The sequence below is a fragment of the Dipodomys spectabilis genome, unplaced genomic scaffold, assembly GCF_019054845.1.
Source record: "Dipodomys spectabilis isolate Male_0828 unplaced genomic scaffold, ASM1905484v1 ptg000074l, whole genome shotgun sequence".
Lineage (NCBI taxonomy): Eukaryota > Metazoa > Chordata > Mammalia > Rodentia > Heteromyidae > Dipodomys > Dipodomys spectabilis.
The window spans coordinates 507,213-579,301 of record NW_024870751.1 but is presented as its reverse complement, the minus strand read 5'-3'; positions in this window follow the sequence as shown (position 1 = coordinate 579,301).

Genomic DNA, 72,089 nt, shown 5'->3' with positions numbered 1-72,089 from the left:
TTACTAACTTGACTGAGGAAGCTACAGGGTCCTTTAAATACAGGATCATTTCATCTGTGAAAAGGGATAGGTTTACTTCTTCCCTATTTGGATCCTCTTTTTGTTTTGCTCTTGCCTATTGCCCTTGCTAGAAAGTCCACTACTATATTGAAGAGTAGTAGAGAAAGTGGACATCTTTTTCTCATTCCTGATTTTAATGTCTTCATACCTCCACTCTTAGTTACATGCTTATTATCTTTTAGTCATATACATACTCTATTATACTGAGGAAAGTTCCATGTGTTCCTAGCTTCTCAGACTTTTTAATCATAAAGGGGTATTGGATCTTTTTAAAAGCTATTTCTACATCCATATAGACGATCATGTGGTTCTTTTCCCTACTTCTGCTGATGGTGTCTGTTATGTTTATTGACAAGTATATTGAATCCAATTGTATCCTAGGATGAATACTGTTTGATCATAGCATACCATTTTTTGTTAGTTGCTGAAATTGGTTGGTGAGAATTTTATTGAGAAGTTCTCTATCAATGTTTATCAAAGTGTTGGGTTCATAGTTCTTTTTCTTTGATTAGTCCCTATCTGATTTGGGGAAGAGTCTAATTCCAGCTTCATAGAATGTGTTTGATAATTCCATTTCCCTTTCTATTCCATTGAAGAGACAGATCTGAATATTGTAAGTTCTTTGCAGGTCTTAATTTCATGGTAAATCCATTGAGTCCTACATTTTTCTGTTGTGGGAAATTGTTTATTGAAATTTCATTTTCATTACTTCTTATATATCACTTCTTTGTTCAGTTAGAGTATAGGAAAGCATAAATTTCTCCAGGATTCTCCAGGTGATTGGCATATGGTTTTCAAGTACTCTCATATAACCGTCTCAATTTTGCTAATTTATGTTGTGGTCTCATTTTTTCTCTAATTTTATCTATTTGAGTGAGGCCTCTTAGGAGCTCTTAGGAGCTGTGAATCATCTACTCAATATATTTACCTTGTTCTCTGGTAGGGAGCATGTCATATAACCAGTTCCTGTTCTTCTTGATCTTTTCTGAGAAGAGTATTTTTGATTAACTTCCATCCTGCTGATTTGGTGGAGATACATTGTTTCAAGTTTTCTTTGTCATGAAATATTTTTATATATCCTTTAACTGTAAAGGAATATTTGGCTTGGGGCCATATTCATGGTTCGTAGTAGTTTGCCCTTAATGTTTGCTATATATCATGCTGGCCTCTTCGTTTGTTTTTTTTTTTTTTTTTTTTTTTTTACCATATCAGCTAAGAAATCTGTAGTTATTCTGACTGTATATCCTTTATAAATAATCAATCTTTTCTCTATGGCAGCTTTAAGAATCCTTTCCTTGATTTCTAATGATCCTCTAATGGATTATGATGTGGTGGTGGGTTGTTCTTTTCTAGAATTCTCTGCTTGGTGTTCTAAAGGCTTCTCTTCTCTGAATGAACCTATCTCTTTGGATGTTTGGAATGTTCTTTGCTAGGATTCTGTAATATGTTTCCTGTTTCCCATCCATTTAGTGTCCTGCTGTTCTCCTTGATACCAATCTTTCCCAAATTTGATCTCAGTCTTGAAGTTCTGGCAAGATCATTTCTTATTCTTTGGATTTGTTCTAAATGATTGCTTCCTCTTTCCTATTAGACCTATTTGACCCCTGAGATTATCTTCTATGTCATCTATTTGCTGTGGAGATATTCTGCTTTGTTTTTGATTTCCGTCTTCTAATTGGTCATTTTTATGGCTTCTATCTCTTTATTAAAGCTTTGTTTTAGGTCTGGTATGGACTTTCCTTACATATTTTCTTTGGGGGGGGGCGATTGGAAGGGTTGTTTTTTAGCTGTGTTTTCTCTCATATCTTTAACTAGGCATCCAATTTTTCTTTGGACTCCCTTCCCTCTTCAGAATTTCTTTCTCTGTTTGTAGTCTCAATGAGTTATTTTGCTAATCTATAGTTGGCCTTATCTTGTTCACAAATTTCCTTGTAGAGGTTGTGTATCTTTTCATTAATCACATTTTTCAGCAGTATTTGTAATGAATTTTGAAAACTATCTTCTACATCCTTAATTGTCTGCTCTTATGAGTGGTTATTTACTGTGTGAATTATACTACTTTGACATCACTTTTCTCATATTTTTCTGATTTGTTCTGTCTTGGGGGATTTCTTTTGGGGCATCTATGATCTTAATAGGTGACTCTTTATGTTCTTGTTTGAATTACCAGGTATTGGTTTGATCTTCTGTTTTGATTTGTTTTTCTGGAATTAGGTTTTTGTCCATTAAGTGTAGGTGTAGAAATCAATTATGGGAAGATGTAGTGATGTTGTGGTTCCAGTGACAGTTCGGGCTGTACAGTGGTATCTTGAATTGTCTCTGAGTATGGATTTGGCTGTCTCCGTTGTACACTTCTGTTCCTGCTTTTTTTCCCATGTGGATCTTTTATTTCCACACTGCAGCTGTACTTTTGAATATGTTGGCCACCACCTTCACAGCAGGCACCTGCCTGGCTAGGCACCTTTTCAAAGATTTCTGTTTGCTTGGAAGACATATAAAATCTTCTTTTGAATTGTATATCTATATATAATTACAGCTGACTTGGTGTGATGCTCTAGAAGTGGCGTACCCTCTAGGACTCTAAAGATCTGTTTCATTAGAGAGAGCTAGGGTAATTTTCTGTTGTTATTGTGCCATTGGTTTTCCTCTTCCTCAGATTTATTTTATTTATTGTTGATTTTTTTCACATAATTTAGGATTTGTGATGGTGGTATCAGGTTATTTTCGTTTTTTGTTTATGTTAAATTGACATAGTCATTTCAGGCTTGTATGAAGAGACAGTAATAATATTAAATGTATGTTATTATGTTGAAAGAAAGATAGCAGACATTTTAACCTATTAACTACAAGTAAATTAAAATTAAGCAAAGCTAATTGAAATAATTACTTCTTTACTCTTCAGAGGATGAATATAGTACTCTTGGATATCTCGGAATAAAAGACTTTAGACTCATTACAACTGATGCCTTATATTGATATTACTGGCTAAACTTTCTTCTTCAGAAAGGCAAACCTCCATTTCATTCATATTAATATTATAAAATCATGATATCTGCATGTTGAATAGTTTTTCTCTGCTATTTTCAATTCCATTCTTCATCCACTATGTTTCTAGGGCTTTAAATGACTAATTCCTTAAAATAACTATACTGATTATGATGTGATATAAATCTCAGTAATATTTTTTTACTTATAGATTTTTTATGGTGAAAATGCTATTTTCCTTATTGCAATAACTAGTATAGATGTGAATCAAGCAGAAAAGTAATATTAATATGAATTTTCATCTGAGTCTCATGTTAAGCTATATTCATATGAAATTTATGCAGTCTCAAGCAAGAAACCTGACAATTTTACTCTTTTCTGTTTTAATCAATAAATCCATTCTCTTTAGAAATATGTTCTCATCTTTTATATTGCTCCAGTAAACGTCATGTATTTCTAGGACTTTTACTGAAATAAATTTAAACTATGGAACATTAAGACAAGCCCCCCCCCCCCCCTTATCACTTTAAAGTAAATCCTTGGGGACTATTTTATATATAAAAATAAAACAGTGCGATGCACATGTTTATACATGAATTATCTAATAGGTGAGTCAAATAGAAACAAGAACTACCATATCAAATCAAGTCTCAATTTATTTAAAGGCACCAAAATATTAGTGTTCACTGATTTTTAAAAAAAATGACTAGTTACAACAAAGTTTATATTACATTTCAAATTTAAAAAGTGATAATTACCACCAGATTTGCTGTCAATATCCTGTTTCCAGGAATACATTTATTCAGTAGAAAAACAAAAAGTAAGTGTTTGTCACATAGAAAGACAGATGTAGAAACAGACTGTCTTTCCTTAACATGATAAATATTTGCAAATCATGTGATTTATTCGAAGATACTATAGCAATTCATAAGAGAATTTGTGATCAGAAGTGACAGGTAAGCAAAGCAACTGCAAAACTGTATATGTAGATTGAAATTTAACTATAAGATCACAAGATTACAATAAATGAGTCTACAGAAGATGATTTTGTATCTCTAACACACATCCAGTGTTCTACATTTTCCCACAAACTCCTGTTCTCTTACCTCAGTTCCTGATCAATGTTCTTCTACTTTCATGATGTGAATTCTTAATAATATAAAAAGGTGGGTATATTTTGGTTTCTAGATCCAATAAATTTTAGTATTTTGTAATAGTAGTGTGAATTCATGGAGTTTGCCTTGAATGTCAAGTTTGAGGATACTGTATTCAGAATACTGTTAATTGGTCTGAAGCTGCCAGGAACACACAATGAATATATAGACACAGTATATTAAGAGCAAGGGATTTGATTTCAGAGAAACGTGTAGTTCCAAGCAAGGTCTTCAAGAAAAGAAAAACTAATGGAGCAAACATCAATCAACTATCATTACAAAGGAACTGAACTGACCTCTGATGTGTCTGGGTGGCAGCTGTGTGTGTGTGTGTGTGTGTGTGTGTGTGTGTGTGTGTGTGTGTCTGTGTGTGTCTGTGTCTGTGTGTGTAGAGAGAGAAAATTTTAGTGGGGCTTCCATATTTACAGCCCATAGACCATTACTAGTTAAGGAGAAGGTGCTCATATCAGAACTCTGATACCACTCATCACATTTTACTGAGAAAAACACTTGCTTAATCTGTACTTAAAAAGAGAAAAATAAACTAACATCTTAAATGATTGCTTTGAGAATTAATTGGTATATTGAAGGCCAAAAGGAGGAATTGGAGATCAATAACTGTGATTTCAGGAGTCTCCTGCTATGTACTTACAGCTGAATTACTAATATGCTTAATAATATGAAATATATGATAGAGAATTAGATCAGCCAGCAAATACAAAGAACTAGTGATGAGACTGAACTTTTGAGCAGGGTTGTCACATCTTTTAGGAATGTAATTCCTTCATATGAACTTCAAATTTTGTGGATTACCCTGTGTGACTAAAACGTTAGAAAGTACTGTAGAAATGAGATTTCCTGATAACCAAGTAGAAAGAGCTCATGATCCCATCCTCACGTTACATATTTCCATTTCATAAAGAATCTCTTTTAGAATGCTTTTATTTAATATACTTCAGCACCTCACCCTTCCCTTTTGGAGACAGGAAAATAATTTTTGAATATTATCTTACATAAGTTAGTGTATACAGGCATGATTTGTATGCTTATAGAAGTTAGTATTAAGTGTAAATAGGAATCATGTCAAAACTAAAAATATAATTAGGGGCTGGGAAGGTGGCTCAGTGGTAGAGTGCTTGCCTTGCATGCATGAGGCCCTGGGTTCGATTCCTCAACACCACATAAGCAAAAAAGAAAAAAGCCAGAAGTGGTGCTGTGGCTCAAAGGGTAGAGCGCTGGCCTTGAGATGAAGAACTGAGGGACAGTGCCCAGGCCCAGAGTTCAGGCCCCACGATGGGACCCTCCCAAAAAGTATATATATATATATATATACATATATATATACACATATAAATACATATATATACATATAAATATATATACATATGTATATATATTCATATATACACATAACAAGACTAGAAGGCTCAGCATTTTGTTCATGAAAACGTACATTAGATTAGTTGCAGAATTTCTATTTTGAGATAAACTTTATATTAAAGTAAAATTTACTTTACCTAAGGATTGAAACATTTTTTAAAATATATTTAATATATATAATATATTTAATATATATTTAAGATATTGTAAGATATTTTTGCTGCATGTTTAAGAAAATTCTCCCATAGTAATCATTTTTCTCATTACTTTCCTGTTTCCATGTGATTAACCTCCAAATTATAAATCCAGATATATGATTTGATTTAATTGAAACAAAAATATTATTGAGTATAAGGACCTTCTACTCTCTACATTCTTCACACTAAGATCATCAAATATGGTGAGTTTGAAATAATTAGACTCTGTGTGAACTATGTTAATATTATTCAGAATGTGAGTGAAATGTTTAAAAAGTCGTGTTTATTTTAGTTTAATTGCTTTGAAGAGAAAATGAATGATACAATCAAAACCTAAGAAGGATTAGGTTTAAAATTTAGAATTCAGGAAATTTTTTTTTACCACACTGTTTACTGGAGCCTTCACAACAACCTCATTAGATAAGTTATGTTACTGCAAAAATCCCAGTGGTTAGACATTTACGAATAGAAAAACCATGTCATTCTGAATATGTAGGGTTACATAAGAAACATAGAAAATTTAGCTTTTACATACCTGAATATAGTAATACATTTAATTGCAGGGAGATAAAATTGCATTTATTTTGAAAAGTAAACATAAGTATTCATTTGAATAAAAGACAATGTTTAAAACATCACCCATTCAAGAAACAAGATGTACATTTAGCTGTTTTTTATGCCAATCATGTTCTCTAAACTTACTAGAAATACTAGATTAGTAAACCTAAATCATTGATTTGTAGGGAAATAGAAATTTAGTTTATTAAAAGTCATGACTAGTTTTTCTCAATTACTAACTGATTTATATTTTTATAATGGAATTTTATTTGATATATTTTTATTGATTAAGTTAAATAATTGGCAAATAACAATATGAATTATGCATGAACAAAGTTTATCTAACACAAGTATTTTATTCACAAGACATATTGTGGCTCTCTTAAAGAACATTAGATGGCAGTGTGTTATTTACTTATTAATTTTTAGTTATTTTGTTAATGGTTATTAATTGTCAGAAGTGACAGTTTCCTTATGCTCTTTCCAAAATATATTTAAAGTATTTGATTATACTCCCTCTATTTCCTTTTCATTACTCCTTCTTCCAAAGTTTTCTGTTTTTCACATAAAATTACATCTTTAAATATGCACATATAAGCTAATTTGGAAGATTTAAGGTGAACTGCAACTTAATTCAATATGTACAGTGGATTAAAAGGATGAATAAAAACTTGAATATTTTTTTCTTTTCTTCTGAATTGGGCTATTATTTTTATTATGGTTAGGGTTAGGATCCCAGACAAAATTAGAATTAGGGTTACTGACAAAGAAAATTTAGGTTCAACACAAGATGAGCCATTGCAACAATGATACTCACAACACACTATATTGAAAATGAACTTTACACCATGGGGACAGAGGAGTGAAAGAGGTGGGAGAGGGAAGGTATAGTGCGAGAAAAACAAAGAAGAGGGTAACAATGTTCAACAAGAAGTGTACTCATTACTTTACACATATAACTATAATCCCTCTGTAAGCCTCTTTACAATAACTAAAATTTAAAGAAATGTAAAAAAAAAAAAAAACTGACGAAATTGAAAAACACTAAAAACCTTAGGTTCAAAATGCAAGTAAAATTTAGACCTACATGCCTAGCATGAGTTGGGATAAATGTGAAATAGAGGCTTGCTAATAACATTTTGATTCAGTTATCTGTAGGTTTAGGATTCAGCAAGGTGTTTCAGGTAGAGCTGGGGTTAGGATGAGAAAAAGATATGAAGTATTGTGTAAAACTGCAATATATTTTAAGAAGAATGAATGATATCAAAGTTAGAATGAATGAAAACCAACGTCTGTGTTACTTTTAACATTCAGAAATGATTTGGTTTAAATTATGAATTGCTGTTTTAGTTAGGGTTAGCGAAGGATAAGCATTAGGGTAAAATTTAGTTTTCCACTAAGAAGCAGAAGCAATAAAATGTGTGATTGAATAGAATCCAGACAATTTTCCTTACATACCCATTTGGTGTTAATTCAGATTTTGATTAGGATTAGGTTTCTGGTTAAAGGGGGTTGAGGAAAGAGTAAAGAATTTGGTTAAACTGGTGGCTAGCACCTATTATCACAGCTGCTCAGGAATCTGATTTCTGAGGACTGCAGTTCAAAGCCAGCCCTGGCAGGAAAGTCTGTGAGACTCTTATGTGCAATTAACCACCAGAAAACCTGAAAGTGGTGCTGTTGCTCAAGTGATAAAGTGCACAACTTGAGATAAAGAACTCAGGGATCTTGCCCATGCCTAGTGCTCAGGGATCGTGCCCAGGCCCAGAGACCAAACTGCACGCCCAACAAAAAGAACAAAAGGATGGGTTAAATGTTAAGTAAATATGAACTTATTTTAGGTTTTAGGAATTCAGGGAAATCTGGGATAATGGAAGTACAATGTATTTCATAATATCAGGATTTGAAATAAATGGGTATAATGATTCCTCTTATGGAACAAGATAGCTTCAAAGTTAAGAGTGAAAAAATCTATAGGGTTTAGGAAAACCTGCAATTTATTTCAAGAATTACAAGTGGAATTTCAGTTAGGATGACACAAAACAAGCATTTTTCATAAATTTTAGATTTGGGATACCATTAGTGTCAAGGTTATGGTTAGGAGTCTAGCCATGGTTAGGGTTAGAGTGTATGAGAAAAAAAATGAGGGTCAAATTGAAGGTAAATTTCAGATTAAGCCAGTTAAGAATTAAAATGAATGTGAACTAGAGTACTCTATTAATATTGGTATCTACTCACACTTAGGCTTATGGTTATTCTCAATGTTCCAGTTAAGATTAAGTAATGGTTAGAAAATGACTAAGATATTGGGGAAAAAATTGAAACCTATGTTTGCAAGGCTTATTTGAATCAAGTTAGGATGAGTGAAAACTAGTTTACTTGTGTTAATGTTAGTATTGATATATAATTTGGATTAAGATTAGGGTCAGTATTTTGTTCTGATTATGATTAGTGTTATGAGTAGTAAAGGTTTTAGTATAAAATTCAGTTTTCAACCCAGGAGCCGGTGGCTCATGCCTGTAATCCTAGATACTCAGTAGGCTGAGATCTGAGGATCATGGTTCAAAGCCAGCCCGGGCAAGGAAAGTCTGTGACACGCTTATCTCCAATAAACCACTAGAAAACCGGAAGTGACGCTGTGGCTCAAGCAGTGGAGCACTCGCCTTGAGCTGAAGAGCTGAGGGATAACGCCCAAGCCCAGAGTTCAAGCCCTATGACCGCCCAAAAAAAATTCAGTTTTTACTAACAAGTAGAAGCAAAAATGTGAGACTGAATAGTAACTAGATCATTAGCACTATATCTATTTCTCAGTGATCATTCTTGTAATGATTAATGAGAGTTTTCCAGCAAGGATTAGGTTGAGAATTAGCGTTAAGTAATGGACAAGATGGTAAGTAAATCTGAAACTGTTTTAGGGTACAGTGGTTCAGGAACAGGTAGGATCAATGGAAACTATAGTATCTTTCCGGATAAAAGAATTTGAGAACATATAATTGGACATATAATAATATGTCCAATAATATAATGGTTCATGTTAGGGAACAAGATAACTTCAGAGATAGAGTCAGGAAATTTGTGGAAAATAGGACAAATTTAAACTCATTTCCAGAGGACAAACAGGAGTATTCATTAGAATGAATAAAACTAGAGTAGTTTGCTTAAGCATTAGAATTGGACTATCATTAGGGTGAAAGTTAGGTTTCAGTTCCAGCTGGGGTTAGTGTTAGTATTAGGGAAATGGAAAATATAGGGTCAAACTTAAAGTAAATCTTCGAATAACAAGTCAAGTTAGAATTTGGATGAATGCTCACCAAAGGTCTTCAACTCAGGCCTGGGTCCTGTCTTCAGCTTATTCTGTGCAAGGAAGGCACTAAACCACGTAGCGACAGGTCTTCTTCTGGATTTTTAGTACTTAATTTGAGATATATAGCTCATGGATTTTCCTGTCTGGACTTAATATTCTGATTCCCTGCAATCCTTGGGTTAGTGTTACCGTGGGTGCTACCACAAAGTGACAGTTCATTAAACTAGGAGCAATATGGACGTATATGTGCAAGATCCCAAGTAATCAGTTCATTAATTTGGGAGTACCACAGGATCGCATTAGATTGCCTTCAAACCCATTGTTTCTGATGAGTTGATCTGAAGCCCAAAGCATAATCAAAAGCTATTAGCCACACTGTATGAAGTAGCACATATTTATGGTGTAGAATATATACAATGAATTAAATCCTGAATCAAAAGTCTTTGCTGGGTTTTCTACTTAAAAACAAATCAGAAATAGAGTGATATTGAAATGAAGTCCAGACTGGAAGACTGTAGTGAGCAGCAGAGCATCTGCTTAGTGTAAGTCCAACCCCCAGGACCATAAAGAAGTAGAAGAAAGTGAAATTGTAGAAGAAAGAGGAAAGGAAAGGAGGAGAAAGAGGTAAGGGCATAGCAGGAGGGAGAACAGGAGAGGGCATGGAGAAAGTAGAGGGGAGGAGGGAAGAAAAAGGGAAACATCACCCTGGGGAAGAGGAACAGGAGGGGAGACAGGAGGAGGAAGATAAATGCAATATAACCCCAAGAATTGTTGGGAAACATTTTGCATAAGTAATCTGCATGTGCATGGCAGGATTTTTTTTCGCATCAGAGAGAGAGAGAGCTTGCACAGTGACAATATGGGTGATACCTGTTGTTCTGTCATTTTATTCTCTTTCTTCAGTGAGGAGTTCAGAAGAAATCCTGAGTTTGGTGTTTTACAAATACATTTCAAAATTTGTTTTTCATGGGGGCTGGTAAGGTGGCTCAGTGGTAGAGTGCTTGCCTTGCATGCCTGTGGCCCTGGGTTTGATTCCTCAGCACCACATAAACAAAAAGAAAAAAAGCCTGAAGTGGCGTTGTGGCTCAAGTGATAGAGCGCTACCCTTGAGCTGAAGAGCTGAGGGACAGCACCCAGGCCCAGAGTTCAGGCCCCATGACCAGACCCTCCCCCAAAAAATTCATTTCTCATGAATCTAATATGGGAAAGAACTAAATGCAACCTCCCTTAATTAAAAGAAATAATAGAATCTATATTTATTTGTATTACTGTGCATGAAGAAATCCTGGAGATTTCTATTTAACTCAGAGGGCCCCATGCAAAAATATAGGAAAAGAGGAAAGTAAAACTGTTTGTAAAGTATAATAGGTTATCATTGATGAAAAGTTTTAGTGGACCTTTATCCTTTTCTTTTTTGCCAGATGTTCAGTGCTGCAGCAAGGCTGTGCCCTAGAGCCCTTTCCAAGTAACCACGTGAACACCCATTTCTGTATTTCCTGTGGGTGTGGGTGCCTCCTAAGTTTACCCGTTGAAAAGGGGCCCCCTCTCTTGTGGTGCATGTGCAGTGAGGGGATGTTTGTGCATGCTTCCCAGCATTGCCAGATGAGCCCTTCCCACCCTACCCAACTCTCTTCCCAGTCTCAGTTCCTCCATTTCACCCAGGAGCTGGCAGCCATGGGGCTGGATTTGAATCCACTGTTGTCCTATCCTCCTGCAGCTTTGCTGGTTATGGTCTGATGTGTTCCTGGGTGAGAGTGCCATGCCAGGGAGACTCTGTTCTAGGCTCAATGCCTGCCCCCATTGGTGTGGGGTGGGGGGACACCATGTTTGTACACTGCACAGCCCATGGGAGAAGGAAGGCTGGGCATGCAATCCTCAGCCTTGGGACCAGGAAGCCAGCCATGGTTCACCTCATCAGTCTTTAAGGTGGTCTGGAGACTTGGAGCCATGTGCTTGCTCCTCTGCCAGCAGGCTTGTGACAGCTGCCGAAGCTGAGGAACCTGGAGCCCCTTCATCATCCCCACGGACCTCAATTTCCTCGTCCCTGTGGACTCCGGTTCATGGCCATCCCTGCATATACCCATCAGTGACAGAGGCGCCTGGACTTACAGAGCACCAGATGCAGGACCGGGGGCCCAACGCCCTTTGGATTTGCTTTGTAGCCTCCTCCGTCATCCTTCTGGTCCACATAAGCCCAGCTCTGGATGCCATTCTGAGGATATTCTGTTTGGAGGCTATGGGCTCACCTCCTACCTTTTTGGGCTCCAAAGCAGGGCAATGGGTCTGGCCTTGGCAGTGTAGGCCACACAGATGGAAGGCAGGACTTGGGGTCTGCCCTGCCTTCCCTCCTTGCTTTGGCACCTGGGTTGCTTGGTTTGGTCACTGATGGAGCCTTGCTGGCTTAAGCCCACCACAACAAGTTTCACACCTGCTGCAGCAGCAATGTGGTGTCCCGGACCCCCTCAGGGTTACCACATGGACCTCTGATGGGTCTACATGGACTGGGTGTGAGTGTCATCCCAGGACTCCCATTAGGAAGTGCACTCCTCTTCGTGGTACTGAAAGCAAGAGGTGCCACATATAATTTCTACTTCCTAACATTTTCCTTCCCTGAGATAAACAAAACAGGGAGATATGAATAAGTTTTATAAAAACAAAATATGTAACTTATATCACTTCAACTTGTTAAACCATTGTAATATTTTTCATCCAGTAGGAATTCTTTCTGTAATTACTTATTTTAATTTTGAATGTAACTAATATAATATATCTTGTGTGTAATTTACTATTCTAACATAACTTTATTTGCATGATGTACATACTTTTTTTTCAAATCCTGAGATTTTATCATGTGTTTATTGGATAAGAATATTGTTGTATTTTTATTTCAATTTGCCATAATGGCCTTGTAAATACAAAAAATAAAATCCATTCTTGCTATTATCAAGTTCAATGATTTTGGAGACTAGAGACTCAAGGATATACCATTATATATCATAAAGTAATGTGTATCACTTTGTTTAAAACTGCTCCATAAGATAATTAGTAATTTAGGTGGCAGCCATTTCATCTTGCATACTGGCCCCTCTGGTGAAGTAGGATCCTTGTGGCAGCTTGCTTAATTCGGGCCCTTGTGGGCACCTTGCCTGGAACTGTGGGAGAAAGATCAGGGTGTACCTGCTGTTGGGCTAGGGCAGCTACCCAGCAGCTGCTGCATGAATGGCACACAGTGCCACTGACTCACATGTAGCACCAACCTGCCCCGTGGGCCTGGGCCCTGAGGATCAGCCCTTGGGAGCACACACACACACTGTTGGGTGGGGGCTGCCCACCTAGGAAGAATGCAGACCAAACAGAAGCCACTCTGCAGATCGCGTTGTACAGTGTTTATTCTCCGTGGTGCGGGGGAAAATTCTGCTCCACTGTGGGGAGAAAACAAGAAAGAGAGGCCCAGGCAGGGTGAAGCCAACTTTTGTACTCAAGCTGGAAAGGAAAATTTCCTCCATGCATTCTCCAGCAGGTTCAGGAAGCTCTTCCATGCTCCTTGTCAATGGCATAGCAGCCAAGGACACTCAGGTCTAGTACTCCTGGTTGTTTTTTTGGGTTTGTATGTTAATTTATACAGAGAGCCCCTCCCTCAGACAACAGAGATATTCTGGGTTTTGTAAAACATTCTGCATCTGAGCATTCCCACTGTTTGGTTTTTGTATTATTTCTTCTAAATACATTGTGAAATTTCTGTTTTAGGTGTTGAGGTATGAGAGAAGGAGTCAGATTATGAACATAGTTTCCTATAAGCTTTTCATTTAAAAATAAAAACATATTCTCTCTAAAAATGCCTATCACGAAATAAATTTGAGAGGGGGGGGGAAAAGGCTGTTTTCTCATGAGATCAAAATGTGCTAGTTTTATATGCATGTTTTATGCGTTCAAAATACAATTAAGTAACTGACTAGGAACAATTGTCCAGACCTAAGAGTTAAGTGTCTTGGGAGCTGGAAGCAGGATTTTTGTGAGCTTTATCCAAAAGGAGGAATGAAAGTTAAAATCCATAGATTGTGAATCAAAGTGGTAATACAAAATGAGAATCACAATAAACTTCTTTGCTATTCAAGGTCTTTTATTGCTCGGTATGAATTTTTGGATTGCTTCTTCTATTTCATTGAAGAGTGACATTAGGATATTGGTAGATATCACATTGAATTTGGATATAGCCTTTGGCAGTATTGCTATGTTCATGATGCTAATCCCCCTAATCCATGAGCATGGGAGGTTTCCCAATACCTAAATTCTGTTTTAATTTTCTTTTTCAAGTTTTTAAAGTTCCCATCATAGAGGTCCTTCACCTCTTAAGATAACGCCTAGGTATTTTATTTTTTATGCGGCTATTAAAAAGGGGTTGCTTTTATAATTTTAGCTGCACTCTTATTGTTATTGGAATACAGGAAAGCCATTGATTTCTGAGGATTAATTTTATACTCTGCTAGTTTGCCAAAGTTTCTGATCAGCTCAAATGACTTGGGACTGGAGTCCATGGGGTTCATTAAATACAAGATCATATCATCTGCAAAGAGGGAGAGTTTTACTTCATCTTTCCCTATTTGGATCCCCTTTAAGTTTGCATCTTGTCTTATTGCCCCAGGTAGCGTTCTAATACTAAGTTGAAGAGCAGTGGAGAGAAAAGGCATCCTTATGTCATTCCTGAATTTATAAGAAATAAGTATAATGCTGGCTGTAGGTTTGTCATCCTTAACAGAAAGAACAGCAGTAGAGCAATATCAGTTACAAATTTCAAACTCTACCAAAAAAGCCATAGTAATAATATCAGCTTGATACTCTCACAAGAACAGACCCGAGGACCAATGGAATAGGACTGAAGACTCAGAAATCAACCCACTGACCTATAGCCACTTAATCTTTGACAAGGGAGCCAAAAAATAGAATGGAAGAAAGACAACCCTTTCAGTTAATGGTGTGGGTGTGGGCAAAATTGGTTAAACACCTGTAGAAAGCTACATCCATAGATAGATAGATAGATAGATAGATAGATACATAGATACATAGATACATAGATACATAGATACATAGATACGTAGATAGATACATACATAGACACATAGATAGATAGATAGATAGATAGATAGATAGATAGATAGATAGATAGATAGATAGATAGATAGATAGATAGATAGATAGATATAGACAGATAGATATATATCTATATATATATATAGATATATAGATATATATATCACCCTGCACCAGAATCAACTCCAAATGGATCAAAGACCTCAAAATAAAAGCAGACACCATGAAAACATTACATGAAGGAATAGGAGAAACTCTAGGGCTTTTTAGCACAGGCCAAAATTTTCTGAACAGAGAACCAGATACAAAACAAATCAAAGAAAGATTGGACAAATAGGATTGCATGAAACAGCAGAGCTTCTGCAAGGCAAAAGTCATAGCTACCAAGATCAATAGAAAGCCCACGTACTGGGAGAAAATCTTCATGAGTCATAAAATGGACAAAGTCTTATATCTAAAATATACTTAGGACTCAAAAACTTAAATCCTCCAACAACAAATCCTCAAAGGAACAACTGCCCGATAACTAAGTTGCCTAAGTCTTAAAGAGAGACTTCTTTGAAGAGGAAATAAAAATGTCCATTAGACACATGAAGGAATGCTCAACTTTTCTAGTCATAAAATAAATGCAAATCAAAACATTGAGATTGCACCTCATTCCACTTAGAATGGCTATAATCAAGAAATGTAATAACAACATGCTGGAGGAGATGTGTCTAAAAGGAAACTTATTGCATTGTTGGTGGGAATGTAAACTTGTTTAACCACTTTGGAAAGCAGTATTGAAGTTCTTTAAAAGACTCCACATAGAGCTCCCCTATGACCTAGCGATCCCCCTTTTGGCATTTACCCAAATAATCACAAACAAGGTCATACCAAACCTAACAGCACAACCATGTTTATTGCAGCATTATTCACAGCAGCTATGATATGGACCCAACTCCGATGCCCCTCAGTAGATGAATGGATCAATAAAATGTGTTATACGTGTGCACACGAGCGTGTGCACTCTCTCTCTCTCTCTCTCTCTCTCTCTCTCTCACACACACACACACACACACACACACACTCACACACACACACACACACACACACACACACTGGAATTCTATGCCTCCATGAGAGAATGGCATTGCCCCGTTTGTTAGGAAATGGAAAGACTTGGTAAAAAAATTTTATTAAGTGAAGTAAGCCAGACCCATAGAAACATAGGTCCCATGGTTTACCTTGTTTTTCCCTTGTTTGCAAGGATTAATACATGTTTAGGACAAGCAGAGAAGATCAAAGGCTTGGTACTTATGACCATATAAGATAATATTAAGTGAAATGTACCCCAAGTAAGAGACACAAGTGGTTTTTTTCTTTCTTGCTTTTGCTTTTAATATACTTATAATGCACTATGTGATTCTTTTCTAGCTTCATCCCCTCACTGTATAACCTCTGTTTTCACTGTATTTGATTCCAGTGTTCTGCATCTTATATGCCTCGCCACCTCCTGCAGAGTCTGCATGAGAGATCGTGCCAGACAAAGTATAAGCTTCAAGGAAGCATGCCTGTAGGAAGGGGGTGTTGGTTAAGGCTTCCGATACACTTGGCTGCAACTTTATAGCCTCTACCTTTATTTTTATTATATTCTCCTTGGCTGTACATTCGTTGCTTTTATTCACGTTTTGGCTATTTTTCTATTGATCCACGAACAGAGCATGTTGTTTATTTCCAGTCCAATAGAGACGGCTTCTCTGAATAATAAAGACTAGGACCAAATATTAAATATGGGTAATGCCCCAATCAATCTATCACCTGATGTAACACTGCCTCCAGAAACTCCTACAACTTCAAAAGCAGTTTTGTGGCTCACTCATAGTAAATATAGAAATTAAAATTTCCAGATATGTTACAACAGACAAGATTAACGAATTAAACTAAGCTAGAAGGAGTTATCCCAGAAGCACAGAGAGTTCTAGAAAAAGGGACCCATGATAATTTTTAGGGAAAAAAAGATTCACCCAACCGTTATGACTAAGCTTAGTCCAGCTTACGTTACAGGGAATAGATGATGGTTTTCCACAAAATATAAAGTTAGTGATATCACATTTCTGAGCCGACTGATGAACCATTGCTTTACACAGGAGTTTATAAAGATAATAATAAATGGATTAATGTAAAAGGAAAAAGGATATTTTGGAACTCATTAGATTTTATTCAAAGATTAGGCAGATCTAGACCATTATGGTGTTTATTATCAAAACAACAAGATAGATTAAAACAACAATTAGAAATTTATGTGAACAAATACTGAGGTTAAAATTATAGAAAACGTAGAATGCCTGACTCAAGCTGGAAGTGGCTTTTAGGATGGTTTCAAAGGAACTTGAATATATATGGAAAAAATAAAAAGAGTACAATATATGTACATCCCTGTCTTAGGTTTGTTAATTATTAAACATAAAAAAGGTTGAATAGATGATGCATTCTATTAAACTATGTGCTAGACTTGTTTCGCAACACTTAGCTCAAACAGTTGGTGGGACAGTCATCAATTTTCATGTAAGCCATCAAATTTTTGCTTTTCTTAAAAATTGATTACGTGCTTAAATAAAAAAAGAATCTATGTCATAATCACACACGGTATAAAAATGTTAATTCTCTTCAATAAAGACAAACTCAGATGCAACTCTTTTGAGTCTGTGTCTGTTTGTCACTTCGCCGACTCCTTGCCCACCTATCCCAAGATCCCTGTCTCTCTGGTACCAGTGCTCCAGCCGAGCTGGTCCGTCGCACTTATATACACTTTTTTGTAATTTGGGGAGTGGAAGGGATATAGTAGAATGCGTTAATGGGGATGCAGGTTGGCTCATTGTGACTAGGAGATGTACAGGACAGTTTGTTGAAAATGAATTTACAATGTCAGGCAAGGGTCGAGTAGGGAGGAGTTGGAGATGTGGGTAAGGAAAGGGTAGTAGGGCAATAACAAAAGAGGAGGTAACAATGCTCGATAGGAAATGTACTCATTACCTCGTCATGTAACTGTAAGCCCTCTGTACAGTATTCTTACAGTAAAAATATATTTTAAAAAATCTCTGCCTGGTGTAGATTTCCAGTGCTGCCCTCTTGGTCCTGAAGTGGGACTTGGATTATCCAGTGGTGTTTGGAACCAGGCCAAATACAGGACAAAACCACTTCCAAGACATGGCTTCTTAATTCCCAATGCAATTAAGATTGCAAGCAGAATTTCTCTGAATTTGACAATCAGTGAAACAAAAGGCAAGGCCACCAAACACCTCTCTATTCCCCCCATTCACTCCTTTCTCCTTCCTTGGACAAGTACAAAATAATTTTACAGGTTTTGGCAAACACACAAATTGCCCACCACCTCCCCTGGTAAACTGGGTTTCAAGTCACTAAGTCATGTAAATGGATAATGCCTCACTCATTATTCTAGACAACATCTTCAGGTTGTTTGATGCTTTAATTGTTGTTGTTGTTGTTGTTGGTAGGGGGGCCTGAACTCTGGGTCTGGGCGCTGTCCCTGAGCTGTTCACCTCAAAGCTAGCACACTACCACTTGAGCCACAGCGTCACTTCCAATTTATTCTGCCTATGTGGTGCTGAGGAATTGAACCCAGTATCTCATGCATGCGAGACAAGCACTCTACCACTGAGTCTCCATCCCAGCCCTAATGCTTTAATTTTTTAAAATTCCTTTTTGTCTGTCATGGGGCTTGAACTGAGGACCTGGGTATTAACATATCCCTGAGTTCTTCAGCTCAAGGAGATCCTTCTCCCAATTGAGCAACAGTGCCACTTCCTGTTTAGAGATAAGTGTCTCACAGATTTTCCTGCCGGGGTTTGCTTTGAACGGTGAATTTTTAAATTATATTTCTTCTAGGTATTTTTTGGTACATTACAGGTTTTCTGGAATTTAAAGTTTTCTGTAAACCTTTGTCTTCAAGTAATCCAACAGCATTAAATATTACATTCAGAAGCTATCCTGTAACACATCCATTTTGAAATTATTATGTTCAGATGAAATTCGTATTCATTGTAGAAACAGCCCCTTAATTCCAAATGGGAAATACGTTAATTTCAGCAGCCTTGAATCTCCTTCCTCTTTTTTTTTCTCTTCAGTATCTTTTCTTGTTTTGGAACAAGTGTCCTGGACTGTCCAACCATTCAAAAGGAAGCTTATTCCATTAATTTAATAGAAAATGAATCCAGCCTGCCTGCATCTCAAGGCAACTCTGAGTATAATGTTAATCTAATAATTCACGTCAGTGAACTTGCAGTCATTTTGATAACTTTTTGTTAAACCACTCATTAAAGAGGTTCCAAAAACCGAGAAGCAAAAATCATGTTCTGCTTTAAAAGAAGGTTTAAAAAGCTAGTAATTCAAAAAGACACATTCTATTCTTCCAAGATTCCATGGTGAAGAATTTGTCTTTGATCATAGCCCTTACTACTGATCTTTTCCCTTCAAACTTGTAGTTTTATTCAGTTTTCTTATTTCAGCTTTCATTTTGGTACTAGCCTAAGTAATCTCATTGTAGTATCTGACAATGAAATTTCATTTGTTGTTAGAGACCTCAATTCATATTGCCAAAGGCAGACTCATGAGCATATCATAGAGGATAAAATATTGAATATCATTAACATGATCATATGCAACTATTCCATAAATTAATATAAGTACCACATAAATGTGCAACTTCATATACATTTTAAAATGCAAAGTAATTGCATATCTATTTCATAAAATAATTCAGATCACTAGGAGAAGATATTAAGCTAAACCTTTTGCATTATCCCCAATATTCTTTGTAAAAAATTTTTTTCTCATTAACTTTTACCTTAGGGCCTTCTTTTCCTAGCAACACGTTATAAGTTGATGTCCTTGGATTTTAGTCACCTCTGAGTAACCTCTTTCCTTTCCACCACCAGTTAGACCCTCACGTTAAATATCTGAGAAGAAACTTGTCCCAAAGTGCCTGCAAGAGGAGTACCCAAGTCGACTGTCTGTGCCCACTCTTGCCTTCTTTCTTTGGGAATGGGGTATCAGAGACAGGGATGTCAGGGATCAGGTGGCTGGAACCATGGTGTTAAGATTTTTTTATGGGTAGCAGAAAAGAGTAGCATTGAGTAGGATACCAGGGAAAGGGTAATTGTGACTGTAATTGCTGAGTTGCAGTGGCAGAAATTTGGGTAGCAGCAACAGCTTTGTAGGAGTTGGGGTAGCTAATACAGGCATCCAGAAAAGTTTAGCAGGGACAAGGAAGCATTGACAAAGTAAAAGATAAAAGTTGTGAGGGATTGTGTGGCACAGTCAGGGTTACAAGATTATGGATGTGCAAACTGGGTAGCCAATACTAGGTTAGAAGCAATTGGCATGGTGGACTGATGTGGTGCAGAGATCTGGGTTTGACTGTCCAGTTTTGGCTTTTAGATCTTTAGGGAACTATCTCTAGCAGCTCATTATCAGCTTGTTGTGTTCATGCACATGCCATCTATAAATGTCTAATGCAAGTAAATTGCATTCTTTGACACCAGCTATAGGATCTTTCCTTAAGCATCCTGAGAGACCACACTCCACAATGCTGCAGAACAGGCTCCATATATTGAGCTGCAATCACCTCATACAACTCTCGCTGCTCCTCTCCAGTGTCAATTTTCATGGTAGCAAGGGATCTGAGATGTGCTCAGCAGCAGTGATCTGGGAAGCTACCAATTCTTACTCTGGCATTCTGGGAGCTCCGTAGAAATATGCAAGAGCACTTGCTGATGCTCTTCCAACTTCTCTCTGAGGGTCTGGATAGCCAGACTGTTGTTCCTCAGACGGGTTACTTTAATGTCCAGGTGGCCTCAAACTTTCTCTATCTTCTCTCTCTAGGTGCTCCTCAGCTTCAGCTGCCTCTCCTTTTCCCTCCAGGTAGCTCGCTTCATCTCCACATCCTTTGAATTCTGCTTCATATCAACCTGTGACTTTCACACCAAGCCCTTCCACTATCTCATCTGCCTCTTTAGCTGTGAATCAGGCACAACAAGCTTCATGTAAGTTCTGTATCTGTTTATCAAGATTTGAGCTGGAATCCAAGGTGGTACTAGCTAGAACATGGGGAGCATCTTAAATACTCCCTGCCATTCACTGCTCATTGAGAAAGATGTAAACGTCTTGTGGTCAGTCTCTCCTCCATTTCTGGTTCAGCAGAATAAAGTGAAGTCAAAATGGAGCTACGAGACAGCTGCTATGTCAGCAAGTGACCCAACCAAAGATAATTTAGTGAGGGGATACTTATAAAATGTAGTAGGGAAATGTACATATTTGTAGGACACAACTAAGGGCTTTTATTAAACTAGTGATTTTATGTCCAAAATGGCAGACCAACTTAGGCTCTCCCCTAGATCTTCCTGTTATGAAGTTCCTGAGGACTTCTACATACAACTCAGACCTACTGACATAATTGAATAGAAAAGTGAGTATGGATAAATATTCTAATATATGCTAAGGTGTTATCTGTCATGACCATCATGAAATCAATGCACTTTCTCTGAACTTCACCATATCTTTTTAATTGGCATAAGTGGCAGATTTCTTAGTGTGTCTTTTTTTCCTGTTATTTCATGCCCAACCATGGGTTTCCATTGTCCTAGTAGACGTTTTGCATCCCAGTGCCTTCCTTCCAGGTAAGTCTCTTCTTGGGCCTCATATGCATATGCTCACAGAAGTGAATGTCTCAAAACCATGGAATATAGTTGCTCAATAATGATTAGCTCACAGAGAGACTCAAGCAGTTTGGGTCTGGAGCTTTTCTGAGAAGCCTTAGGCTAGGTACTCTGGACAACATTGATAGTAATTCCTCAGAGGAATACCACTGACAGCAAGTAAGCCCTGACTACTACTTAGCCCTTACTAGTTCTACCTAGGTTATGAACACATGAACAATCCCTGCCTATTGTACAGTGCCCCCATCAATTAAATCATTTTGAGCCTAGGAGAAAATCTCCATTTGTAAATCAGTACTCATAAGAAGCAGATGATGCCCCACACTCAAATGCGCAAGGAGAACAGAGTGTAAGGCTGTCTACACAGATGGGAAATAGAATTCTGAGTGGTGGGAAGGGATGATTTTAGGTAAAAATACTTAGAAGTAATTATGTTTATGAATTCCTTACCTACCTAACTTCCTTCTGCCCTTGAGATCCAATTCAGGAAGTGGTGGAATGTTTATGATCACAAAATGGAGTTTTTAATCCCAGGCCTAAACTCTAAGTGTTTTTACATCTTCCTACCTGCTCCTGATGTTCAGGGTCAGAAGGGAAAAGGGGAAGGAAGCCCCATGCTCAGGAATATAAATGCAGCTTACAAGCCACTACAGTCTCTGACTTTCTATGTTGAAGGTAAGATAAAAGGCAGCTTGAGTTTCTAAGAACTCAGTGTCTATATGGTTCCTTCAGAACTCCTTTTCCTTCTCCTGTGTTTTGAGAGCAACAGTTAGTAGAGTGCCTCTGTCTCTTTGGAGCAATCTTTCTCTTCACACAATGCTTAAAGTAGACAATAGGTGGAAGCTGCCATTAAATAAAAAAAATGAAATAGCACACAGTGAGTGCTTCCCCTGAATTCCTGGACCTAACAAGTTCCCAATTCTGAAGACAAAGTGATTATGGGTGAGTACTAACTACCTCCACTGAATGGTGAACTTAGAACACTTTTCCCAAGGCAGGTCTCCCCAGTACAGTAGTTGCAACCTATAATCCTGGTTATTAGGATGGCTGAGATCTACTGGATCAATGAACTTACAGACCATGCAACACAGAAAAGTCTAAGATTTTGAGTCCCAAAATAAGAAACGGGGCTAAGAAGAGAAAACTTATCATTGCTGGAAAAGGAGGAAGTGTTAACTGGGAGAAGGTTTCTCTGAATATAGACATGGAAATTATAACAAAGTTCTAAGTTGTGGCTCATCAGTAGAAACTATCAAGTCAAACCTTACTAAAGATAAAAAAAAATGGGCTGGGAAGGTGGCTCAGTGGTAGAGCGCTTGCCTTGCAAACTCGAGGCCCTGAGTTCAAATCCTCAGCACCACATAAGCAAAAAGAAAAAAGCCGGAAGTGGCCACTGTGACTCAAGTGGTAGAGCACTAGCCTTGAGCTGAAGAGCTGAGGGACAGTGCCCAGACCCAGAGTTCAGGCCCCCGACCGGACCCAAAAAATAAATAAATAAAAAGATAAAAAATACAACTTATAAAAATAAAAAAAATCTATTTGGATTTCAGTATTAACATCTTTTTAAAGGTGTGTGTGTGTATGTGTGTGTGTGTGTGTGTGTGTGTGTGTGTGTGTGTGTGTATGTGTGTGCTGTCTGAGATTACGTATGGAACAGCATTGGTTCTTAGCTCCACCACTTGAAACACTCAATTCTTGCTTTCCTCTGGTTAACTGGAGATAAACATGTAATGGATATGTCAACCTAGATTGGTTTCAAACTATCATCTTCAGATATGAGCCATTATTCTCAGCCCAGTATTTCCAGTAAATTACTTAACCTTTCTGACTCTCAGCTTCTTCCTGTGTGGAAAGTGAAAAGAATTACTTTGTGGACCTTAGAATCTGGTGGGAGTTATGACTTGGTGCAGGAAGTATAATTGTTCGGGATGTGTGGACAGACACTCTCATAAAACTACTGATGTTTATATTTGTTTATATTGAAATGAATTCCAGGAATTGCAAACAGGAGGGATTTTCCTGTTGTTGTTTATCCTTTTATGGACATTGAGGGAGCCACAGAAATTCAAAGAGAACAGGAAAACAAATGCAGTTGTACTCTGCATATATTATGTTCACAATGAGCTATACCTCTTGTGGACAGGGACAGGAGGGAAAATCAGAGAGAGAGCAAAGGAAGTGATGAGATTGTCCAACAAGAAATGAACTCATTACCAACTTACAAAATGGTGATCCGTAGGTACACTACCTTAACCACAACAATTTTCAAAATACGGGTGACTGATTCACTCCTCGAGTTTTTGTAAGGGCCCTTAAGAATCAGGCCCATCAATGGAGTTTTTGAAGGTCACATTATATGATAATTAATGTGGATCCAGAATCTCTTAAGAAATGTAATAAAAAGTATTTCATTTTTAGTACCTGTTTCTCTTTGAGTGGCAATTTTATATGTTGTTGGCAGAGTTAATCTTTTACTTTTTGTTTTGTCAGGTTTTGAAATCCTTCTTAAAGCTTTGCAATAAAGGTCTGCTATATCTTGGCACCCTGCCCATAATTAAAATGGTAATCAACCTTTGAGATTAATGTACTTGAGTAGGAGTTTTATTTATTGATTTAATTTGTCGGTGGTGGTGAACTCTGGGCCTGATTGCCATCCCTCAGCTCTGCAGCTCAAGACTAGTGCTCTACAACTTGTGCCACAGTGCCACTTCTACCTTTTTCTGCTTAGGTGGTGCTAAGGAATCAAACCCAGGGTCTTGTGCAGTCAAGGTACGCTGTCTACCACTGATCCACCATCTCAGGCCCTGTGAGTGATATTTTTGTGCATGGGTCTATCAAGCAAATCTATTGAGCAAATGTATTCATTTGTCACTAAACATTTATAATTATGAATTATCTGATATTTTAATGACTAGAACTGTTATCATTGTTACTAGGAACTGTTTGTCTCTCCATGCTAAAAACATTTAGGAGGGAATTTTAAACTAAAACTGCAAAAGAAATTTTAAGATCTTGGTACTAACTAATCGGTCCACGTGTTATTACATGAAACAGAAAATTCAAAATGGTTTTTCTTCATGAATACAGAGATAAAAGGTCTTATAATACTTATTTTAAAATGCAAACTAAAGGGGAAAATCAGTCAGGAGGTAAAATTTATATTGAATGTTAATATTTACAGAAGAAAATAAGATCCTAGACGAAAGACTGAAGACAAAGCAATATCAGAGTCCTATATGCTCAATAATAAATAAGAAGCATTATTTGAAAAATTGAGCTGGAATGTGTTCATCAGGCAAAGGCAAGCAATCAGAGCCTCCCACCAACAAAGAAACACCATAATGTATATCTCAGAAAAAGGAAACAAGTTTCTTACCCTTGATTTCAATAATACATATAACCCCCCTACACACACACACACAAACACACACACACACACACACACACACACACACACACACAGAGGAATGTGTGCAAGAGCTCAATCTACTCACATTCATTCAACATGGATCAAAGATCTTCCTGTAATATTTGAATCTTTAAAAGTTTCAAGTGTTGTAAATAATTTATAACAGATGCATAAGAAAATATTTTCTGAAGAGCTCTCTGCTATGGAAATGAGAGTTCATGATGGTTATGACTACTTAAAACATCTCTGAATCTTGAAAGAATTAAACAAGAGATAATCCAAGTTTTGGGACTATATTTCTACCAGCTATTCTACAAAGGCTTAATAAGAAGTTACAAGATCCAATATTAAATACTAAATTAATACAATTAATATATGTGTAAGTGAAGTGAAAGACAGTGATCAAAGATCTATGCTTCCTCCAATTCTCAGCCTGCTGCACACTGTGACACCCTTGATTCTGCTGGGCCAGGCCCACAGTTGTTTTCCCCAGAGCAGTGGCCCTGCTGGGGTTGGGTATGGGGGCTGTGCGGAGAAGGTGGAGGCCACAGGGCAGGTTGAGCTGGGGGCTGTGGGGAGAGGATGGGAGGCTCTGGCAGAGGCTGTGAAGAGAGGAAGGAGGGAGTAGGCCAGCAGCTCAGGCAGCAGCAGCCCCAAAGGCAGCTGGGTTCTGCGGAGTGTCTGTGAGGTGTAGAATTTGAGGTGGATCCACTGGGGCCTCTTTTCTTTGTGAGGAGATAAAGGAGTCTCATATCGCACCCAAACGGACAATGAGAAATGAGACAACTAGTGGCTGAAGAATTTCAAGGACAAAGGCAGGGACTTATAGGTAAACTCTGGGGGCAGGGAGGGCATCAGCGCTGGGGCTGTGGTTGCCATGCCTTTCTGGACACCTTTGGAAGTGAGTGAGTGCCAGCTCTGCTGTGGGCTAGGCATCACTCTTGCCTTGAAGCAGGTACCAGGAACATATGGCACAGCCTCGGCCTGCCCATTGGAGCTGGCCTGTTGAGGGTGCTGCAGACCCGGCAGGTGCTAGGAAGCTATGTGCAGCAGGGTTTTGTGGCATTGTAAACTAGTGCAACCCATATGGAGATCATAATGGAAGTTTACACATTAAAAAAAAAAAAACCTATATTGATGACCTTTACCGCAATGGGATACATATTGAAGGAATATAAATCAACATGAACATCCATGTTCATGGCAGCAATATTAATAGCAACCAAGCTGTGTAATCAACCTAGATGCACGAGAAAGAGGGCATAAAGAAAATGTGCTATTTATCTAGTATATGTATGAGTCAAGCAGAAAAGATCAGATAATGTGATGTTAGGAAAATGAACCCTTAGATATGTATTTAAATGTTTTTTTTTCTTTCATGCATTTGTTTCTAACGCATTTATGAGATTATTTCTTTGTAGCTTTGTATGTCCCTCCCACACAGTATAACCCCTGCTTTCACTATATTTGATGTCAGTTCAATTTGTGGAGGAGAAGGGGAAAAACAAGTCTTTTAAGGATAACTATGGACCCTTTACAACAATGAGAAATATAATTTGTCATGTCGAAAACGAACTTTACAACTTTGGTGGGGGATGAAGTTGGGTGGGGGGCAGGGGGAGGCTGGGAAGGGATGTGAAGGGTAAACAAAGGAGGAGGCTGCAATGCTTGTTAAGAAATGTACTCATTATCTTGTCCATGTAATTGTAACCCCTCTGTACAGTATAAACCCTCTGTCCACAATAAAAAATAAAAATAAAAAAAACAAGACAAGTATGTTTCTACTGCATCATTGCTAAATATTTTTGGATATATACCTAATCCTAATTTTAATGGGTTTTGTGGCATTCTGTTTTTGCTTTAATGAGGGACCACCATATTGATTTTCAGAACAGTTACAATAGGTTGAAGATATCCTATAATATGTGGATATTAGATCAAAATTTCAATATATCAATGAACAAATACAAGATCATCATATATAATTTTAAGCAATTTTAAGAAGGCAACGGTTGGTGAAAAAGACGATGTTAGAAGCTTAATAACAAATACACAGACAGAAAATACAAAAAAAATGTGGAACTAATTAGTACTAATAGTAACAAAATATTTTCCTCAAGTTTAAAAAATGAAACTATTAAAAATAATACTTAATAGCATCAAATAACTATGGCATGGAAGAAAATATAACATAGACTATGTTTCCCCATCATTTGTTGTATTTTATAACAAATGGATTAGAAGAAAATGTAATTACATGTCTGAAGATGATAACACTTTCAAGTGTCATTGATTGAATCCAGCAGAGGAAAGTAACAGATAAGTAGAGAGTAAGAACAACCTGGGGTATGGATGAAGATACTCAGTAGAACTTTGTGAGCAAAGAATGTGCTCCATTTTCCTCATCAAAATAGACCTAGGACAGCTACCTTTTGACAGAACACTTGTAATGTAGAGTAGTGGAGTTACTAATTTAGGTAGTAATTTATAACTTTTATTCCCTAATCTTATGATGGGATTCCCAAATGATGTGAGTGATCCTAGATTTTCTGAGCCCTTTTTTTCACCCAAAGTTTCTAAGTCCTCCCCCTACCAATGATTCTTCTGCTACTTTCATTTCTCCTTGTTTCTCAACTCAACTCCTGTGACATTTTTCTTCATGAGAAAGAGTTGGAGAAATATGAGGATGGCCAGGTGTCTGAGCTAACATCCACTCCCGCTTGGAGGATCTGGTGAAGGACTTCCACCTGGGCCTCAGAATCAGATATTAATCGATCTCTTTGGTAATGGAGAAACTCAATCCCTCAGGCAGAATCTGTCATTCCTTGACTTTCTCTGAAGAGATTTGGTACTAGGGCACAATTCAGAGAACGAGCATTCCCATTATCAGAAGGAACAGGTTCAAAACTAAAAGAGGCTTCAGTTCCCACAGGGCCAGTCAGAAGCCAAGAGATCACACTTTGCTCCTCATCTGGGATCTTCTGGTAGGAATAGAGTCTGAGCAAAGTCTAAGATGGAGATAAACTGAGACTGGGCCTAAGGAGGACACAAAAGAATTACCCTCTCTTTGACTACAAGTGAGTTGTGTAGTGAGACCTGACAACTTCCTTCATATATGAAAATTCACTAGGTGAGTTATCTCACTACCACTTTGCAAAAGGTCAGTTTCCCCAAAGGAGAAGCTGTTAAGTGTCATGATCCAGTTTGCTCTCTAGGCTGTTGTCTCTCTCACCCCTTCCCATGCAGGAATGCATTGCGTCTTTCAGGCACTCAACTATTTGTCCTGACTCCTAAGCAGGAATACTGTAGGCTATTCTTTGGCTAACCTCTATTTGATATTGAATAGGCCCAGGCTCTGCTCATGCAAAAAGGTAGATCTAAGAGGTGAGTATAAGCTCAGATTTGTTCTGAAGAACAATCATGTTTAAAAAAAAATTAAATGAAATTAGTAGTTGAGTGATTTAGGGTTTAGAGCCACAAAATTTAATTATTTATTAGTAACACATATGGAATGATGGATTAGGAAGAGAACAGTGAAGTAGGTTCAGGATACAATGGAAACGTCACACCATAGCTATAACATGAGATGAGAATGTGAAGGAACTATTGGCATAGGTCCTTTTACTATCTTAAGAGTGATGTTGTATTGGAGACTTTTAGAATAATATCTAAAACAGAACGACTTGCTGGGCACTGGTGGCTCACAACTGTAATCCTAGCTACCCAGGAGGCTGAGATCTGAGTATTATGATTTAAAGCAAGCCCAGGCAGAAAAAGCCAGAAGTGGTTCTGTGGCTCAAGTGGTAGAGACAATAGCCTTAAGATCAGGGACACTGCCTAGGCCTTAAGTTCAAGCTTCAGGATCAGCAAAACAAAAGAAGGACTTAAAGATATGTGATGGAATGATGATCAAGTGTAACTGTTTAGGGAACATAAAGGAGACAAAATTTGGAGCAAAATGATACCTATTCATTACTAATCAAGGATGCAATCTGAATGCCAAATTCCTCTTCTCAAAAACTTCCAAACTTGGGCTGGGTAGGTGGCTCAGTGGTAGAGTGCTTGCCTTGCATGCATGAGGCCCTGGGTTCGATTCTTCAGTGCCACATAAGCAGAAAAAGCCAGAAGTGGTGCTATGGCTGGAGTGGTAGAGAACTAGCCTTGAGCTGAAGAGGTGAGGGACAGTGCCCAGGAACAGAATTCAGGACCCTTGACCGGCCAAAAACAAACAAACAAAGAAACAAAGCAAAAGATTCCAAACTTCTTTCCTCATAATTGAGGAGAGGCTCCTTTTACCGGAATTCTCCTTATCTAGCTCAAGATCAACAGAATTTCATTAGACTTTTCTTGTTCAGATGTAATGCACCTAACTCTACTGAACCTAATCATGGCTAGGAAAGTATGGACATTGATATGTTTGTTGTACTTTTCCTTATAAATATATAATACTGTCAGGTATTATATATAATATATATTATAATATGCAATACATTATACATTATGTATAATATATTAAATATGTTATAATATAACATATATTATATATTAACAGACTTCATATTTTAGAGTTGGGAACCAGCAACATATAGAAAGAAAAATGCATGAGTCTCTGAGCAATTTCTCTTCAACAGGAAAATACCAGGTTCCATTCTTATTACCCAAACAGCAACATAGGAAAGCAATGCCCATGGAGGTGGTTTTCTGGATTTTTTGGAAACTATGGTCAGCATATATATATATATATATATATATATATATATATATATATTCAGCATATATATATATACACACACATATACATATAAATATATATGTATATATATGTATATACATACATATACATGAAATATTGTTTTATACTAGTGAATGTGTAAAATTATAGTAACAGATAAATAAGTGGACACCTATGTGTACACATACTCAATCGCTTTCAAATATAAGAATTTCTTTCTATGCTACCTATTCACCTACACAGAGATTACATGACTTGCCCTTGAATTGTCCTGTAAGTTCTTTATCTGGCTACTGTAGCTTCACATTCTTTGTTCTCTAAGTATCCAGATGTTATGTATTCAACAACAATACTTGTTACAGGCAAAAGTATGCCCCGCGACACACAGAGGAACTTAGATTTCAGAAATGCCATAAATAAGTGGGAGGTACAGCAGTACTTTTCAAAATTAAATAGATTACATACTTTTAGAAATCTTGTAAGAAAAAAATCTTCAGTGTAGGATGAAACACTTGAAGAAAACTACAGTTTGAATTACATATAGGCGGGTGCTGCAATAGACAATACATAAGAATAAAAAAATAAATTACATATGACATCAAATTATAAAGTTCCAGGGCATTTCCCTACTCTTGACAACTAAAGTAATCCATATTAAAAATAAATAAATGAAAAGACGAATGTTTTATAACAAATTTCAAAACATACTATATGTTATACAAAGGAAATGCTATAAGAACGCATTTTACAGTCTAGTAACATCATATGGTATGAAGTCTAATTCTGTGTTCCATTTGGAATACTATTGTAACTTAGTTTATAATCTTTGTTGTCAGAAAAAATAAACTACAAGTGCTAAAGTTTTCAATAAAGAGACAATTTTAGGTATGAATTAAATTTTATGTGCTTAATAATTTCCTGAAATTATTCATTTTAGGGTATATATCCCTAACAAATATTGTTTATGCTTTCTCATATGATGTATATAGATTTTTATGTGATTTCTTAGATATCCATAAATAAAACAGTTCAGAAGAAGAAAAGAGTAGGTAAGAAGTCATAAAAATTACTATTATGGTGTTTTTAATGGCTAAGTATGAAGAACATGTAACAAAACAGTTGGAAGATTCATTTGCTCTTTTTGCTATTCACTCACCCTTCTTGGAGAAAGGTTCTCACTAGAAGTGCCATGTGGTCTGGACCTTTCAAGCCTTGTCTCAGCGACGGAAGTGATGGGATTAGGGACATGAGCTCTCATGACAGGCTTTTAGGAAATTCACAATAAAGCAATACCAGTACATATAAAGAAACTTTTGTGGGTGATGTGTATTCACTTCTTCAGTTACCAAAATTTGATTCATATGTCAAAATTACTTACATTATAATAGATGCAGTTCAACTGGCATCACTAACACCTCCATAAATCAAATGCAACGCAAAAGTTCTACTTCAAAAACCAACATCTAAGGAAGTGTTGGAAATACAAGAATACACACAATAAATCTAAAGGAGTGAGATCTTTAACACTGGCAATGATCAATGATAGCTGAATTTTTAACCAGGCTTGAAAAGTTCAGGTGTCCACTAACTATGTGATTAGAGTTGCGGAGTTGACCTTGGTATCAAGCTTGGAGTTAAAATTCAAGGACAGCTAAGGTTGCTGCAGTATTGTAACTACATTGTGACTGTCCCTGATAATAGTAAAACACAGAGTAGAAGCTAAGTCAGTAAAATGTATAGGAAAGATTCTCCACTGAGAATATTTGCAGGGGGTGATCATCACTCTTGCTTTGAAAATGTACAGCCCATCATTCTACTTTAAGCTCTAGCATATTTCTGATCTGAAGACAATTATAACACATCAATGTGCCGTGAGTGCTAAGCAGTTTAGGTGTCTATTACTGTAATATATGTAAAACCTTTAGAGGTATGGAATGGCAACAATGAGATGTACAAGTCGTTATGTCGAAAACGAACTTTACAACTTTGGTGCGGGGCGGAGGGATCATTGGTTGGGGTTGGGAGGAGGATGGGAAGGGTTGGGAAAAGGAAACAAAGGAGGAGGCTACAATGCTTGATGAGAAATGCACTCATTATCTTGCCTATGTAATTTTAACCCCTCTGTACAGTATTTTCACAATAAAAAAGAAAAGAAAATAAATAAATAAATAAGAAAAAAATAATTATCAGAAGTAAAAATACTCCTGAATTATACTTTCTTGCTAGAAGATCACAGGATGACTGCTGATGTGTGGTATCTTTCCAGGTGCTCCTATACGATTGTGAATCTTCTCTGAGGAAGTGTTTTTCCATAGTTTGTTTTGAGGTGTTCAGAATATCAGCACTGTCACTAACTGCAACCATGGAACAGCAAAGATGATGGGATACTTGGTCAAAAAATGAGAAATCACAGGAAGTTATAGGAAAGAAGACACCAGAGGACCCAAAGCCTTGTTGCCAGCTTCTGGATCCCCAAATCCTGCTTAACATGCTTTATATTCATTCCACTACAGGAGTGGGGTGGTGAGTGGCTACAGGTATGTCCACAAACTAAGGCATCAATCTAGCTTGTGGTTACAACTATTAAACTGAGGAATTGTTTGTATATATAGTGATAATTGAATCCCTTATTTTAAGGGAGCAGAAGGGACCATTACAACCGTAGCACAGACATCCATCTTGTCTTCAAAGTCTTAAACTTTTAGTGTCCAACAGCTCTAACTTAAATACTCTTGAGGCAATAACACATACCCCTGTCTTCCCTTGATTGTTTGACCATTCCAGAGCACAGCTCTGTCTTTTCATTGCTGATTGAGATGGCTTCCCAATCTATCCCTTTTCAGATCTAACAGCTTGACTCTAGAATCACTCACAAGTACTGTTACAGATGTATTATTTTGAAAAGGATATTTTTTCTAGGGTATGTTCACTTCTTTAAATTTTATTTTATTTAAAATTACTGTACAGAGTGGTTACTGTTACATGAGTAAGGTACATTAATTGATGAATATTGTTACCCACTCCATTGTTGTTCTCCAATTCCTTCGATCCCTACACACCTCTCCCCACCCCAACGTTGTAAATTTCTTTGCGATATAGTGTCTTGTGAATATCATTGTTGCAATGGGTCACTCTTTGTACTTCCTTCATCATTATGTTATTTCCCTTTCTTTCTCCAAATCAGATAATGTATATACAAGATGGAAGGTACCAGAATCAAGACAGAGATTGCCAGGGATAAACCAATGGAAAAACACAAAATAAAATAACAACTAGATACACTACTTTACCGACATCAAGGTTGACATCTGAAAAACAGACTTGTTTCTATATCTTGGAGTACATTTCAATTAGGATCATTTTGTATGATCAAATGTGCATAGTTCTGTAGCCAGCAATCCCACGCCTGGGCATTTGTCGAAATGACCTCAAGCTAAAACACACTAAAACTACCAGCCAACTGGTACTATAGCAAAGATATGTAACCAATCCAGATGCCCCTCGATAGATGAATTGATCATGAAAAATGGGGTATATATGCACAATGGAACTTCATGCTTCTATCAGAAAGAATGACACAGCCCCTTTCTTAAAAAAATGGAAAGACTTGGAAAAAATCTTATTAAGTGAAGGAAGCCAGACTCAAAGAAACGTAGGCTCTATTTTCCCTCATTTTTATTAAGTAATATATGCTTAGGATATTCCTGTCATATTCCATTTTTTCTCTCCCTGTTCCTCTCTCATTCAATTTTTGTGTGTGTGTATGTGAGTGTGTGTGTGTGTGTGTGTGTGTGTGTGTGTGTGTGTGTGTGTGTTGTGTGTGTGCAGTAATGAAACTTGACTCGGAGCCTCAAAATCTTGCTTGTTTTTTTCACTTATGACTGACTGAGTCTGCACTATTTGAACCAAGGTTTCACTTGTCTTTGATTGAACAATTGAACATAAATGTCTCCTGGATTGCTACCCAAGCAATCTGTGAAACATGATCTTCCAATCTCAGCCTCGTGGGATGACATACTTGCATCCAGCTCTATTGCCAAGTGTCATTTGCTTTGTTTTGTTTTGTTTTTGTACATCCAAAATCTGTAAAGAAAATAAATAATTTATAATCAAGACTATTCACATAAAATGTGTGTTGTTTAAAGATTACCTTAATAATGTTATCCTTTTGCATCCACAATATGTAATTTGATTTTTTGAACTCTATTTTTCAGGCAAGTCCCTTATATATAATTGGAATCTTCTTGTCTTGGTTTTATAGTGTGTTAGGTATTTCAAAACAGAATTTATCAAGGTTTAACTCTGCACTACTGAAGCAGGACCTTTATGATTATTCAATGTCTTGTAAATCATAAGTCACTTCTCGTGGCACTATTTGAGCACAATTAGTTTCCTATAATACCTCCACATATTATAGACCTCAATGCCATGCACTCTTCTGCCAATATGCAAGGGCATCCTTTGTAATTTTCCATGCATTTTCACTGTTCTTCTCTCTACTCTTCAGTGTTAAATCCTGTGATGGTCATGTTGATTTTCTCCCCTGTTATATTAATTATTGCATCTTGGGAACTACAGGTATGCACTAATGTACTTCTGTCCGTTCTCCTTGTGCTTTGGCTTGTATCCCTCTCATCTTGATGGTCCAGAAATTGGGGATATGTTCTTCACTCTTTATCTCAGACATCTTTCTTTACTTTCTAGCAATACATTCATTGAATTTTCAAGGCACTATGCCTTGAAAATGATTATTGCAATTTCATGGCTTTATTATTTGGCATTATGGAAGAACATAGGTCAGTAATTGTACCTTAGATAAAAGAAGATTGCAATCATGCCTAATAGGTATTGTTCATTGGATAATGTTTACTTCAAGGTCTGCCTGACTGCTTCCTTTTCATTGTTTTGTTTATTTTTCAATGCAGCCTTTTCATCTGGAAAATATTTTTGGGCCTAGAGAAAATCAATTCCTACTGTAATTAGTCATTAATTTTATTCCAACATCATTTCACAGATCCTTTTGAGTCCCTTCAGGGTCTATATAGAAGTGCTTTACATTCTTAGATATGTTTTAACAGCGATGCATCCAATGATAAATACACATTGTTTAAATCACCATTTTGATGACTGGAAAAAAAGCATGCTGCAATCTCACTATATAGCAATGTTATTGTTTTAAATTCTTTTAGATTGAAGTTGATGCTGGCGAACGAACAATCTGTGTACAATTTTATATTTTTCCTAATTAATTTTAGTATACCTTCCAATATTATAAAATGTTAAAACATTACTACTACTTACATAGTTTTAGGATTTCTAAAATGGTCAGAGTGAAAGTTTTATTCATTCACAATTTTAAGACAATAGAGTGTGCATTATGATCAAGTGAGACATTTAAAATTTTTTACTTGTGGTCTTAAAAGTTGTGCTGGGGAGTGGAGTTCCGGGAAGATGGCGGAGGAGAAGCTGGAGGCTAAACAAGCTCTAGCATAGAAAGCAGTTTTAGAGTTCCTGCGAATAGTCCCAAGCCGGAGAACCACCTTCACAGGACAGAGAGTTAGGCCAGAGAGGGAAAATACAGGCAAGGAGACAGCTATGAGCACTTGCCAGCAGCCGCCACCGCGGTGGCAGCGGTGGTGGTGGCTGTACCTGCCATATCTGAATCACAGAGAGTCTGGGATGAAGGAGCCAGACGCGGCGGGTGAGCGGATTCTACTCAACACCAGCAAGAACTGACAAGGAGTGGATATTTTCATCCTGAAGTTCGCAGAACAGAGACGACCCAGGAACCAAGACTCGGTGTGAGTAGAAGAAGCCTGATGTCCTCACTCCTTCTCAGGGAGCATTGGAAGGAAGGCCACCCCCCCCCCCCCCCCAGTACTGGAGATCTCCATCTTGGATACCAACAAAGCTCGGCGGAGCTGCTAGCTCCAACTCAGGCCTTGGAAGTAAACTAGAGTCATTTAGAAGGTCACAGGAGCCTAACCTGACCTGCCAGACTCAGCTCTACCCAGGGAAAAGTCAACCAGCCCAGGACGCCAGCCCTAGGAGTGGCTTTCTTAACCGGGTAATCAGAGCCAGAGGCTGCCCCTCCCTTTAGCAGCCTCGACAATCAATTGAAATTCAGTGAACATAAATCCTGAGAGTGGCTCCAGGCTGGGCTCTGTGTGTTTCTCACAAACCAGCCACCGGGAAAAGCTACTGTTTACTGAAAGGCCTCAACTCTACCCAGAACCTAGCCTTATCACAGCATCTCCAAACTTGAGGAAAAAGCCATCTCCCACTTTTGTGATACTCAAATCAGATCTGCCTCCCATTCACTAACCTGGGAGGAGAATCGCAAAACATTGGGGAAAGCAGAGCATTTTTCTGCCTGTTCAAAAAAACTAACTTAAGACACCAACCAAGCCACATGAACACAAGCAGACCAGAGAATCCAACAAGAGGCTGGTTACGGACATAAGGGAGATAAAGGATTTTCCCCACCCCTCCCAAAAAAAAGTCAAAGAACTTTTTTTTTGTACCATTTAGAAAAAAATTTTTTTCTAAAATTTTTTTTTAATCTTTAATTTTTACCGTTTTTGAAAAAAAAAATGTTTTCTAGTAATTTTTTTTATTTTTCCTCTTAGAATTTTATTTAAGGCATATAAGTGTGTGCACATCTTTCTTTCTTTTTTTGTTTGTTTTTGTTTGTTTGCTTTTGTTTTTTATTTCTGTTTTTTGTTTAGCTCTACTGAACTTCTGATCTTTTTTCTTTCTTTCTTATCCTTTTCACCTTCCTTATCTTTCGTTCTTTATGTAACTTAATTGTTGTTCTGCACATCCTCCGAAAAATCCGTAGTTGACTATAAGACCATATCCCCCATTGTGTACACACTTAATCCACAAATTCATTACTCAATTCAAAACCTCTGAGACTTAAATTCCTTAATAGCAGTACTACCTCTTTATACCTATATAATATTTTAAGTATTTTTATTTTTAAATTTTTCACATCTCCTTTATATCCCTCCCCTTCTCCCTTTATATTCACATTCTTCTCTGAATAGTTTGTTCTTGGTTCTTCAGAATATTATTAATTTTTATTTTTCTATTTTTTCTGGTCTCTTTTCTTTTCCCTTTCTCTTTCTTCTTTTTTTCTCTCTCTCTACTTTCATCCTATCCAACCTATTTCCTGCTTTGAAATTAGGACTTAGTTAAGTTAACTCTCCCTGTACCTCCCACATCACTCTATTCCTATTTTTTTACCCACATCTCTCCTAACCCTAATAATTTCTGGTTTTCTAAATTCTTCGATGCAGTTCTTAGCCCATTAATATATAGATATTGGACGTTGAATAGATGTATCTGTTGAACTAGATTGTATCTGCAGACTATTCACTGTGCAAATACAGACTTTGGTTGATGCTTGCCTTAAGATAGTGTTCTAGCACAAAACTGGTGTTATTCTCATCCCAAATGGGCAGTGTAAGCCGGAAAAACACAAGAAAAATGGCAAGTCCGGGTATCTAAACTCATACTCATGATAATCAGGGGACAGAACAGATAATGAATAATCCAGAGGAGAGTTCACAAATAGCTCTACAAACACTGCTTGCAAACATGATAAATGAAAAGATTGAAAACATACAAAGGACTCTGTATGAGTGTGATAGAGAGAGAGAGGAGGCAAACAAAAGGTCAATGCAGGAAAAGACTGAAAACCTACAAAGGACTCTGTATGAGCGAGATAGGGAGAAAGAGGAGGCAAACCAAAGGTTTATACAGGAATATCATGAGTGTGAGGAAGCTACTCAAAACCTGATATAGGATTTGTGTGAGCAGCTTGAGAATATTCAAAGAGAAAGGCAAGTATGGCATGAGCAGGCTGAGAACACTCAAAGAGAACTACAGGAATCCCACGAACGGGAGGAAACTAAGCAAAGAGTAATAAAGGAATTGAGAGAGCAGGATGAGAATACACAAAGATCACTAAAGGCATTCATGGGATCCATTAACAAAGAGCTGAAGGAACTCAGGGGTCCACAAAGGGAATGCTGAATGGAACCCCACAGAAGGAAAAGGAGTCCAAGGAAACCATAACCAATCAACTAAGTGATTTGAGAATAAACACTGAACACCAAATTAAGGAAGTAAAGAAGTTCATACAAGATCTAAAACAAAGCTTCAAGTAAGAACTTGAAGCTATCAAAGCTGACCAACTAGAAGCAAAAGAAATATAAAACAAAGTAGAAGTCTTGACAGCAGGTTAGGCCATGCAGAAGATTGAAACTCGGGGATTGAAGACAGCCTAGATATTATAGAGAAAGAACATACAACCATCCAAGACGAGTCCAAGAAATATGACAGATCTATCCAACACCTGGAAGACACCATCAGAAGGCCTAATCTAAGGATAATGGGTGTAGAGGAGCACCTAGAAACAGAAGTTAATGGTCTAGGAAATTTGTTTAACAGGATCGTAGCAGAAAACTCCCAAACATGCAAAAAGATAGACCTATTCTGATACAAGAAGCTTTTAGAACTCCAAATAGACCAGACAAGAATAGGACATCCCACTGTCACATTATAATCTACACAGGATCAACTCAAACCAAGGAGAAGATCCTTAAAGCTGTCAAGGAGAAAAGATTAATCACCTATAAAGGGAAACCAATTAGAATCACCTCAGATTTCTCAGCAGAGACAATCAAAGCAAGAAGAACCTGGAATGATGTATGCCATGCCCTAAAAACAAACAACTATCAACCAAGAATACTATACCCAGCTAAACTCTCCTTCATAACTTAAGGCCAAATAAAAAACTTCCATAGCAAAGAAAAATTGAAACAATACATCTCCACCAAACCTGCCCTACAAAAGATTCTTAAAGATGTCCTACACATAGAAAACCAAGAAGACCACAATAAAAGCCAAGAAACTGCATCCAAACTGAGAATCCAAAAAACATAGGAAGAACCCAGTTTTTAAAGCCCCCAAGAAAGTGGATAACATGGCATGAACTCCCAAATACCTCTCAGTCCTATCTCATAACGTTAACGGACTTAACTCTCCAATTAAGCGACATAGACTGTCTAGTTGGATTAAAAAACAAGATCCTTCTATCTGCCTTCAGGAGTCACATCTTGCCCGTAAAACCAAAAACATTTTCAATGTTAAATGCTGGAACAAAATCTACCATGTAAATGGAACCCATAAACATGTGGGAGTTGCAATCCTAATATCAGATAAAATAGACTTCAAATTAAAATTTGTGAGAAGAGATAAAGAAGGTTGCTACATACTAATTAAGGGATCTCTCCTTCAGGAGGATATTACAATTCTAAATATGTATTCGCCAAACAACGGAGCACCCAAATTTATCCAAGAAACACTACTTTCCCTCAAATCCCACATAGATTCAAAGACATTAATTGTTGAGTATTTTAACACACCACTTTCCCCACTAGATAGATGAACTCAGCAAAAACTCAACAGAGAAACCGCAGAACTAAACAACTGCATAGATCAACTAGATTTAACAGACATCTACCGAATATTTCACCCAACAGCATCAGAATACACGTTTTTATCAGCAGCACATGGAACATTTTCTAAAACAGACCACATTTTAGGCCACAAAGCAAACTTGTCTAAATTCAGAAACATTGAAGTTATACCTTGCATTCTCTCTGACCACAAAGGAATAAAATTAGAACTGAAAACCAAAAGCCACCAAAGAATGTCCGGTAATATATGGAGGCTGAACAACACACTGCTGAATCACAAGTGGGTCAAGGAAAAATTAGAAAGAAATCCAAAAGTTCATGCTGTTCAAAAAAAATGAGCACACAAATTACCAGCTCCTCTGGGACACAGCAAAGGCAGTACTCAGAGGCAAGTATAAAGCTCTGAGTTCCTAGATCAACAAATTGGAGAAATCTGAAACCAACAATTTAATGAGACATCTGAACATCCTTGAAAAAAGAGCAGCAAGATAAACCGCAATCCAGTAGATGGAAAGAAATAATTAAAATTAAATCAGAATTAAATGAATTAGAATCCAAAAAAACTATAGAAAGAATCAACAAAACAAAGACTTGATTATTTGAAAAAATTAACAAAATTGACAGACCCTTAGCAAATCTTATCAGAAAAAGAAGAGAACACACCCAAATAAATAAACTCAGAGATGAGAATGGAAACATCACCAAAGAAACAACTAAGATTAACAACATTTTAAGGGAATACTTCTCAAAACTTTATGCTAATAAGTTTGAGAACTTGGCAGAATTGGACCTTTTCCTAGCAAATATTGACATTCCAAAACTAAACCAAGATGAGGTAAACCATCTTAACAGGCCCATATCAAGTGTTGAAATAGAAACAGCAATAAGAAACTTCCCAGCTAAGAAAAGTCCAGGACCAGATGGTTTACAGCTGAATTCCACAAGGCCTTCAAAGCAGAGCTCATACCAATACTCCTCCAACTCTTCAATGTAATTGAAAGAGAAAGTTCACTACCGAATACATTCTATGAAGCCATCATTACCCTCATCCCCAAACCAGGCAGGGATTCATCAAAGAAAGACAACTATAGACCCATTTCTTTGATGAACATTGTTACAAAACTTCTCAATAAAATTTTGGCCAATCGACTTCAACAAGTCATCCAAAAAAATCATACACCATGATCAAACAGGATTCATTTCAGGGATGCAAGGCTGGTTCAATATACGGAAATCAATTAATATTATTCATCACATCAACAGGAGCAAGAATAAGAACCACATGGTTATCTCAATAGATGCAGAAAAAGCATTCGACAAGATCCAACATCCCTTTATGATGAAGGTTTTGGAAAAATTAGGAATCCATGGAATATTCCTCAATACAATAAAGGCTGTATATGGCAATCCTACCTCCAGCATTATACTTAATGGTGAAAAACTAAAGCCATTTCCTCTTAACTCAGGAACAAGGCAAGGATGTCCACTCTCTCCACTTCTCTTCAACCTAGAATTAGAATGCTTAGCTACAGCAATAAGACAAGATGCAGACATAAAGGGGATCCAAATAGGGAAAGAAGAAATAAAACTCTCCCTCTTTGCAGATGACATGATCTTGTATTTAAAGAATCCCATAGAGTCAACTCCCAAATTACTCAAGCTGATTCAAAACTTTGGCAAAGTAGCAGGGTATAAAATTAACCCAAAAAAATCATGGCTTTTCTGTATGCCAACAATGAGAAAAGTGGGGCTAAAATTAGGAAAGCAACTGCATTTGTAATAGTCCCACAAAAAATGAAATACCTAGGAATTAACTTAAGCAAAGAAGTGAAGGATCACTATGATGAAAACTTTAAAAACTTGAAAAAGGAAATCAAAACAGAACTTAGAAAATGGCAAAACCTCCCATTCTCCTGGATTGGAAAGAATAACATCGTAAAAATGGCAATACTTCCCAAGGCTATCTACAAATTCAATGCAATACCTATCAAAATTCCAACCTCATTTTTCAAGTAAATAAAAGTGGCAATCCAAAAATTCATATGGAACAATAAAAGACCCCGAATAGCAAAAACGATCCTCAACGGAAAGAACACTGATGGAGGGATATCAATACCAAATTTCAAACTCTACTATAAAGCCATAGTAATCAAAACAGCTTGGTATTGGCACAAGAACAGACCTCAGGACCAATGGAATAGAATTGAAAACCCAGAAATGAACCTACAGACCTATAGCCATCTAAACTTTGATAAGGGATCTAAACAAATAGAATGGAAGAAAGACAGGCTTTTCAGTAAATGGTGCTGGCAAAATTGGTTAACTACTTGTAGAAAACTAAACCTATATCCTCATATATCACCCTGCACCAGAATCAACTCCAAATGGATCAAAGACCTCGGAGTCAAAACAGACACTCTGATAACATTACACGATGGAATAGAAGAAATCCTAGGTCTCCTTGGAGCAGGCCGAAATTTTCTTAATAGAGACACGGAAACACAACAAATCAAAGACAGGTTGGACAAATGGGATTGTATAAAGTTGCAGAGCTTCTGCATGGCAAAGGACAGAGCTAGCAAGATCAATAGAAAGCCCACAGATTGGGAGAAAATCTTCACTAGTCATACTACGGTCAAGGGTCTCATATCTAAAATACACTCAGAACTCAAAAAATCACGTCTGCCAACAACAAATCCTCAAAGAAACAACTGCCCAATAAATAAGTGGGCAAATGACTTAAAGAGAAACTTCTCTGAAGAAGAAAGAAGGATGGCCAATAGACACATGAAGAATTGCTCAACCTCCCTAGCCATAAAAGAAATGCAAATCAAAACAACATTGAGATACCACCTCACCCCAGTTAGAATGGCAAAAATCAAGAACTCTAATGTGGACAGAAGGGAACATTACTTCATTGTTGGTGGGAGTGTAAACTTGTTCAACCACTTTGGAAAGCAGTATGGAGGTTCCTCAAAAGACTTCACATAGAGCTCCCCTATGACCTAGCAATCCCACTTTTTGGCATTTACCCAAATGCTTACAAACAAGACCACACTAAAGCTACCAGCACAACTAGGTTTACTGCAGCATTATTTACCATAGCTCAGACATGGAAGCATCCCAGATGCCCCTCAGTAGATGAATGGATCAAGAAAATGTGGTATATATACACAATGGAATTCTATGCCTCCATCAGAAAGAATGACATTGCCCCATTTGTGAGGAAATTGAAAGACTTGGTAAAAATTATATTAAGTGAAGTAAGCTAGGGCCAGCGAAACATGGGTTCCATGGTTTCCCTTATTTGCAATATCTAGTATATATATGAGTCAAGCAAAAAAGTCAGATAAGGTCATGTTAGGAAAATGAACCCTAAGATATGTATTTAAATGTTTTTTTTCTTTCATGCATTTGTTTCTAAAGCATTTATAAGATTATTTCTTTCTTTCTTTGTATGTCCTTCCCCCACAGTATAACCCCTGCTTTCACTGTATTTGATGTTGGTATAATTTGTGGAGGGGAAGGGGAAAAACAAGTCGTTTAAATAAGGATACAGGTGGACCTGTTGCAACAATGAGAAGTACAAGTTGTCTTGTTGAAAATAAACTTTACAACATGGGTGGGGCTGTGGGGAAGATTGAGTGGGGTACGGGGGAAGCCTGGGAAGGGATGGGAAGGGTAAACAAAGGAGGAGGCTACAATGCTTGATAAGAAATGTACTCACTATCTTGCCCATGTAATTGTAACCCCTCTGTACAGTATTTTCACAATAAAAAAAAAAAAGTTGTGCTGGGGAATCAAGTCCAGTGCTTCATGTGTCTTAGTCTACTGTGTGCCTCTGAGCCTGATGTGACCTGTGGTTTTGTTTTCACTCAACTGGAATAAAGAAAATTTTCACTAGGAAGGAATTATTACTTGGTTACTTTCTCCAATATCTCTCACATACACAAAAATAATATAATTCTATACTGACAGAAAATGGTGTTCCTATTTGGAGTAACTGTTTATTTTTTGTCGCCCCACTCTACACTAAGTCTTGCCACTTTCCTATCCCCCTTCCCATTAAACATGACTGGATCCACTGGAAACCCACTTCCAGTCAGCCTCCTCATTTAAAAATCCAACCTTAACTAATCTACCTACTGGTAGTCCTGCTTTAAACTTTCAAATGTCTCCTTCTATGTCCCTCCTTGCTCCACCAAGAACCCAGCCTACATCGGGCTCCTCCCTCGAATCCTCACTTCACCCACCAGATCCCCAGCCCCTAACTACTCTATTTCCGCATAAACCCATTGATCCCATAACATAGTACCTCCAAGCTCCTCCCTTCCCTTTCATACCTCACCCCCGACGAGACTTCTCCCTGCAGCCACTTCTGGTTTCATCAGAAATTCTGCCCATTTCTGTCTACTTCTAAGTGGCCTAACTTGTCAAACCCAGCCCCGAATCTACCTCTTCCCACAAAGCCCATCATGCTACACAAAAACCCTCCACCTCCATATAACTGCCCTTGAAGCCCAGCCTTGGTTGGCCAGAAGCTTCTCACATAGCCCATCTCTGCCTGGAAAGCCAGCCCTGCTTCACCACAAGTCTCTCCACCTCCCATACCTACTCTCTCAATACTTTGCATTGCTCCCCAGGTAAACCCGACCCTATTGGATCCTCCCTCAGATCCACACCCTACTCCAACAGATACCCTGTCCTTAATTATCCTACACCTTTGTAGACCTTCCACTCCTTCTCAAAGCCCCTCCTCCAATTAGCCCCATGACTCTAAGCTCTGACCTGCTCTAGAAAACCCCCACTAAAAACCCCACAACAAACTGTCGCATCTCTCAACACCCACATTGCTCAACTGGAAACCACTTCACCAGTTGGCCTCCCTCTGGAAGCCTCACCATGCTCAACTGTAAATATCTGTCCCTCTGTGGTCCTTTTTTGAAGATTGCCTTGCACTACTGGAAACCCTGTCCAAAGTCCTTGTCCAGCCTTGCAACACTGAAATCCCCACCCAACCTTACTCCTCTTTTCGAAGTGGTGACTGGCTACACCAGAAACCCGTATTAACTAGTCTAGTCCATTGGATCCTATCCTTGCTTTAACAAAGCCCTGGTCCTGAAAAGCTTCTCTATACATTGTGAATACATCCTGCTCTGCCAGAAACCCCACCTCCTCCCTAACACACTTCCCAAAGGCCTGCCATTGTCCACCAGAAACCATGCCCCTTACTAGCCCACTTCTTCCTAGCACTGCCCTGCCCTCTTAAAGCCAGACCCTGAAAAGCCTCTCCCTCATAGCTCCGTATTCCTTCACCAGAAACCTCACCTTCTGTCAGCCTCTTGCCTCCATTCCGTTCGCTGCCTTATGGGAAACCCCACCCTACATATCCTACTAGGGCTCACAGTGCTCCACCAGAACCCCTCCTCTAAGTAACCACTTTCTTTGTACCCTTGTTCTTCCTTCTCCAAGCTCTTCCCCAAACAGCCTCCTCCCCAGTAACCCAGCCTTCTTCCACTGAAAACCCGTCTACCTGTCAGCCTCCATCCTAAAGTCCCACCTACTCCACAAGTCTAGTCCTTCCTTTCCCCTCCCTACTATATCAAATTCCTACACAGACTGGCCTTCATCCTCAAATCCCCACCTTGCTCCACCACAGGGACTGTGCCAATACCAACTCCTCCTTTGAACCAGACAGGGCTCCACCAGAAACCCCACACCACCTCATAAATTTTATTAGATGCCTTAGTCTAGTTGGGGATTCTGTTACAAAGCAGATACACATTGTGTGAAAATGAATGAAGATGATTCCTCTAATTGGAAAACATTCTTTGAAGTATCAGTAAGGTTTCATGAGTGATCATTTTATTTCTGGAAAATTCGTGCACATTTGTGCCCATTAACTTAAAAAATATTAGTTATTTTAAATCTTCTGGCTTTATTGAGGAAAGAGTTAGTGTGTATAAAGATGACTTTCAACTCATCACTCTAAAGAATAATTTTGGAGTTGCTTCCCCTACTATATACTGGAGTTTTTAGTAACAGAAATTGTCTACTAGAATCAATGATTTTCCTCCTTCCACTAAAGTGCCCTTTGGAAAAGATTGAAGTGAGATTACTCAGATAAAATGCCATAAATAAAGACATATTTTGAGATCATAACAAAATTATTATGAAGACCCCACCCACTAGACATACCTTCCTATTGGTCCAACAGTGTAAGCCAGACCTGTATTTTACCAAAGCTTTGTATGTGGTATGCTATGGCTTATTCAGGTTTGATACAAAATGTCTCTGCCCAGAATTAAATGATGACATTTATACCTAAAATTACTTAGGGTCATTATTAACATTTAACGCATGGTGAGGTTTTTGTTTATACTTCTCCTTTTCCCCTTCTTTCTTCTTCCTTCTTTCTTTTATTTATTTATTCCTTTCTTTCTTTCTTTCCTTCCTTCTTTCTTTCTTTCTTTCCTTCCTTCTTTCTTTCTTTCTTTCGTTCTTTCTTTCTTTCTTTCTTTCTTCCTTTTTCTTTCCTCTTTTAGGAAAGGGGTATGAATTTAGATATTTTGTTTGCTGAACAAGTATTGTACCATTAGAACATTCTTTTTTGATTGAGTTACTTTGCTCATAGGTTATCAATTTTGCTGAGCGCCAAACAGAGGCTAAGTTCCTCATTTCTGTCTGCCAAGTAGCTGGAATCACAAATGCATTCCAACATGCCAGGATTTAGGATGATATGTGACTCTTATTACTTTCCTTGCACACTGGTTCTGAACTGTGATGCTCTCAAGTTTTACCTCTTCAATTAGTGATGCGAGTTCCAGTAGCCTGCCCTCAGTATAGATTGTCTAAATGAATGACTGAAGGCAATTTCACTTTAATCTCTTTTTCTTTGCCAGTCCAGGTACTGTTATAGTTTTATTTATAGACAATTTTTGTGTATATGTGCACATTAATTGTAAAATGTTACTTTTTCCTCCTGTTTTCCTTTTTTAATTTTTCTTGGTCATGGGGCTTGAATTATGGGTCTGGGCGTTGTCCCTGGGCTCAGTGCCACTTCCGGTTTTCTGGTGGTTAATTGGAGGTAAGAGTGTCAAAGATTTTCGGCCAGGGATAGCTTTGAACAACCATCCTTAAATCTCAGCTCCTGAGTAGCTAGGATTGCAAGAATGAGCCACTGGCACACAGCTAAAATGGTACTTATTTTAAGTTCTATGATTTAGTTGAGGGAGTAGCATGAGTGTGTAGAAAGGTAACTTTCAAGTCATCTCTCTAAATAATTTTTTCATTTTCATAATATTTATTTATTTAATAACAGAAGCTTCCAAATTAACAGTATGATCCTTCATTTTCTCCCTCCCATAGATACTATTGGAGACAATGAGTAAGATTTAAGTCTAAGACAATATATACTTGAAATTATAAAAAAATATTTTGATGATACATAAAGAGCCAGATAACACAACGTGCTTTTCATTTTCTATAGAAAGGAATGTCATACAAGTATGTTTATTGGCAGGCTTTTTTCATCTGAAAAACAAAGAAAAAACAATATCCTAAAAAGCTGATAGCGATCAGCAACCATGAAAATGTGATATAGCATTGGAGACTTGAAGACATGAATTGGTTCAGGTAAAATAATTCTTTGAGAAAGGTATCTGTTCAATTAACTTATTCATTGTAAATTTTTTATTTACATGTTAATATATAAATACATACGTGTGTGTGTATGTGTGTGTGTGTGTGTGTGTGTGTGTGTGTTTGTGTGTGTGTGTATCAGCAGTATGTGTCCAGTAAACTGTTTGGTTATGTATGGTTAGGTAATTTCATCATGTCAAGTTCATCAAAAGGATGGACTTCCATAAATATTAACAACCCTGAAACACCACTGCACATGCAAACTTAAGTGTTCATCATTGTAAGCTAGACCTGTGTTTTACCAAAGCTTTATATATAGTGTGCTATTTTTCATTTAGGCTTGACACAAAATATGTTTGGCCCTAGAAATAAATGATGGCATTTATTACTATGATAATTTAGTGTAAATCTTTACATTGAACACTTGGTCAGTATGAGTTGTTATTTCTTTCCTTTTCTTATTTTATATTTAGGAAGTTGATTTGAGTTTTGATGTTGTGTTTGCCAGACAGGTACTCCACCACTGGAGTCACATCATCAATCCTTTCTCATTTAAGTTACTTTACTCCTAGAGTAGCAATTTTTGCACTCATACCAGAAAGCAGGGATTATGATTGCATTCCAATATCCCTACCTAGTAGGTGGATATGAGTGTTTTTTTTCCTTCCTAGACTGATTCAGAACTGTGATCTTCTCAAATTCTACCGCTTTATTTTATGGTATAAGCTCCAGTTCTTCCTACTTCTAGAAGATATGACAGAAATAAATGATTACAGGAAATTTGAGTTAATCATTGGTTAATATAGGTGATTTGATATAAAAATGTAGGGTAAGTTTGAAAGTATAATCACAGTAGTTAGATATTTTGCTAAGTAATTTTGTTTAACATTAAAAACACATCTCAACCAAAATTAAGGAATTATTTTTGTTGTCTGTCAACTTGTATGTCATTTGGGAAAATAAACTTCATGTCTTCCATGTGTGATAAAGGATTTTGAGTGGTCTGATGTGTTAGTTCACCTCTATAATCGTGGTTAGCAATCAGAAATAAATAGATCACAATTTGAACATAGGCTAACCAAAAAATTAAGAAGTCCCAATCTCAACAAATTAGTGGATCATGTTGAAGCATGTCATTAATTTCAGCACAACAAGAGGCTAAGTCTCTGCCAAGTACCTGTGCCACTTAGGTAACTGGCTCTCATGGAGCCAGTCATCTCTCCTGATGCAGAAACTGGGCTATGATTGCCCAAGAGGAGGGAGGAGTCTGCCACACTTTCCCAGGTTGGACCTCACAGAATGCAGTGAGCATGCTTGCTTTACTCCCCTAAATGCCTTAATATGCTATGCTGCTGAGTGTTCATTATTTGATTCCACTGATCTGTGATAGAGGTATAAGGGAACATTAAATTAAAGTTCACATTCACTAATTGAGCTGGTCTTCCCAGCCTGTGAGTTCAGCTCAGCAAGTGTTCATTATTTGAGAGTTGAGAATACTGAGGTAGGGGAGCCTAACTCAGAGAGAGAAAGACAGACAGAGAGAGAGAGAGAAGGAAGGACGGAGGGAAGGAAGGAAGGAGGGAAAGAAGGAAGGAAAGAAAGAAGAAAGAAAGAAAAAAGAAAGAAACAGAAAGGGAATGAAAATGATTGAGAATGAATTTTTTAGAGTATGAAGTCTAATGGCAGAGGTACTTCCTGTATTTAATATTAGGTCTGCCCCAGGCCATGCAGACCCTATGCAGATGCCTTTTCACTTCTTGGCTAAGTTTCCACCCTTTATGTGTTATCTAAGTATCTGGAACACCTGGAGGCAGCCACCTCCCCCTCCCCCTAAGTCATGACCTGGTCAGCCTCTGATCACACTTTCCATCTGATCGGAGGTGAGTCCCAGGCCCTGATGTCACATCTAGATCCAGTATGGCTAGTCTTTCCTCCCACCTGGCTACACCTCATCCGATCCTTTGCCTAGATACATCCTGGCCCGAGGTTGGGTCGCCCTATTTTTTGTACATGCCTTTCCACCATGTATGGCATGGGCAACAGTTCAGTAATAAACTACTTTACCTGGCTTAATACTGTGCGATGTTCTCGTCATTGGCTACCTAATGAAATTCAACTAATTAGTATGCTTTACACTTCAGAATTTCTAGTTATGAATCCATGGATATTTTTGTGACAAATGTGAGTTCAGTATCTAGAAAACACGTGCATTAACTCATCATTTAACAGTATAATTCTGCCAGGAATCTTTAATAACAGATTAATTAACCATAAAGTCTATTTTGTTTGCTTTCCTTTGGGCTTTTTTTTTCTTAAAATAATAAAAGAGTTGTCGGGACAATCTGAAAGGATCGCTGGTTCCATATTTTCTAATCACACTGGGCTACAACCTGTGTGCTGCCAGTTCAGATGATGGTACTTTGAAATCCTGGAAAGTAGACGCACTTCATAAGGGCCAATGGCTACGGGATTTCTCAGATTTTTTTAAAAGTGTAATTGTTACTAATTGTACAGTGAGGTTACCATTTCACAATTCATGTAATGTGTACATTTGCCTTGTACACAATGCCATCCTTTCCTGAGCTTTCTCTGTTTCTGTTTTTTTTTTGTTGTTGTTGTTGATTGTTTTTGTTTTTGTGCCTGACTTTCTACTTGAACTCAGGATTGGGTGTTGCCTCTGATTTTTTTATTTTTTGGGGGTCCGGTTGTGGGGCCTGAACTCTGGGCCTGGGCACTGTCCCTAGCTCTTCAGCTCAAGTCTAGTGCTCTACCACTTGAGCCACAGCACCACTTCTGGTTTTTTTCTTTGTACTTATATGGTGCTGAGGAATTGAATCCAGGGCCTCTTTCATGCAAGGCAAGAGCTCTAGCACTGAGCCAGCTTCCCAGACCCCACCTCTGACTTTTTGTAAGCAAGGCTACTCTACCTCTGGAGCTCCAGCTCCATTTATAGTTGTTTGGTTGTTAATTGGAAAGAAGAGTCTCACAGATTTTCTCACTCCAGCTGGCCTTGAACTGTGATCATCAGTCTCCTGAGTAGCTAGGATTAGGCCTGAGTCCCCAGTGTCCAGCTCATAAAGAGTTGGTTTCATGCTTTCCTGGTTGTGTTACCATTTTCCTCACCTTTTGACACTAATACTACATATTGCCTGGCTCAAATCTGAATTGGTGGAACATGCTTGTATTTGAGGAAGGCAGGAATAGGAAACTATAGGCCATAGGAACATATAAGCTAAACAAATCATTCGGAATATCGCATAAAGACAAATAAGTTTATTGCAAGTTGACTGTGTCCTGTTTTTACTGTTAATTCTGCATGGCCTGTGAATGATGACATACATATCTAATTAGCCATTGGCAGAAATAAAGATTCTCTTCCTGTCCTAAAAACAAAACAAAAACCAACCAAAAATATTATGTATGAGTCCAGCAATTTCCTCTAATTAGAGACCAATCTGCCCTACTTTATGAAAAAATGTCCTTTATTCAAGTGCTGCTACTTTTTCTAACCACAAGTATAATGAAATCTGTAGTAGACTGTAGAATTGTATACCAGAGCTGTCATTTTAATTCAGAAGAAATTCAGACATTTATATGTTTATTTTTTTGTCAGTTGTGGAGCTTGAATTCAGGGCCTGGGAACTGACTCTGAGACTCCGTGCTCAAGTTAGTTAGCACTGGGTCAATTGAGCCATGGAGCCACTTCAAGTTTTTGAGTTGTTAATTGGAAATAAGAGTCCTATGGGGAGTTTTCTTCCTGGGCTGGCTTTGAACTGCTATCCTCAGGTCTCAGCCTCATGAGTAGTGGGGATTACACACATGAGCCACTGGCACCTGGCTTCACATAGACTTTTTTTTTTTAATTGTGAAAATAACATACAGAGAAGTTACAATTAAATGGACAGGGTATTGAATACATTTCTTATCAAGCATTGTTGCCCTGTCCTTTGTTTCCCCTTCCCATACCTTCTTATCTCCACCACACACCTCCCCAACCCCCCCACTGCCTACCCCTCCTGGCCAAAGTTGTAAAGTTCGTTTTTCAACATAATGGCTTGTACATCTCATTGTTGCACTGGGTCCACCTGTATCTTTATTTAAAAACGTTGTTTTTTCCTTCCCCTCCACAAATTATACCAACATCAAATACAGTGAAAGCAGTGGACATACTGTAGGGGAGGGACATACAAAGCAACAAAGAAATAATCTTATGAATATGTTCGAAACAATCGCAAGAAAGAAAAAAATATTTGAATCCTTCTCTTGGGGTTTATTTCATCCAACATCAACTTAACTGACCTTTTCTGCATGTCTCAGACATATACTAGTAATTGAAAATAAGGGAAACCATGGGACCTATGTTTCTTTGGGCCTGGATTACTTCACTTAATTTAATTTTTTCCAAGTCTTTCCATTTCCTAACAATTGGGGCAATGTCATTCTTTCTGATGGAGGCATAGAATTCCATGGTGTATATAGACCACATTTTCTTGATTCATTCATCTACTGAGGGGCATCTGGGTTGGTTCCATATCTTAACTATGGTAAATAATGTTGTAATAAACATAGGTGTGCTGGTAGATCTTGTTTGTGATCATTTGGGTAAATGCCAAAAGTGGGATTGCTGGGTCATAGGGGAGCTCTATGTGGAGTCTTTTGAGGAATCTCCATACTACTTTCCAAAGTGGTTGAACAAGTTTACAGACCCACCAACAATGCAGTAGGGTTCCCTTCTGTCCATATCCCCTCCAGCATCCTTTGTTATTAGAGTACTTGATTATAGCCATTCTATCTGGGGTGAGGTGGTACCTCAATGTTGTTTTGATTTGGATTACTTTTATGGCCAGGGAGGTTGAACATTTCTTCATGAGTTTATTGGCCATCCTTCTTTCCTCTTCAGAGAAGTTTGTCTTTAAGGCTTTAGCCGACTTATTTATTGGGCAGTTGTTTCCTTGAGGATTTGTTGTTGGGGGCTTTAATTTTTTGAGTTCCAGGCATAATTTAGATGTGAGACCCTTGTCTGTTGTATGGCTAGTAAAGATCTTCTCCTAATCTGTGGTTGATCTATTGATCTTGCTAGCTATGTCCTTTGCCATGCAAAAGGTCTGCAATTTCATGCAATCCTATTTGTCTAACCTTTCTTTGATTTGTTGTGTTTCTGGGTGTCTTTTAATAAAGTTTCGGCCTGTGCCAAAGAGACCTAGGTAGTCTCTTATTCACGGACTCCACTCCCAAATTACTCCCAGTGATTCAAACTTTTGGCAAAGCAACAGGGTATCAAATTAACCCTCAAAAATCAATGGCTTTTCTGTATGCCAACAATGAAAAAAGCGTGGCTGAAATTAGGATAGCAACTCCATTCGTAATAGCCCCACAAAAAATAAAATACCTAGGAATTAACTTAACCAAAGAAGCAAAGGACCTCTATGGTGAAAACTTTAAAAACCTTTTAATGGAAATCAAAACAGAACGTAGAAAGTGGAAAATCCTCCCATTCTCCTGAATTGGATGGATCAACATCATGAAAATGGCAATACTTCCCAAGGCTATCTACAAGTTCAATGCGGTACGAATCAATATTCCAACCTCATTCTTCAAGGAAATAGAAGTAATCCAAAAATTCATATGGAACAATAAAAGACCCCAAATGGCAAAAAATTATCCTTAACAGAAAGAACAGTGCTGGAGGAATATCAATACCAAATTTCAAACTCTACTACAAAGCCATAGTAATCCAAACAGCTTGGTACTGGCAAAAGAACAGACCTCAGCACCAATGGAATAGAATTGAAATCCCAGAAATGAACCTACAGACATACAACCATCTAAACTTCGATAAGGTAGCTATAAAAAGAATGGAAGAAAGACAGGCTCTTCAGTAAATGATGCTGGCAAAATTGGGTAACTACTTGTAGAAAAATAAAGCTAGATCCTTATATATCACCTTGCACCACAATCAACTCCAAATGGATCAAAGACCTTGGAGTCAAAGCAGACACTCAAATAGTCATTTTATAATGATGAACTGCTTAGTACCTCTGGCTAACATATATGATCCAAGCTATAGTTAGGAATAAAGGTATGAAAAACAAACACTGAGTGTGTGTTGTTCATGATGCTTTGCATTGGCATGTTTTAATATTGTTTGTTTCTTATACTACAATGCTCTTTCTTTATTTTTACCTAGGTGGGGGAGATAGGTGCTAGCCAGTATTGAACCTTCTTTGGTTGAGAGGGAGCCATGTGGAAGTTATTGACTTGTATGGCATGTAATTGAAATCCTCCCGCTTTCACCTCCCTATGGACCTGGGTGATTCCATCACGCACAGCCAGGGGTTGGGGATCATTGCAGGTAAAACTTCACTGGTCTTGAAATGATGTCCCAAATAGCTAGCTTTACAGGCATATGCCTTCAAAACCTTGTTGTATTCCGTTTCACTTTGAAGTAGTGTTTGTACATACTTAAAGATAAAATGATAACACACTACATGTTTAATATATAGAATAGTCAATATAATTAGCAAGTTTATCTCCTAAAACATTGCAGCTAATGTATTTTGGTAACTTCCTCACTCTGCTAGTCATTTTTTCGAATATACCATAAACATGAATACATTGATAACTTGCACTAGAACACTGCATGTTAATAGATAGAGACAAGTTAGACTATGTGTAGTGAATATATATTTATCTATTGCTGCTCTGAAGAACATTATCATATATTCACCATAACAATACCCCCATATATTCACCATGACAACAATTTTCCTGCAGTGTAGAATTTTCCATTTCATAATCTGCCATTTTTTTATCTTTTTACATTCTCATAAGTATGAATTTTTTCTTGTTTCTTATAATGTTTTGAAATTATTAAGATGGTATTAAAAAATTCATAGAGTCTCCTAAAATTAGCTCATTTTGTTTGGTTTTGTGTTGCTAAATCATTAAAACCAAGGTTTCCTGAAAATTATGCTAGCAGACTATATCACTAAATGCATCTTATTATTGTATTTTGATATAGGGATTTGCTGTTGTTGTTTTATGATATAAAGTGTTGTGAAGCCGGACTGAAACTTGCAACCCCACTGCCTCCAGGAACAATGCTTTATCACCAGGTTTGGAGGCTCATAATTATAACTCTAGCTGATCAGGAGGTTGATACCTGATATTTAGTTCAGACAGCCTGAGCAGGAAATTTTATGAGTCTCTCCTCTCCAGTTCACTAAAAAAAGCTTGCAGCTGAACTGTAGTGCAATTAGTAGAGCACTAAGGTCAAGATGCTTGGGATTGTCATGTAGCCCCCGAGTTCAAGCCCTAAAGCACAAATATGCACAGACACACATTCATACACACAGACACACACACTCCCACACACATGTACACGCACAAAGTCCCAGGCAATGTTGTATCTTAAATTCTTATCCAGAGATTGGACAACAGCCTACTTATTTGTGAAGGTTTTTTCCTTGATTATTTTGATGGAGGAGGATAGTTCATGGGACACAGACGACAAGACTTTAGTGAGGAATACTTTATAAATGACTAGCTTATAAAAAGAACAGGAGCACAGTTTTTATCTTCAAATATTACATTCCTTCGACTATACTATTTTTAAAAAATAATCATTGAATTATGAGAAAACAATGCAGCACCTCTTCCCTTCTCCCCTTCACCTCTCTCATAAAATATGACAAAAGATTCAAAAATACTTTTATCTTACGCGAATGTACATCTGTAAAAATGTCTGACTATACTGTAATGTTTGTTTTCCAATACTGGTTTGATTTTCCCACCGCTAAGAACTTGCCTTTTTTCCAGATGACAGCACACTGGGACTTCAATGGCAAACAAGATTAGGAAACAAAAACCTAACCATGTCTTAGGGAGTAGATGTCAAAAATAGATGCAAGAAGCACAAGGCAGGCCGAGGGGGCCCTGAAAGGCAAAATGATTTGTGCAGGATGAGAGGAATAGTGACAAATAAGGCCTGGATCTTACCTAGGAAGGGCTCTTTGAGGCTGAGTCATGACTGTATCTTGGCCTAGATGAGGATATTGGGATTTGACAATGTCCACATGTGTATAAAGTGATGTGGGAGGGGAGATTTCATCCTTCAGTTTGTCTTTGGGATCGTCTTATGTGAGCAAGCAGCTTAGATCATTGGGCTCTGAGAGATGACACTACCTCCCTCACAATGGAATAGAACATAGAACTCTGAGAGCCACGCAACTGTAACCTACAGTCAGCTCAAGCCAGCTCACTTGGCCTGTGGCTCAGGAACAAGAAAGATGTTCCTGTGTTCTTTTCAAAGTCAAGAGACTCAGGTCTCAGGCATGAGAGATGTGAATGCCTCACTCGATGCTGCAGACATTGGATCAGTTCCAAACCACGAATCCAATGTCTCAGGATTTTTTATAAGAAGAAACCAAGGAAATCACAAGGAAATTCAGGCCAGGTATAACTATGACAGAAAACCTATTTAATCTCATCCTAGACCACACTAGAAACTTTTTCGTATGTGCTCTTATATGTGTAGGCAGTGCACTTTTCAATCCACTCTATTACAATTACTCAGTTTGAAGTGTACTCCCATTTCCATGTTTCATAGATCCATTCCTTTTTACCACCTTAGTGTGACAATGAGTCAGCCCATACCCTGAATGTGCCTTATAATATATGGAGCCTGGACTCAGGCTTTCTGGAAATTCTGGTAATGGACCTGGTCTCTGCCTTCCAGAAAGCTGATCCCTTCTATGTTGGAAACTTACTCCACGACTACACAGAGTGGAGGACAATGGAGCAGTTGCTGGATATTCTGTTTAAAAAGTGAGTGTCCTTGGGTGGAAAGGTGCCTCAGTGGTAGAGAGCTTGCCTTGCATGCATGAGGCCCTGGGTTCGATTCCTGACCACCACATAAGCAGAAAACAAGCCAGAAGTGGTGCTGTGGCTCAAGTTGTAGAGTGCTAGCATTGAGCTGAAGAGCTGAGGGACAGGGGCCAGCCCCAGAGTTCAAGCCCCATGACCGGACACACACAAAAAAAGTGAGTGTTCCTAAGCCAGGCAACAATAATTCGTGCCTGTAATCCTAGATACTCAGGAGGCAGAGATCTGAGGTTCATGGTTCAAAGCCAGCCCTGGCAGGAAAGTCCATAATACTCTTATCTCCAATAAACCACTAGAAAACCAGAAATGGTGCTGTGGCGCAAGCGGTAGAGTGCTCCCCTTGAGCTGAAGGGCTGAGGGATAGCACCCAAGCCCAGAGTTCAAGCCCCATGACCAACAAAAAAAAAGTAAGTGTTCCTCCTTCAAACCCAGGGCTGATGAGACCCCGTGGCAGAGTATTGGAATACTTGGTACATCTCTGAGACAGTTTCACTGGGGTCTTATCAAAGGAGCTTGGCTTGAGACAAAGAAGTGCAGTCCTTGGCTAATTCCTTAGGATTGGGCTGCCAGAACATTTTATTTGCCTCATAAGCTAGTGGAGCCTTAGCAATTTGCTTGCTGAGAGACTAGTATTTAAGGAAGGAGCCAGTGGCACCCAACGTCCACGCTCACCTAGGAAATCACTATCTTGGAGGCCTTTGAAGGAATATAGACAGAAGAAAGGAGGCAACTTTAACTTTAATTGGAGGCTTGAGTGCTGTCCCATTTCTAACACACTACCAATTGAGCCCCAGGTAAAATTCTGGTCTTTGGCTGGTTAATTGAAGAAAAGTGTATTTAGATTTTTACAAACTAGACTGGGTTCAAACAGTGATTCTCAGATCTCACCCTCCTGATTAGTAGGATTAGAGGCATGACCCATTGTGCATTTTTTGGACAGATGCACATAAACATCTTCACAGAGTTACCATGAGGTTGTATAGACATATCTCCAATTTTGTCTGTCATGTTTACATTACCATGTGAGACTTAGCAAGTTCCATGTGTGTCCCATTAGTTCAGAAAAGGAGAAGCATAGATTTAACTTCCTTCTCTCCTCCCATTGGTACAGATCCTTCTACCATAACTGGGAGGAAGATGAACAAGTGAAGAAGTAAGTGGACGCTAGCACAAAGAGAAATTCTATCCTTGAAAACTTGGTATCTTTGAGGTTTCTGAATCAAACTCAACTTTCTTCTTTGCACACCAGTTGTGATTTTCACCAGGGGGTTGAGGCTTGGCACTTCAGTGGATAACAGATTACACAGTTGTGATTGTGGTTGTGCTTTTGGGCTCTCATGATGACAGGGAGGGCTGTGTATAGCGAGTCAGATCCAGTGGGGAAACAAATTTCTCTTCCTATTACAGGGATAATTTTAGAGGATTATATTTGAGAAATTACTAGAAGTGCGTTGTGAGGAACATCCTCCTTGCAGGAGTCTCTTCCCACTTCCCAACATGGGATGGGGAGGGTTGGCTCTCATTTTCCTTGTCATCAATCTGCCCACAGCGTTGTTTGTTTCATCCTCCCTATGTGGATGGACTTCTACCCTCATGAATTTCTATGAGCCCAAGAACAATGACACCCTGAAAGAACTTACACGGTATGTCAAGCTCAACATGCCCTCTTCAGACCTGCTCTTCCGCTTACATATTTTTCTGGACCAGCTGGAGGAACCCATGAGACCAAGAAAAAGAGTAAGAAGTCCTTGTTTAGATGCCTCAGAACTTGTGAGTAGGGATGGAACCTGAGTGTCTAAGGATTGTCCAAGAGCCCTTAGACTCCCCAGCTTGGCAAAATGTCCTTTTATGGATATTCTTTGCCAGGTAATGTCTGTTTTCCTTTTGAAAGAACTTGGAAGTAGCCACTCGTTAGAAACAGCCTACCTCCACATCAGTGTTCAGTCCCAACTCAAATTCTACTGCTTCTCCCATTAGATCCTCTTGGAAGTTTAGTGACACCTTAAATACTATGGTCTACTCAAAGACTCCTGTACCTATTTTCATTCTCAGGTTTGCATCACCGTAGAGAAGCTCCTGCAGAACTCCAGATAAAGAACCCATCAGTGATGTAGTCTATGGTGACTGATGTAGAAGGGAAGCCATTGCTGATCTCCAGAAATCATGTGAAGGTAGAAGGGTTTTTTCAATTTGTAGAAAGGCCCAAGTAGGTTTAGAGTCCTGTGGGCATCCCACTGATTCTGAACCCCACATGTGATGCAGGTGTATCTACACATACCACCAAGGAAGAAGACGATACAGAATGTCTTCCATTGATGTTCACTATCCAGCTAAATCAGCTCTAAATCAATCAATCAAACAAACAAACAAACAAACACGTATTGGTGTGCAGGGTAAATGTGTGTTAATGGAAAAAGACCCCAGTCTATGTTTAGGAAAACCAATAAGTGAGGTCCAAAATCTAGATTCAGTTGAGGAAAGGGAATCTGTCCTCACAGAATACCCAGACCAATCTCTCCACTTGCAAGGGTTCCAATTTCCAATTGATAAATTAGAATCTGTCCCTCCCTGGACTCAGGAAGAAAATCCTGATCCCTTTGAAGATTCTGAGGCAGAATTTCTGCCTGAAGGCAACTTAGAGGCCAATCTAGATTTTGAGATTCCTTCTCCCCTTCCTGAGAAAACCTTATTTTTCTTTTTGTCCTGATTTTTGTAAAAGGTTCATTCTATTTATTTTTCTAACTTTATTAAAATGTCAATGTTTTTGACATATTCTAGAATTCATGAATCCTAAATATATTTCTTTTTAAACCTACAATCTGAAGCACCATGCATACCTATTCTGGTGGTGGGGAAGCAGAGTGACAGGGGGCTGTAGAAGAGAGCCTACTGGATATAATGGGAGCTGTTAAATGCAAAAAGAGTGGCAAGGAAGCCAGGCCATGCCTGCATGGAGTGATAAGGTGGCTACAAAAGGTCTAGGACATAGCAGATCAGATGTCCTAGAAAGCTATTCTGTCAATTGGGACAAATACCACAATACTTATAGTGGTAACTGGGACTCTCTTCCAACAACAGTGAGTTTAAATCTGTATACATTTTCATTGTATTCATTTGCTTTGGGCAAATATGGCAGAAAAGTTTGGCTCCAATAATATAAAAAGTCTACTTTGGGCTGAAAATATTTGACAAAATATATAGGAGATATGTATGCTGGACAGTAAAATCCATCATCAATAGAAGAAAGAAGGCATACATAGATGAACAAACACAAAATCAGGAAAAGTTTCCACAATTAAATCAGTTATATGTAAATACATGTTATATTCTTTATGTTATATATAGTATATTACATAATATATAAGATTCAATATGATTTTTCAAACTAAAAAGGCATTTAAAATTTTAGAATTGAGTGTTTTTTGCCCAAAACATTAGTGTAAATATCATTGGAGAAAGTAGTGATATAATTTGATTATAATTATATGACTATATATTTGTGTGTTTCTAAATATAACACTGATTATAAATAAATATTATATGCATATATTTGTATATATCTGTCTATGAAGTGAATATAATGAAAGTGAATATAATGAAACTGACTATAGTATGTATAAAAAAGTTGAGTCCATGAGACTCAGACCTGTAATCCTACTGTTGTAGGAAGCTGGGTTTTGAGTTTTAGTATCTCTTATCCCCAAGCCTTAGATTTTTCAGAGGAGGCATGGCCCCTTCAGTGTAGCAAACAGACACATATGCCATGGGATCACACTCCCTGACTCCAGAGGAAAGTCAGTAGAAATCAGGACAAGCCTCTTATCTTGACTGTGTACTCAGTTCCTGTACCAAGAAGGCCATCTGTAGAACACCAGATGGAAAGTTGGCATTCCCTCCAAAAGGTTCTAAAAAGATCCTTCTGAACGATAGTCTGACTATATTGAATTAAATCTTTTTTCCCTTCGCAAGCTGCAAACACATAGAAATATGACAAGAGCTCAAGAAAGATGGACAAAGACTTACAAATACATAAAATTATATACTCTGTTTCACTAATTCAATGACAAATCATCAAAGGCATGTCTTGAATTTTTTTTAAGGCAATAGAAACATACTCTGAGTTTATCAGGAACTGGATGATATTTTGGTTGCTGAATTGTTGAATGCACTTCTGGTCAAAGGAGACACATATCTTGGGAAAATTGTGTGGGGTTAGGTGTCCTCACACAGCTTCACAATAAAATGGTCATAACTTCTAGGATGTCACAGCCAACTTTGCCATGGCAGCAAATAGGTGTTAGACACTGATTTTGCCCTGAAGTGAACCCAACAACACCAACAGGCACAAAGAATGAGAGGGAATGGCTACTAGCCACCAAACTTCAGCTTGAAGACCTGTCCTGACCAGAAGCTAGGATAAATTGAGCTGGAGAAGGCTGATCTCCATGTAAGGCTCTTGAGCACTAAGGACTAGTGTGTGTGTGTGTGTGTGTGTGTGTGTGTGTGTGTGTGTGTGTGTGTGTGTGTGTGTGTGTGTGTGTGTGTGTGAATACTGGGGCTTGAACTAGGGAGCTGACCTTTACCTTTTTTAAATCAAAGGTAACAGTCTACGACTTGAACCAAACTTCCATGTCTTGATTTTGAATGGTTAATTGGAGATCAAAGTTTCAGTGTTGCATATGTTCATTTTTTGTCCCTCCTTTTCAATGACCCCTTTAACTTCTGAAATAGAGATAAATGTAAAAAAAATGACAAAAATGAAAAAAAATAAATATCATCTTGTTTCTGTTTCCTGGTCACTGATTATTTTTGAGATAGTGCTTCTTACTAATAAGAATAAATGGTAAAATCTGAAAACATATTTGAGTAATAAATAGACTAGGAAAAATGTTGTCTCCTATTTTTTATCACTACATTTCTTTTTGTCTAAGTATAAATGCCAGACTTACCCTAAGGGCCTAGAATAAGCAAAATGGCTTATAGAGCTCAGATCATATCTTTCAACAGAAGACGAAAGCTCCAGAAGAAAAACAGATCCACAACTTGCACAAGGAAGAGAGAGTTTGATGTCTCCTTAAATCTTAGGATTGAATGCTCATGAGGAGCCCTCAGGACTGATGACAGCTTAAGGACCTAACATTTCCTGTGTCGTTCCATCATAGGCACAGTCACCAATCTTCCATCACACTCTAGGTGCCGCGCCTGACTGGTGACCTTGGCTGTGTCATGAGAACATGCAGCAGGGCTCTGTCATATGGTCATTGGAGAGTCAGGATTGCACACTAAGAGGACATTCATGAAAATGGTAACAAGGCCCGAGTCAGGGTTTTGTCAGATCTAGATGATTTGTAACAGGCACTACTGTCTTCTGGCTAAGAATGTGGATATATCATCGGGGTCTTGCACACAAATTTATCTTGTTAGCTTACAACATTTCCGTATGAAAGCCAACAAAAGGTCATCAATGCCCTCTGAACATATTCTCATCAATTGTCCCGACCCGCAGGACTTCAACCAGGGCAATGAACCTAAGCAAGAAGGAATGACGGGACAAGAGACACGAAGAATGACAGCAAGACAAGGATTCTGATCAAGCTGCCAATTTTTATTTTTCACACAAGGGTATTTATATGCTTGGACTTAGGGCGTGGTTAAAAGGTGGTTGTTAGTAGCTGCAGGGTGTTTACGTAGGGCATGGTGAAAAGCCTCAAGAAGTTCCAATGAGATAGTTAAGCCTATTACATTGAGAGACTTAACTTTTGGCTCCCAACATCTCCCCCTTTCTTATTTAGAAAATTGACCATCAACTGTTGGCTGCTTTTTTAAAGGGGTGACAGAGGCTCTGTTCCTCTAAGGGCCCAGGGTTTTTCTCCACTCCCGAGCGAGCGTCCTCACTCGGGGAGGGGAGTTTTACAGGCCTTGGCATGTTTTTTGAGGAGACGGCTTGTGGGTATGCATGCCAACCGTCATGCACCAGAGCTTGCCACTCAGGGGTCTTGGGTTTTGGGATCTCGCAGATCCATCCCCCTGCAGTCTTACCTGCACCCTTGATTTGAGCATTTTTTCTTCCTCCCATAGGTACATCCTCCCCCAAGCGGAGGGGCCTATAGGAGGAGGGGCGAACCTATCCCTTATGGCAAGGGCGCAATAGGTCTTGCCCGTTGAATGGTCAGGAGTTATGGAAGGGTTTTCTAAATAAGAAAAAAGAAGGGGGGAGTGTTTCCCACATGGCAAAACACTAATTAAAAGCCTGGGGTAAATCCTAGATCTCAATGCCATGGTCTGCCATATCAAGGCGATGGTGATGAACTTATATGGGCTTAGAAGCCAAGAGACTAATCTGTTATTTAATAAATTCAAACAGGAAGGTCCACGTCTGGAGTTCTAGCTGCACCTGTAAGAGAAAAGGCATCATCCTCGGGGGGGGGGGGGGGGGGGGAGATTTTCCCCGGGTTGTGGTAAGCTATTCACTTGTTTTATCAAGCCTTCTGGCAGCTACCTTGGGGCCGCTTGTTCTTTTTTTTTTTTTTTTTTTAATTTTAAATGTTATTTTTATTATAAAGATGCTGTACAAAGGGGTTTCAGTTACATGAGAAGGTAATAAGTACATTTTTTTGTAGAACATCGAAGGAGTCTTTTTTCTTTTTTTTTTAATTTTTATTTTCTTTTATTTGAGAACATACTGTACAGAGGGGTTACAATTACATGGGCAGGATAATGCATACATTTCTTACCAAGTATTGCAGCCTCCTCCTTTGTTTACCCTTCACCTCCCTTCCCAGCCTCCCTCCTCCCTCCCACCCAATCATACCCCCCTTCCCCCCCATACCGACATTGTAAAGCTGGTTTTGACATGACATTTTGTACTTTTCATTGTTGCAACAGGTCCACCTGAATCCTTAAACGACTTGTTTGTCCCCATCTCCTCCACATGTTATACTGACATCAAATATAGTGAAAGCGGGGGTTAACTGTGGGGGAGGGACATACAAAGCAACAAAGAAATAATCTTATAAATGCGTTAGAAACACATGCATGAAAGAAATGAAAACATGAAAAGCCACTTGTTCTTGATCTAAAAGACAATGAGTGGCAGGGAGTGGTCTACCTAAAGCTTGGGAGGGCATTGCCCCTTGGCTTTGTTTGCCAAAGGGACATTCACTTGCAAAGTGACCAGGTTGTTTACAAGTTAAACAAGTATGGGAGCCTAGAGCCAAGGACTGACCTTTGAAAACCCTTGGTAAAAGCAGCGCCCATGGCGCCCATGGCATGGGCGGTTCCTATTCCAGCACAAAGCCTGAGGAACTCAGATAGGTCACCCTTGTTTTTATGTGGCCTGAGGACATCTTGTCATGCAGGGTTAGCATTTTCAAAGGCAAGATGTTTAACAAAGGCACTTTCACTTTCACTAGGCCCAAGAAGCCTTTCCACAGCCAAGTTAAGCCAGGAGACAAAGTCACTGTAGGGTTCATCTCGCCCCTGTCTAAGTTTTGCCAGGGAAGTAGTAGCCGATCCCTTTTGAGGGAGACCCTTCCAAGCATAAAGGCCAGCATTTTGAATTTGCACCAAAAATCCGGTAGGAAAGTTCACCTGTTTAACATTGGTATCAAAGGGCGCATTACCCAAAAGTTTAGTATAGGTCCAGGTTTTTGAAGATGTTTTAGCCAATTTTTTTTTTTTTTGCGCGGTCTCTCTACATTGTTCCTTAAAATCCGCATTCCATAAAACAAAATCACCCTCACTAAGGGTGGCGTGGGCCAGGAACTTCCAATCATTAGGGGTGAGCCAGGGCACACTTTGGTTTTCTAACAAGGCTAACGTATAAGGGGCAGTCGGGCCATATTGGGCACATGCATTTTTAAGCTTTTTGACAAACCGGAGGCTAAGCCTCTTATACTCTTGTTGGCCTTTTCCCTGGGTGGGTTGTTCCTCTTCATCCCCTGTATCCTGTTCCTCATCTTCCTTTTCCTCCTCTTCTGATTCATCCTCCTCACCCTCTGAGGTCCTATCTGTCTGGCTCCGAGTTACTGGAAAGGTGAGAACTGATTGATCGCCTGATCTAACCTTAATTTTATTAGGCAGTTTTGGCGTATCCGCCAAGGCAGTGTGCGGAGTTCATAATCAAGGGACCGCAGTTCTTTTAAAAGTTGAAGGTGTTCTCGCCTATGTTGAAGGGTCTCTTGTAAAGGGGCCAGGTTAGGTAAAGGGGGGGGGGAGAATAAACATCTGGATCTGGAGGGGCAGTGGGCCCTTGAAGGGCCGGGCCACAAAAGGAAGGGATTTTCAGTAAATTGACCAGCAGTCATATCTAATACAACTGATGGGCAAGCCGAGGGGGGCCTAGAGGCATGTTGGAGAACCTCCTCTCCAGTTTTTACAAGTTTTAAAATTCCACTATCAAATAGAGAACATTTTAAAACTTCATTAATCAAATTCCAATAGGAAAACGTGGTAGCAGGAACCTTTTCCGAACCAAAGATTTCATAATAATCTTTTAAACAATCTCCTACTCTTTGCCATCTTTTTGCATCTATGATTCCTTCAAAGGAGAACCAAGGACACACATACTCTATGAATGAGAAAAATAATTCTAAATCCTTTTTCTTAACCCACGTTCCCCGTGTCTTGAAGGTCTCCTTGAGGTCTGACAGAAATAGATCATATGACGATATTGCTTGTCCCATAGTGGGTCACGCACCATGCGCCATCCCCACTCTCCTCCTGGATCTGTCTTTCCGCGGGGTCTGTCGAGGCGATCTCGAGATCTTGGACTGTACTTGGCCAAGTTTGCCCGGAGGACAGTGTTCCTTCCTTAGTCAGAGCCTCATGCCCCACGTTGAGAGCCTGTTGTCCCGACCCGCAGGACTTCAACCAGGACAATGAACCTAAGCAAGAAGGAATGAAGGGACAAGAGACACGAAGAATGACAGCAAGACAAGGATTCTGATCAAGCTGCCAATTTTTATTTTTCACACAAGGGTATTTATATGCTTGGACTTAGGGCGTGGTGAAAAGGTGGTCGTTAGTATCTGCAGGGTGTTTACGTAGGGCATGGTGAAAAGGTGGGATTCTGTAAACTCAGCCTCAAGAATTTCAAATGAGATAGTTAAGCCTATTATGTTGAGAGACTTAACTTTTGGCTCCCAACAATCAATATTTAGGAAGTAAAAAGCTATAAAATCAAGTTCATCATGAGGAAAAAACCGAAATGAAAACCAAATTGAGGAGCATTTACAAAAAATGTTTTTCTGTATGTATCAAATGTGACAAAATATTAAAAGTTAATGAAGCTGGGAAAGTTAAATTGATTTCTTTTTTTAATATGGTTGCAACTATCTTTTACATTTCAACTACTTAACAAAAAGAAGGTAGGCCAAGCACCACTGGTGGGTTACACCTGTAACTCTAGCTATTTAGAAATATGAGAACTGAGGAAAGTAAATTGAAGTTAGACTACTTAGGAAAAACCAGTGAAACTTTGATCTCCAATTAACCATTCAAAATCAAGACATGGAAGTTTGGTTTAAATCGTAGACTGTTACCATTGATTAAAAAAAGCTAAAGGTCAGCTCCTTGAATTCAAGCCCCAGTATTCACACACAAACACACACACACATACTCACACACACACACACACACACACACACACAATCTCAAAAATAACCAGTGACCAGGAAACAGAAACAAGATGATATTTATTTTATTTCATTTTTGTCATTTATTTTTACATTTAGCTCTCTTTCAGAAGTTAAAGGGGTCATAGAAAAGGAGGCGCAAAGAATGAACATGAGCAACACTGGTACACTGGTATTCAATTGGTATTATATTGAAAATGACCTATGCACTTTGTTTTTGGGGAAGAACGGGAAAACAGAAAAAGAGATAAAGTGAAAGGGTAACATTGTCCAAAAAAAAATGCACTCAGGGAATTAGAGTTGTGGCTCAATATGAGTGCCATTATTTAGCAAAAGAGCTCAGAGAGAGTGTCCAGGCCCTGGGTTCAAACCTCATTACTAAAACAAAAACAAAGAAAAAAGAAATGTAATCATTACCACACAATTGTAACTAAACCCTCTACAGCACAATAATAATAATAATAAAAGAAGAAGATGATGAAGAAGAAGAAGGAAGTGGAAAAAAACCAAACCAGTGAGAAAAATTGAGAGAGCAAGGGAAGGACTGACCTTTCAAAAAAGAATATATCTGTATCTAACTTATATGACTGTAACCTCTGTGTAATTCACACATATACTAATCATACAAGAGAAAAAACAGAAATTTAGTGCTGGAGCCATAACTCAAATGGGAGGTCAGACTAATATGTATGTGATATCAAGGTCAAACCCCTTATCAATTTCTCCTTCAAAAATGGCTCTTCTTATCACTTGTGCTTTCCCTAGCTTATAAAAGGGGGTGCAGTTAAAGAAAGAAAAAGGTAATCTGTCAGGCACAGTACTGTACTTGCAGAGAGCAGTACTCACTAGAACACATGTTTACTAGACCACATGATGTCTCCATGTTTTCTGAAATAAACAGAACTAATTGGGCTTGAATACATGCTCCACTATATACTAGATAGGGACTCAAAATTAATGAAATTCTCTGGTAAATTCTTTTCAGGTAAAGTGAGCATAACAATACATATCTCACGGGATTATGAGATCTGGTTGTCATCAAACATGGAGCGGGTTTTATCTTAGGTGTGTGTGCAACATTCAAACACTGCTGGAAGGAGTATAAACTGGCATGATGTTTATTACCTTACAGTAATACAACATACCTATAATCCTACTTACAAAAGTGGCTGAGGAAAGAGGATCAAGGTTTTAAGTCTGGACAGGAAACTGGATCAGACTCATCTCCAATGATCTCTAAAAAAGCTTGAGGTAGAGTTTGATTCAAGTGGTAGAGTGCTAGACTGGAGCATAAGCCTCAGGAACACTGCCCAGGCCCTGAATTCAAGCCCTAGGACCAGCACAAACACACACACACACACACACACACACACACTAAATTTGGTGTGTTCCTATCACCCTGCTTAGCAATATATTCCCTCTTCCAAGCTCACCTGATTTGTTTTGTTTTAAAAGGGACTTCCTGTAGCACAGGCTGCTCCTAAACTTACAATCCTCCTGGGTACTGGGAGTACAGGCATGCCTACTATAATTGGCTTCACTCAGTAACAACAACAACAACAACAACAACAAAAGACCCAATGACTGGGAATGTGTTTAGTGGTAGAGTGCTGGCCTTACATGCAAGAAGCACTTGATTTGATTTCTCAGTATGACCTAAGCAGAAAAACTGGAAGTGGTGCTGTAGCTCAATTGGTAGTGTGCTAGCCTTGAGCAAAAGAAATTCAGAGAGAGTGCACAGGCCCTGATTTCAAGCGCCAGCTCTGGCAAAATTTAAAAAAAAAAAAAACAATTGCAAAATGCTGTTTGTTGAAATAAATATGTTGAAGAATTTTTGTACTCACTGGAAAATTGTGCTTTTGGGAATTCATAATGAACTTTGTTAGGAAAAATTAAAATAAATTAATGAAATATTATCTGGCATTGGAAAGGACACAGTGAGATGTAAAAATGATTGCTGCCTATCGTTACTTGATACAACAATGTTACAGATACACTTGCCAGATTGTGATTTTTTTAAAGTATACAATCGTGGGTTTTTTTCTTTTTCAAAATAGTTTTACTGCCAGGCCTAGCTACTAAGAAGACTGAGAACTGTTCAAATCCAGCCAAGGCAGGAAAGTCTGTGACACCTTTATATCCAACTAAAGTTTCAGAAAATGTGAAGTGGCACTGTTGCTCAAGTGGTAGAGTGCTAGTCTTGAGTTGAAGAGTTGAGGTATAATGCCCAGACTTAGAGTTCAAGCACCACAACTGACAAAAATAATAATAGTAATAATATTAAATTTATTGTTGCTATTAAGGCGTTATATATAAAGGCTACCAATTCATAAGTTTTTTCTTTGCTAAAAGAAATACATATCAATCTTCATTGCCAACAGCCAGGATATGGCCATCTGCTTTCCAGCTGATCTCTGTGTGTAGAGGCAATGTGTAATACGAAGCAATACAAACCATTTCTGCGTATAAATAATTTTTCTCTGCACATCTTGAAAATCAATGCTGACAACATGAAATAAAAAATCCCTAAGTTTAAAACATTCTTCTAGACAAGTTAAAGAAATCCTGATAAGTATTTTAAGAATAATTTCAGAGAGCTTGAACTCAGGGCCTGGGTTCTGTCTCTGAGATTTACTACTCAAGATTGGGGTTGCCGCTTTGAGCCACAGTGCCTCTTCCAGTTTTCTCATGGTTAGTTGAACAGAAAAGTTTCACCAACTTTCCTCTCCAACCTGGCTTTGAACTAGGATCTAGAGATCTCAGCCCTCTGAGTAGCTAGGATTATAGGCAATGAGCCCCTGGCACCTGACTTTTTGCTTACCTGAGATAGAGGCCAGTTAATATTAAATGTCAATCATGTTTAACTTTGTAAAATAAAGTTAACTGAAATGACTTCCACTAGAAATAAGGAATCAAATGTGTAGGTGGGTTACAAAGTTCTTACCAAAAGTTACATATTTTCCTTGTGTTTTTTTTTTTTCTTCCAAAATTGTGTGCTTTCCAGAATAATACCTTATCTTTAATTCCTGGTTTATTTAATTTATTTCATAAATGTCCACAGCTTCTTCAGCCATCATTTATTTATGTGAAGAGCTTTAAAACATCTGTTTTCAGTCTAAATTCCTTGTATGCACCTCTCATCCATATATTCAACTGCCATAAAAACTTGTGAAACAGAAATCATGTCTTATCATTATTGGATAATAATGTGTAATAAAATTTAAGAAAATAAAGAATAACATCAATAAATAAAGCATGATTTTGATAGTAATGCTAAACATAAACATAATGTTGATTATATGCTGAGCAATTTAATAAAAACCTCAAGGAAAAGAAATCACTTTTTTTAGTGCTGATATTATGGTTTAAACTCAGGACCTTACCTTCTCAATTAAGCTTTTTTCCCTCAAGGGTAGTGCTCTGTATTTCAACCACAGCTCCCCTTGGAATTTTATTTGGGGGATAATATAGAGATAAGAATCTCATGGAATAAAAAAAAAAAAACATTTGTGTCCCTGTCTTGGGGTTCATTTCACATAACATTCTCTTATAAGGTTATATGGTACCATGCATTACTTAGTGCAAGGAGGTTAACCATGGGAACTATGGTTATTTGAGCCTCGCTTATTTCACTTAATAAAATTGTTTCTGCATCTTTCCATCTCCAAGCAAATGGGGCGATGTCATTCTCTCTGATGGAGGCCTAGAATTCCATTGTGTGTGTGTGTGTGTGTGTGTGTGTGTGTGTGTGTGTGTGTGTGTGTGTGTGTGTGTATCACATTTTCTTGATTCATTCATCTACTGAGAGGCATCTGGGTTGGTTCCATATCTTAGCTATGGTAAATAATGCTGCAATAAACATAGTTGTGTTGCCAGCTTAGTATGGTCTTGTGTGTGATCATTTGGTAAATGCCCAAAAGTGGGATTACTGGGTTATAGGGGAGCTCTAAGTGAAGTCTTGGAAAAAATTATATTAAGTAAAGTAAGTCAGACAAAAGAAACATAGGTCCTATGGTTTCCCTTATTTGGAATAACTAGTGTATATCTGGGATAAGCATAAGAGTTCAAAAGCTATGTCATACCACCAGATAAGATGATGTTAAGCGAAGTGAATCCCAAGATAGGGTTTACAATTTACCATGTGATTTTTTTTGTTTTTGTTTTTATTTCCCCCCCCCCCCCAAGGTATAACTCCTGTTTTCACTGTATTTAAGGTCGGTGGCCTACATCTTGTATACAGCGTTTCTCTAGTTTGGGGAGGGCAAGGGAAAAAACAAAATGTTTAAATGGGCAGGTTGACCCATTGTAGCAATGAGATGCACAGGACACTATGTTAAAAAAGGAACTTTACAATATGAGCAGGGAAGCAGGGAAGAGAGGAGAAGGGGAGTGTAGTTGTGGAGGTGGGAGGGAAGAAAGGGTAGGGGGAAAACAAAGGAGGAGGTAACAATGCCTCATAGAAAATGTACACATTACCATGCTCATGTAACTATAACACCTCTATACCATATTTTTACAGTAAAAACCTCTTTTATAAAATAGAAAGTGTCATGTACACCAATTATAGTAGCCCACATGTGTAATTCTAGCTGATTGGGAAGCAGAGATGACAAGGATCATAGTCTGAGGCCATGCCATAGAAAAAAACTGCCAAGGCAGCCATCTCAACAAATGAGATTTCCATAATGGTTCACATCTGTAATCCTAGCTAATTATGTGGGAGGCATAGGTAGCAAAGTCTCAGTCAATCTAACATCAGATCTGGGCAAAACGTTCAAGACCTCAAGTAATTAAATTGACTAGAAGTATGGTAAAAGTAGTTGAGCTTCTTGATGCTATACAACCAGAGTCCTGTCTAGCAAGCAGAGAACCCCTGAATAGAACCCTTCCACCAAAAAGCCTAAATAACTTTATCCTATTTGAACATCTAATTTCAAGGCGACTGACAGATCCGAGATGATGACATTCTCTTTAAAATTAGCTATTCAAAAGAGACAAAGTTTTTTAAGTTTTGAAAAAATTGAAAAGGAAAATGCATGTGATTTTTGTTAGCTCTATAATTCTTGAAAACATAAAATGTACTCAAGTATTTAATATATATCCATATGTGTGCATATGTCCATGTAAGTATGTATATCCATGTATGTACGTATATATGTATATATATATACACATACATATAAATGGTTCATCTCTTTTCTGTGTAGACAATGTTACAAATGAATCTGTATAATCACTACTTAAATGCATGAATAGACAAAGAGAATGAGCAGAGAACTCATATTCAGGAAATTATGGCTAGCCCATAAACCTGAAAATCTTCAAATCAGTTTGCATGTTTCAGTTACTGCAGTACAGGTACAGTATGACAACAGTGGGATACCAGGCAGATGAATTGAGAAATGAGAGATACAAATGATAAAATATTCTTTCTGATGGTTAAGTAGAATTTCTTGTGTGTGTGTGTGTGTGTGTATTACAATTTCTTGATTAATTTTTCTCTTGAAGGTTATCTGGGCAGTTTCAATAAGAATGGTTGGGCTGAAACCTTTACTATAACCTGGTTTGTAATCTTTCAGGTAAATGCCCAGGAGAAGAGTTGCTGGATCATATGGAAGTGGGTAGTCAAAAGAGGGGTGAAGGGTTAAAAGGTAGAAGAATGAACAGGAGAAAAGGGGGGAAATGCAGAGTGGAATCCAATAAATATCCTACAATATTAAGAAGAGTGAAGGAGAAGTGCATAGAGCAGGGAAAATTAGAATATTGAAAGGGCTCGCATTGATCAAGGTATATTGTACGCATAAAATGCTTTGTTTAATGATAATTCCTATGCTACTTAAAATAATAAGTAAAAATTCATGTCCCTAAACTGTTATGCAATTAGAAACAAAGAATAGAATTTGCTCAGATCAACTCCAGGGTCTATAAGTCTTTTTTGTTAGGATAAGTTTTAGAACAACACTAATGATACATATCACCTGAAGAAAATTTAATGATTTTTAGCTATTTAAATAATCATTTTTGGAGATATGGCTCAAGTGGCAGAGTGCTACTTAGTGAGCAAAGCTGTCAGATAATGAATTGAAGTCTCAATCTCGAACAAAAGTAAAAACAATCAGTAAAATTCAGGCACTTTCCTGGGCACTGGTAGTTCATGAGTTTAATCCTACTTTTAATCAGAAAGCAGACATCTGGGGATCTCAGTACAATGTCAGCTTAGATAAGAACATCTGTGAGACTCTCATCTCCAATTCACTGCCAAAGAAAGCTGGAAGTGGAATCATAGCTCTAGTGGTAGAATGCTAGCCTACAGCAAAAAGCTCAGGGGCAGAACCCAATCCTTGAATTCAAGCCTTAGAATCGTGCATATACATACACAAAGGAAGTAAATCACTCAAGCCTTAGAATCGTGCATATACATACACAAAGGAAGCAAATCACTCAAGTTCTCAATCTTCCATTTCCCTAATCCTAACTGAAATCTTGGACAGAACCCTAAGAGCAACCTTGATGATAATAGTAACCCAATCCTAAAATTAATGGAAAATATATCCTAACAGATACTCATTGTCTTTGAAATGATTTGCAGTGTGCTCCAAATCCTACAGATTCCCTGACTTGGATTCTGAAATCGTTCCCTATTATGAATCAGTAACCTCAAATCTTCATATCATGAAAACTACCGTAGTTTCCACTGATCTTAACTTTTACTGAACTCCTCTATCTCCAAAAAGAAGTTGCAGGTTTACTTCAAATCTACTATCGTTCCTAACCCTAACTATAGATCTAAACCTTACTAGAAACCTAATTCTAAATTTAACCCTATTGAACCCTGAATAGGAATATTAGGAAAACTCTGTAG